Source organism: Pteronotus mesoamericanus, unplaced genomic scaffold (genome assembly GCF_021234165.1).
Source record: "Pteronotus mesoamericanus isolate MK-2021 breed Mesoamerican mustached bat unplaced genomic scaffold, CSHL_Meso_final contig_1018, whole genome shotgun sequence".
Classification (NCBI taxonomy): Eukaryota; Metazoa; Chordata; class Mammalia; order Chiroptera; family Mormoopidae; genus Pteronotus; species Pteronotus mesoamericanus.
Window position 1 is genome coordinate 1,227,975 of NW_026555002.1, and position 69,433 is coordinate 1,297,407.

A 69,433-nucleotide genomic window follows, 5' to 3' on the forward strand; every position below is an offset into this window, starting at 1 on the left:
AACAGGGGGAAACGGGACGGGAAGTGGGGACAGCTTGGGGAAGTCCTTCTGTGAAGGGGGCAGAGAGACAAGGCAGCAGTTGCGGGGGAGGGGTGAGGCTCGTGTGGCGATGGGTAACTCTCTGTGTCCGTTCGGCTGAGCCGCAGTGTTACTGGACTAAAGGGGCCCGTGGGGCTGCACGCACCAAAGCCTGCTCTAACGGGAACTGGGGTGTGCAGCCCAGAAAGTACGGACCTCTTCGTTGAGGAAGTGGCGCCACGCCCGGGGTCACCGGCGAGCTCGGGCTGTGCTCTAAGGCCTGACCGCCCGAGGGCTCCCCGCAGACAGGTTGGTGGGCGGAGTCATTCGCCGGGTCGCTACAGGAGCTGGGCTGTGGGCTCCACAGAGGGGCTGCGGCCAGGCCAGGGGCAGCGGGTCCCCGTGTCGTGGCGCTGCGGCGCCCGGCGCCCCCAGGCTGCGGTCGGCGGGGTTCTGCAGCGCTCGTGGGCCTGGGGCTGAAACGCAGCCGAGGTCAAGGCTTTGTCTGTAGCGCGACTCAAACCCTGCGTCTGCGGCCCGCACACCCGGGCCTTTGTTCTTAAGGCAGTGTGACACTGACCAGGCTCTGGTGTCCTATGGGCTGAATGACAAGGAGGGAGGGGACGGGCAGAGAGGAGGAAGGGCCACGGTAAGGACCTGGAGGTCCTGCGAGTAGCAGTGGGCGCCAGGTGCCCGGTGAGATGCGATTCCCGGCGGGTGCGTCCGCGAGGCGTCTGTGGACCAGATCCGTGCTGAGCCCGGGCTGCGTGGAGCCGACGGGCCTCCTCAGTGTGGACGGGCCTCGGCCAACCCGCCGAAGGGCCGAACAGGAGAGAACTCGCTCAGCTCTGCACGACCGTCCCCAGGCTGTGAGGCAGGTGGTCGCCCACCTCGGGCCTTGGCCTTGGGCGGGAGCTCCCGCCGCCGGCCCTCCTGGGTCCCCAGCTCGCCAGCTGCGGGGTCAGGGACCTCTCAGCCTCCATGAACCAACCATGTGGGCCTGCTCCTCGTTGCGTGTGGGGATACAGGCAGGCCAATGTGCAGGGACGCGGATCCCCACCGAATGCCGCTGGTTCTGTTTCTGGGAGAACCCGGGCTGGCGCAAGCGCGTGCACAGGGCTGCTTGTGCTGGTGGCGGTTCTGATGGGCAGTGCTGATGGCGGCTTTGCGCCTGCTTTTAGAGATGAGCAGCGCGCAAAGCGCTGCAGAGGAGAGAATAAAAGCAGCCTGTCAGATGCAGGCGGCAGCGAACGTCCACGCGTGAATGGCCCTTCGAATGGGCAGGCTGCGGAGAGGCTGGCCGGCTCGGGCGGGGCCCGGAGGGGCGCGGACGCCGCCAGGGCCGGACTCGGTGGGGGGGTCAGAGGCCCCCCCGGTGGGTGCTGCGCCTCCAGGGAAGAAGGCAGCGAGGCGTGGGCTGGGAGCTGGCGGTGGAATGGGGTCGGGGGTCTGGGAAGGAAGGCCGTCGATCTCAGTGGGGAGGCCTCGCGCCACACAGTCCCAGAGCCTGTCCTCCCCGCCCCCCGCAAAGCCATCCGTCACGGACGATGATGTCATTGACTCCCACAGCCAGGATTTTTCGATGTGCCAGAAATTATGCAATATGATATAAATTTGACGAACTCTTGAGTTGTTCTGTGGTGCTCTGTTTTTTGTTCTACCTCACCAACCCAGCCAGTTTTTCCGTTTTTATAAATATTTCCAGACAGCCTTGATCCAACTTGGAGTTTGACAAGAAGGGTCCGTTCTGCCCACAAATGGGACAGACAGAACCAGGCTGGGACTGCCAGTGACTTTTTGACAAAAGGTGGGTGTAGAGCTGCTCCCTCCATTTCTAGGAAGAGCGATAACATGTCAGCCTCTAGGTTCCGAAGACAAACGGTTATAGTCACGTATATTTAATCCAGTCCCCGTAGTCTTCCACAGTGCCGTCGGGACCCCTGCCACCGAGAGGCGGGGCCTAGCGTCCCCCGCGCCGATCCGGCCGAGACGCGTGATGTCTGGGCCGGCGGAGCGTGGCAGAGGGCAGGCGGCCCCGGATCGCTGGTGCCGAGTCGTACAGAAGGTGCCGCCTCCTCCTGGCACTCTCTCCCTCATTCTCTGTCTCTGTTAGGTGGTCCATCTTGAGAATGCAGACGCTCCCGTGTGAGGAGGCCCAGGCTGCACAGAGGGGCCCTGGGGAGAAGGGCGGGGTCCTGGAAGGCACCGTGCCGCTGACCACGTGAAGGGGCCGGCGTGGAAGCGGACCCCGCCCCGATGCAGCCTCAGGACGGAGCCCCCTGCCGGCGCTGCCCGTGCAGCCTCGTGGGGAGCGCGGCCGGAGCCCCTCGGCCAGGCTGCGGCCGGGCTCCTGACCCGCAGGAACCATGTGAGACCATAAGTGACACATTGTCCTTGTAAGACACTGAGTTCGGGGCGTTTCGTTTGTAGCATCAGGAAAGCACATAGCAGCAGCAAAGTCAGCTGGTGCTGCCGCAACATCTGCCTCCTCGGGAGTCCTCGGTGCCCGGCCTTGAGCCTGGGGAGCGTTCAGAGGGGCCGTCCTGAAGCTGCCAGTCTGCGGACTCACCATGCGGTGCCCTCACAAAACCATGTCCCAGATGACGGAGCCGGGGCCGAGGTCACAGAGCGGGAGGCCTGGGCCAGCACCTGCGTGCCTCGTCTCAGGCCGCCTTCGGGGCCTCCAGGCATGTGCTCCCCTCTTGTTTCCCCTTCGTAGGCCCAGGCTGGCCCACCTCAGGTCACGGGTGAGGGACAGCCCTGTCCCCATCAGGGAGAGGGCAGCCTGGCGTTGCAGGCCAAGGGCCCCCTGCCAGCAACCTGGCTGCCCTGCCTGCTGCCCGCCCATGGCTATCCCCTCCGGGGGCCGCCGCCGCATGGCGGGGTGTCTGCGCCCCGGGTCCCGCGCGCACGAGGCCGGCCTCTGCCAGGGGCTGTCGTGGGTCACTCACAAGACGCTTCTCTGGCTGTCTGCTCTGGGCGGTGTCTGTTGTAGCCGGTGCGCGCAGGGCTGCCAGGGCGCCCCACGGCCCCTGCCCGCTTGCCTGGGCTGTGCCACGGCCTCGCGCGCTCCAGGCTCCACACGTGAGTTGGAGGCTCGTCGGGCCTCCGCAAAGATTCATCCCAGGAGAGGCTTCCCCGCACCTGTGTGACTAAGCCCGTGAGCCCTGCCATCCTTCAGCCCTGTCACCTCTGCCTGTTGGAGACGTTTCCAGAAGCTTCCTGCCTGCGCCTCTCCGCCTTCCCTGTTTCCGGCGTTGAGTCACTTCTTGGCACGGCCCTGGTGTGTGCCTGCCCGTTTTCCGTGGGCACCTCGGAGAGATAAGGATGACGGGGGTGGGGGGGTTTCCGCCTGGGGACCACACATGGGGAGGTTTCCCACAGGGAAAGCGACTCCGCAGGCTGAGTGAGGTCACGGCGGGAGCAGGACTCGGGGCAGCCTGGCGCAGAGGCGGCGGGGGGCTGGCCGGGCCCTTCCGACCCCACGCCTACCTGTCCCTTGAGTGCGGTCCCCCCAGGAGAACTCGGGGCTGGTGGCCACGGCTCGGCCTGTGTCCCTGGCTGGAAACCCTGGACCTCAGCGGGAGCTCTGCCTGTTCGTCGTGGTCGGGAAGGACGAAGGACTCCCTGTCCTGAAGGGCAGCTGTCCTATGCCTCGCTGAGGGCTGCTGGCCAGCCGTTCCCTCCGGCCAAGGAGACGGTGCACGTGGACTGAGTCAGTGGCCTTGGCCTCGGGCGGCCCTGGCCCCGAGGTTCCCGTCCGGATTGCTCGGCTCACCTTCCCGTCTCCTGAATGTTTGGGGGCCGACACGCCAGGAGCCCCACACATGACACGGCATTTGAGGAACAGCGAGTTGGTCCCCGGGAAGCGAGAACGGCGCTGCGGGAGCCCGGTCTGCCAGGCGAGGCCCTGGCGCCAAGGGGGCCTCAGGCCAGAGTCTCAGGCTCAGTCCCTGTGCCCGCCGACCCGCCGAGCTTGATCCCTGACCTGGGGCTACGTCCCGGCCCGATCGTCACGCTCTGCTGCTCCAAATGTCTGCAGTGCCTTGCGCCCCTGGACCCCTCAGCCACCCAGGGTCCCGGGCCCCAGGACCAGCCTGCAGGGGCCAGGCGGGTCTGGCCACCGCAGCTCTCTGGCCCAGCCACAGACCCGCCGCAGGCTTCGCTGTGGCCACTTCGGGTAGAAGGCTGGTTCGCAGGCCTCAAGGTGGGTCCCTCCCCGGGCTCTGCTCTCAGAACCTGGAATCCAGGCCTGAGCGAGGGTCCCTGGAGGCCGGGACCCCCAGCGGTGCCCATGGGAGCTGCCGCCCGCGGCGTGCCGGGCTTCGCCCAAGTCCACGGGGTCGGCGTGCCAGACCTCAGGCCACCCTGCTCACGGCCTGTGGCACTTGCCCACCCTGTTCCCTGCCCTCAGCACCCATTTGACATCGATCGGGACAGGGCCGATGGGCGAGTTTGCGGATGAGAGGTCAGGAGCCCCACCGCCGTCCACAGGGCGAGGGGGCTGGGCTCTGGCGGGGGGCTCTGAGGGGGTGGCCACCCAGCTGCTGCCGGTTGCTGCGCAGGGGTGCGGGCCCAGGTCAGCAGCCGCTGAGCGTCTCTCAAGAGACATGAGAAATCTGTATTCTCATATGGAATCTCTCACTTTTCAGACATTAATTTATTAGTATTTTTAAAACCCTGAGAGATCCAACCAGACCATGTCTGCAGACCAGACACAGCTGTGGACCGCCAACCATGACCTTGGCTATGGATAGAGCCATTTTTAAAATAATAAATAATAAAGGTACTGAATGCTCACCCTGGACCACGTGTTACTGTAAGTGCCTTACACAGACAGCTGCACCCTCAGCGCAATATTAGGAGGTAGGGACTGTCACCAACGTCCAATGTTACTCATGAAAACAGACACAGCCCCAAAAGGCTAGGAGCCCCCCAAGGTCACACTCCAGAGAGTGCCAGCCCCCGCGCCCCCACCCAGACCCCCAAACTGCCCGACCTCCCCACGGATAGGCCTAGGCCTAGGGAGGGGTGTCTCTTTAAGGCCGGTGTAATGGTTTTCGAAAACACTGACATGAAATACATTAAGGTGCAAACTGGCCCTCAGGGCAATCAATGTAGGATGATAAGTAACTTCTTTCTTTTCTTTAGATGCTCTTCTTTGAAACGGCGCGTTGAGCCGGGTTGGCCCGCGCGCCGCGGTTTAGGAGGGTTGGGTGGCGCGGGCCTGCGCAAGCGCCCTCTGCCTCGGCTTCCCCCAGGGAGGCGCCCCCTCCTCAGCGCCGTGCCCCCACCCGGGGCGGCGCCTCCTCGTGGCGGATGAGAACGCCGTGGCTCGCAGCCCCGGCAACCGTGACGTGGGCGTGCGCACGAGCACGGGGTTGTGCGTGGAAGTGCGTGCAGGCCTGTGTGCGCACGCGTGGTAGGAGGGGCAAGAAGAGCAGGGCATGTGGGTGTGTTTTGGACAGCATTCCAGATGGTTCTGCAGGCACGTCCTGTTCTGAGTGAGGAGGATTATTTAAAAATATTTAACATTACAGCTAAGCTTCAATACCACTGTAACCGAACCTACTAGCGGACCCATCCACTTATTTCTGCTACAAATGAGAAACCTCTTTTCTCCACCCTGTTAGCCAAGTAGTCTGTGCTCATGCAGGGAGATATACAAGATGCAGAAAAGCAGCAGCAGAAAGTGCGCTGTGTGCATGCAGGTACCTCTCCTCTTGGTCTTTCAAACGTACAGAAATAACGTGTGCGAGCATGTGTGCCTGCGTGTGTGCATGTGTGTGTGTTGTCCAAATGTCCAACTAACCAGTGTCCTTTCAAAACGGAACATTTGGCCACAAATCCCTCCTTTGTTACTAATATAACTTATTGGGAAAGCTGTGTTATAAGGCTCTGTGATATTCTATCAAGTGCATTTGTAATAATTTTTCGCCTCTCTTGTGATTAAATATTTTGGGGCTCTGCCTCTCAAGCTCATTGTTGTAAATGGGCCGATGTGGCCCTCTGCCTCCCTTAGATCTGGTCCTGGTTTAGTTCCCAGGCCGATCCCAGGGAGGAAATGGGTGACTCAGCGGATGGGAACGTTCCTCAAGCTCATAAAATGTGGCACAAAGTTTATTTCAAAAAAATTTGAAAAGATTTTTTTCCCCTTAGTGGTGAGTAAAGTGACCATTTCCCCATACCGTCTCTGGCTTTGCAAGATCTCAAGAGCAGGGGGAGGAAAAAAACCCCAAAACTTGGGCTATTTTAAAACCAGGTCCCCGCCGAGCGAGATGTGAATGGCGGGGAGAAAGGTCATCCGCTCGTTTCAGCAGGGGACCTCCTTCCCGAGCCAGGGGGTCACAGCAGTTCAGTCGGTGAACAGAAGCAAAGAGGACAAAAACAAAACACGAAATTGGAAGATTGGGCTGGTTATTGACGAAGCGCTTCCCCTCCGTGTGACCAGCCGCGTCCCTCCCTCAGAGACGGAGCTGAGCGGCAAGCACACGGTCCAGTGGGCCGTTGGCGGCTCTCGGGCCCTGAACCTGAGGTCAGCTGGGAATGCGGCTCCAGGCCCGCGGGCCCCACCCGCTCCCCCGGGAATGCGTCTGCCTGTCAAGCCCTCCAGGCTCTGGGTGGGCAACGCGGAAAACAGAAAAGAGAGCCAGGAGGTCACCAGAGGCGTTGAACTCCGCCCGTGAGCACAGGCAGGGGAGACAGAGCTTCAGCACAGGAGGCGTAGGCTGCTGTCCTCTGTCCACATGCAGAATGTGGGGCCAACGGGCCACATGACAGAGGAGCGGGAGGGGCGGCGCCGCCCCCGCGGCCGGGCACGCGCCCGGCCCCCAGACCTCGGCGCCTAAGCCGCGCTCTCCCGGGAAGGGAGCAGGGGCCCTGGGAGAGGCGCAAGGCCCGGCTGGCCCAGGAGCGTCCCGGCTGTGGCCAGGAGTGCTCCGCGGTGCCCCCAGTGACCCCGGCGGGGCGGGGAGTGGTCAGAGCAGGAGCCAGTTGAAGGGCCTCCCGATGACTCAATCTGGGACAAGCGGGACAACAAAGCGTATGATGACAGTCATGGGTTACAGCTCCTAGAGCAGACTAAGTACCCATGAGTCCCTATTAATGCCAATAAATAACTGAATTAATAAATAGAAGTGAAAGAACGGCTTGCATTCCCAGTAGAGTTCCGGGTACTACCTGCAGAAGGGATGATGGGAATAGACAATCATTCTTTGGCTGACACATACTAAGAATTGTTGTAGGCAAACACCATTCGATGGACGGTCCAATGAGTGAGGCAAATAGTGTGTCTGAGAACGGGATGTTCGCATGTTCTCCAAGTTCTCCCCACTCTCTGCTTACAGAGCGGGGTGCCCTAACTTGCCAGCGGAGGAATCTGGCGGGTGCCCCTTTAACCGAATCATCGGAGGGACCATCCCTAGCAACAGGCCAACAGGCCGTGGGGGCCTCTGCCCTTTGCTCCAGGGCCCCGGGAAGGGCACAGAGCTGCTTCTGGGGCCCCCTCGGCAAACACATGTGACCTCAGTCTCAGCGTGGGGAAGCATCAAACAGAAACTGAGAGACGGTCGGCACAGGAGCCGCTGGAACGCGCCACCCGTGTCAGGGTTGCGGAAGACAGAGCGCGGCCAAGGAGCCGTCCCAGACCAGGAACCCCCCAGGTGGGGTGGGGGTGGCAGCTGACCACGACATGGGCTTCCAGGTCGATCCTTGGCCGCAAAGGGCCGTGGGGTGGGGGGGTGCAGCTGGAGGAGCGGGGAGGGGGTGTGGGGGACTCCCGACCGTCACAGGGCGCCTTGGGCCTCCTGGCGCCGCCAACGGTCCGGCGGTTATGTCAGGCACTCACACCCGTGGGCGCGGGAGGACGGGTCGCGCAGCTTTCTGTGCTGTTTTTGCAAGTGTACTGCAAGGCTGAAATTGTTCTGAAATAAGAAGCCAAACCCCCCCCCCCGCCCCCCGCCCCCAAAAAGTGTTCTGGACAGTGCGGCTCAGTGCAGCATTGTCCCGCAAAGCCTTTAAGGAGTCACAGGGTAGGTTCCTGGTCAGGGCACATGCTTGGGTTGCAGATCCGGTCCCCAGTGGGGGGTGCCCACCGAAGGCAACGGATCGATGTTTCTCTCTCACACTGATGTTTCTCTCCCTCTCTCCCCCCGCTTACCTTCTCTCTCTCTAAAACAAACAAACAAAAAACCCAAAAAGTGATAGCGTGATTTTATAGGACTTCAAAATTTTTTATTGGGAATTTCACATATGAATCACATTTGGAAAAACTGCTCCCTTAGCAACATGGAGCCTCTCATGGCTTGGGCTCTTCCTTAAAAACGAACAAACTACCACCATAGAGTTTATTTAAAAGTCCTGGGAGTGAAGTCAGCCAGGGAGAGAGTCTTCTGGGGATGAGCCATAGAGATAACGGTCATCCAAAGTCCGCAGCGCTGACGGGAGAGAGGTCGCGCTGGGCCCGTCGCACAAGTCCTTGACGTGTTCTCCTGGTTGCAAAAGAGCCCAGACTGGCATTTACAGAAATGCCTGACAAAGACTGAGCACCCTGCCAAAGCGCCTCTGTGACCGGGCGCGTCCGGAGCTGTGCCGTGGGCGTCCTCCCGCCGAACGGAGGGCAGGTCAGCCTGCCCTTCGAGTTCCAGGCCGGCGCCGCGGTGCTTGAGCGAGAGGTAACGGACTGACGACGTCACAATGAGCTCATGGGGGAGCCGCCCCCACCCCCCGACGGGCTATGGGTTTTACCGTAAAAGGAAGCAACAAAGGTCTGGACGGGAAGTTGGATTTTGGTCGCATGTCGCCCCTCATCCCGAGTCCACCGTTTGGCACGTGCTCCCAGCGGCAGACGGCTTCGCTCACAGTGCTGCCGCCGCCGCAGCCCCTCCTTCGGGGTGACATCCTAACCTTTTGTAGTTTTTACATCTGTTACGCAACCACGTCCCCAAAAGGATCTGACAGAATCATGGGAAAGTCTTCCCGATCCCTGGGAACGCGGGAAATCTGCTGGCCGAGCTCCTCGGTTCCTGATGATTTAAAATAAGAAATGGCACCAGAACAAAAGGGGATACGGGAGGCGCGGCCCACCTTGCCACCAAACCCCCCGGAGGGGCTGCGGCCTGGCGGTCCTGCGAAGAGGGAATGAAGGTCCGTCCTGTGGCCGCCGCACTGGGGTCGGCCTCTCCCCACCCACCGCCCACCGAGGGAGCTTGCGGGGGGCGGGGCTCGGGGAGTAGAGCAGGAACTGTCAAGCCCCCTGGTGTGCGCCAGCTCGTCCTGGGCGTGGCGGCTCTGTGCCCCCAGCCGACCGTCGATGGCCACAGGAGTCGGTCCACGGAGGCAGCACGAAACCTTCCCCCACAAGGTTTGCTCCGCCGTCCACTAACTGCGGTCCTACCCACACGCCAGACAGCGGAAAACCCACTGTAAGGCGCTGTCATCAGATTGCAGGGAGCTGACCTGTCAGAACGCTAACGCGCCCGCTTCTCTGAAACCTGGGTGCGCTGCCCCCTGCAGGCCGGGAAGGCGCTGGCGGCTCCCCGGGGTCTGCGGGCGAGACCACGCAGAGCAGCCGGCCCTTCGGGGAAATCCGGCCTCTACAAAACAGGTGTTTCAAGGAGCAGAAGGACACATAAAACACGAAAAGAACCCGAGTTAAGGAATTTGAAATATAAATTCCAAGTGAGGTTTGAGGAGACATTTTCCTCATGAGGGATGGACTTTGAGAGAGAGAATTCATACCCAGCTAAAGTACCAATAAAGGCTGAAGGCCACATAAAGACCTGTTAACTTTCAAGCAACTAGAACGTTGGCTTCTACCGGTCCTTCTGGGCCCAGAAAATGTGTGCTAGGACTAAAATTCAGCAAAGTGGAAGAGAAATCTAAGGAAAGGCACACATTAGTTTCGAGAACCCATGGAAATTCACCAGAAGAGCAATGAACTGGAACCTCAGGATACGCGCACTGAGGCCAAGGGTCCGGGGAATGAACGGCAGCCCCCCAGGGTGGGGACAGGCACCCGCATTTTGTGTGCTGGGCAAAGGCTCGTCTCTAGAAGGTAAGCAGAGCTCCTAAAAATCAACAATAGTAAAACAGCAACACCCATCCGACAGTCAAATGGGCAAAAGACTGTAAAAAAAAAAAAGAGAGATACCCAATGACCGACGGGCCTATGAGAAGATGCTCACCTTCGCTGGTCATTCAGGTGGCGAAAATGTGATCTTTTGCACACGGCTTAAGGGCGTGTAAGTGGTACAACCAGTTCAGAAAACATGTTTTGGATCAGGGGTTTGGACCCCCAGCCTGCGCTCTCCCTGCTGGTGATAGAAACGTGTCGGGTTCTGCGCTCTGGGAACCGCTGCGTAAGAAGGGTGGTTCAGGGTCCCAGCAGGGAACAGGCGCCGCTGCCCAGCAGGGTGGCAGGGGAGTTTAGGAGAGGGCCGTGTCTCCCAGGCTGCACGCAGGGGCTGGGCGGGCCGCTGAAGTCGGCGCCGTGGCCGGCAGGACGTCTCAGCGTCACTCCCAGGGGACCTGCAGCTGGCGAGGCTCCCCTGGGTTACGGGGGCTCCCACTAGGGGGCGCGGTGAGAGGGCCCCTGCAGCTGGGCCCACCGCCATGTTGGGTCCTTCATGCCAGGGGACCAGCAGGCAGACAGGAATTGCTCTATTGACATTTTGGGCCAGGCCATTCTTTGTGGCGGGGACTGTCCCGTGCACTGCGCCAGGGTGGCTGCCCCCCGGCCTCTGCCCCCCCATCACCAACTGTGGCAGCCAGAGGTACCTTCAGACGTTGCCAAATGAACCTCAGGGGACGAAATTGCTCCTGGGCGAGAACCGCCGACTTAGGGTGTCATCCTTAACACTGGGGACAAAATCCCAGCTTTGGACAGACAAACCTGAGCTGTAGCAGGGGCCATGCTCCTGCCGGGCAGCGGGTGCACGCGACCCTGGGAGCCCGGGGCGGGCCTCAGGCGGCTGCTTCCGTTGTCCGCGGTGACTTCGCCAGGCACCCTCAGCGAGGGGGCGGGGGCGGTGGGGGCGGGGTGGGGCGGGGCGGCGACTGCTTCGTAGGGCTGTCCCGGGGCAGGGGCAGGGGCCAGCGAGAAGAGCCTTGTTTAGGGACGCACCCATGAGAGCGCAGCTTTGGGGAAGGTAGGGCAGGGAGGGACGTGGGGGGAAGCCCGCGTGCGTGCACACAGCGCTCACACTCACAGAAGCTCCCACATACATAGGTTCCCACATACAATGGCTCACATACACATAGATGCTCACACCCACCCACAGGGTCTCATACCCACCGGCCCAGACACACACAGGCTCAGACACACACTGGTTCTCTCTCTCTCTCTCTCTCTCTCACACACACACACACACACACACAGAGGCTCACACTCCGCAGTCCCAGCCCTGAACAGCGCCTCCCGCTCCCTGCCACCCTGTGACCCGGTTCCTGAGGAGGAAGGCACACCGGGCCTTTGGCACTTGGCCTGCCCCCTCCTCCAGCCCCTGGCCCCCGATGAGTCACAGCGTCCTGTTCATTCAACCACTTTGAGAAGCTGGGTCCCTCCCAGGCCATCCCTGGGCAGCGGGGCGTGGAGCGGGGGCGGCCCGGGAGAGAAGCACGGGGCCCTGACGACCGCGCCGCACGGGATGGAGGGGGGAGGGCAAGGCCCGCAAACCACGCGTCTCGGTCCCTGCGGGGCCGCCAGCAGTCCGCGCCGGCAGGCACTGGCCCTTCCTTGTGTTGGGTGGTACCCCCACCTCAGGGCCCCAGCTGCCCGGACGCCGATCTGCCTGGGCGCCCGCACCCCGCAGAGCGGGGCCCCAGCACGCCTCCCACGGGCGCCGCCGCAGGAGCTCAGGATGGAGCCGGAGCGAAGTCGTCCCCCGAAATCCCGGGACGGGGCCTTGCCCTGAGGGCTCCGTGAGGCCCGAGGAGAGGCAGAGCGAGAGCCGGGCCCTCCGTGCTGGCTTCGTGGGGTGGCTGCGCATGTTTTTAAGGCAAAGGGGAAAGTAGAACGTTTAAGCGGTCAGAAACGTTCAAAACTCGGTGAGCTTTCACCGCTTCCCGAAGCAGCTTGGACCCGGTGACTTACAGAGGCCTGGACGCAACCCCGTCCACAGTGTCCCCTCGCCAGGCCAGCTGCCCGCCACCTCGGGGCCTCTGCAGTGGGCCTGGCCTCCCACCTGCTTGGACACAGGCCCCGGGGCGGCCGCCCACCTGCGCCCGGCCCTGAGCCCAGGGAGGCGGCCGTGGGGGCCGTGTGTGGGGGCCGCGGGGCTGCAGGGGCGGGAGGGCCCGTGGGTGGGGAGGACGAGAGAGGCGAGGGCATCTGGGTCGGCCCCTCCTGCCGAGCTGTCGCTGGCAGCGGGCCGTCGGCGCCCCGGGCGCGGGTGCCCCTATCCGTGCGGTCATTCCACATGCGAGCCCGCCTAGAATTTGGGCGATGGCGGAGTGGCTCTAGGGTTGCCCTGCCAACTTGGAAGAAACAAAGCCCTATTCATGGCAGACCAATTCTGACAACCGAACAAAAAGGCCAGTCTCGTCTTTTCCCTGGGCTGCCGAGGAAAGGCATTTGCAGACTCGGGCGTTTTTTGTTTTCAGCGTCTGAAGCACTGCCGGGCTCCCTCCGGCCCGGCATCACGGTGGGCCAGAGCGGACTCCCGCGGCGCCGGGGCGTGGGAGAGCAGGTCCGCGCGCAGTGCTCCCCACGCTACCTCCCGACCGCAGGAGACGCAGGCCCAGTGGACGGCAGGGCCGTTCAGTCCAAACCACGCTGCCCAGCAGTGGGACAGCTGCGGCTGCTTTCTTCATTACAGGCTGTATTTGAAACCGCCAAAGGTTAACCCTTTGGTCACCTTCGAAAGTTTTCCAAGCGTGTCCAAGCCCAGCGTCGGCCCTGTGCGGGCCGTGCCCATCGGGGCCCTGTGACCGTGAGGAAGGGGCAGCAGGCGTGGTGCCCCGCGCCCCGGGGCAGAACAGCGGCTCCGGGCTCAAGGAAGGCGGGCTCAGCACAGAGCGCGTACTGGAGGCGGCGATCGCGCAGGGCGCTGTGGGAAGCCGCGGCCCACTGCTCATCTTTAGAAACCAATCCCCCGTTGCTGCCTCAGGCACACACCGCATTTCCGCCCACGCTCCGTGTGACCGGAAACGGCTGGAGGCCCGCATGGCGTCTGCTAGAAATCAGGATTTTACGGCAAGGCGTCCAGCAGGTTTATGGCTGCCAGATGGAGCTGGGATTTCTGGGCCATTCCCCTTTTACGTACTCCCTGCCAGCCTCGCCGTTTTCCAATCGTGTTGTTCAAGGGCCAGGGGGTCCCTGCGGAGGGGCGTGGGTCCCCGTATGGATTGCCATGCGCAGGGCGCAGGCCGGCTGTCCCGAGAAGCCCTCCGCAGAGGCGGGGAGCCGGCCGTGGATCACGAGAACATGACTAACTCCATCCTGGCTCCTGCCCACTGGCTGTCAGGTGACTCATCGCTGGAAAGGGGCCTGGTTCCTTTCATCCAGAATGAAACCCTTCCTTCCAGCCCCTCCCAGGAGGAAAGCGTGGGGCCTGTGGGGAAACACGCGCCCTGCCCAGGCCGCACACATGATACGCGCGCCCAGGGTCCTTCGTCCCTCCACAGGACTTCTGAAGTAGTCCTGGCTCCCCACCATGTCAACTGGCCCAGGGGAGTGTCGTCAAACATTTAGAGCAAGAAAATTTCCACCCTGGTTTTAGCTTCTCTTTAGGAGTTTAGATAAAGTTACACTCTTTTCCACTACATTCTGAAAGCTTCCTTCTCTTACAGAAGCAACATCGGAGGAAGGACATTACTTTGCTTAACCATAAAAAGGTTAACCCATCAAAAAGGCAAACCTCCGGCTCCCGCAGACTGTGGCACTGTCTGCGGCTCCTGGGGAGGCACCAGCCCAGAGCTCGCTGACGAGGGTGTGTCTACTCCCACTGTGCGCGGCTCCGACTCCGGCTCCTCCGCAGGGAGCTGCCAGGCCCTGGACTTCCCTGCCTTGCAGTGCGCTTTCAGTGCAGCTTGTTTCGCTCCACCGCTGAGCCACCCTGGCCAGGGGTACCGGCAGCTTGTTTGCTTGTTTTCAACACTCGCCACGCAACAAACGCCGCAGACTCCTGGGCAGCCGCTTGCCTCTCGTCAGGCACCTGCCCCTCCTGCCGGGGCTGCTGTGGGTGGGGGGAGGCAGAGGGCAGGCTGCTGCGGGCTGGAGTTTTGTTCTTCCTACTTTTGCTACAGAGGACGGAGACGAGGTGGGCGGGCGGGGGTGGGGGGGCAGGAAATGGGCCCTAGGGCGGCCAGCACCCGAGCACCTTCAGCACGTGGTCACGTAACGTGGCTGTGCCAAGTCCTCTCGCTGTCTGAGCCCGCCCAGACCCCCGCTGCCAGACACACCTGTCACGTGTGGTCATGCGCGGCTAGTCCACACTCCACTGTGCTCAAGTCAGATACACGTGGGATTTGAGTCAGCATGAAAAATGCAAAATTCTTCATATTCTAGTGTTAGTGACATACTGAACTGAAAATATTTTGGACTGGGTTGAGTAAAACGTTAAAATTAATTTCATGTTTTCCTTTTTCACTTTATTGTGGCTACTACATCTAGAATTCCGTACGTGACGCCTCCTCCTGCTGCTGGATAGCGTTGGTCTATCCAGTTGCAAAGCTCCTCTTTGCTTTGAGTCAAAACTGGCCTTCGCCCCCCTGCCCCCGCTTCTGCCCATGGAAGCAGCGCACAAGCCCGCCGCGGCCCGCCTTCCCTTCCCACGCCCACCAGTGTCCCCCCACCTGCCGGCAGACACTGCTTCTGTGGCGTTAAAGGTTACTTATCAGAACTTAGGAACGACACAATGATGGCTGGACACTTTAATAGCCTGTGGACCTCGGACGCCCCGGGACGCGGCCTTGACGCTATGGGGCTGGGGCGCCTGGCCCCCCACTGTCGTGGCCGAACCAGAAGAAACGCCAGTCCCAGGCCCGTCCTTGGAACCTTTGGTGAAAAGCAAAAATTCCTCGAACAGACCTCTTCGCGCAAGTGAAAACATGAATCACATAACACACAGGTTGCTTCTCTTCGGTTAGGAAACTTACTTTGAGAGACAACAACTAGAATGTCAACAGAAAAAACAGGAGAGTGAAAATTCTAGGAACTGCCTTAGATGAAACAGTTGAAGAATTCAATTAAATATTTATTGAACAAATGCAAAATAAATGAACTCAGCGGTGTTTTAACCGGCAGGCACACCCACCAACTCCAGACGCTCAGAGGGCCACCACACAGAAACACACGGCTCGCTCAGCCTTTTCCCGCAGGGCAGAACCGGAGCCGAGGGGGAAGCACAGGCCGCCGACAGGCCGCGGGACGGCGGGAGAGCGTGTCTCGTGCACGCCCCACGGACGCTCCCGCCCCGGAAAGGAAGCGTCGCAACGCAACTCTTCTCTGGAGCACCCGGCACCGCCCCGCGCCCGCGGCGGACCCCGCAGGCCGGCGGTGGGGGTGCCGCTCGCTCTCCGCGAGGGGCCTACGCTAGCAGCGCGGCTCGCTGGGGGACAGCTCCTGTCCTCGCCTGCGTCTCGGCATCCCGGGCCAGTAACCTGCAGGAGGTAAGGAGAGAAGAGGGCATATTCTCCAAAGAGGGTACAGCAGGGTCACCCCCAGCTCAGACAGTCTGCAGGGACGGTCCTCCTCGAACCCCAGGCGGGTCCCTGAGGCTGTGCACCTGTGGTGGGGGTGGCCGCGAGGTGGGCGCAGGCGGGACAGACAGCGCCCAGCTCTGTGCACGTGAGCAGGGAGCTGCATGTTTGAGTCCCCAGGAAACAAACTGACCGTATCGTCCTGAGGGCTCCACCAAACTGTCACGTGTCCCCAAAGGAGAACTGCTTCAGCAACTATCCAGCATGATGTTTAAGGACAAAATATGTATAGTGTGCTTTATATTACATATGTATTTTATCACATGCTCAGTACAGAATGCTGAGGTGCTTAATCCATCCGATAAATTCAAAGTACAAAGTCTACATCATCTCCACGTTCGTCGGGACACAGGGCGCTGCAGGCGACCTTGAGCCGGACTGGAGGTCAGTTCTCGAGGAAAGCCACGTAGTCGGTGAGCCGGGCCAGCTGCTGCTCGTTGGGGATCGGTGGGACCGGGGCCGGCTCTGTGCACAGAGAGTCGCAGTGTCAGTGGCCAGGGGCACGCGGCGCCGGCTCCCCCACCGGGCCCCCAGCTTTTGGGTTAATAACAAGAAACTTTCCCAGGTTTGCCCTGATTTCGGGCGATTTTGAAAAACAAGACAAGAAGCCTTTATCGCTCCTGAGCAGTTTTCCCAAACTGGGAGTGAAGCCACGCCCTGTTTGTTGCTGCTGCTGTGCCTTCCCTGTGAAGAGAACTGGCTCCTCCTGGGGACAGCCCCACCCACGGGCCTCCAAGTGCTCACCAGGCGGCGGGCACTGCTCTGCGCTCTAGGGCAGCGCCACACCGCGACGGACGAGCGCACCGAGAGCCCCTCGGCCGAGGAGCGACATCCTCGTGCTTCCGCCAGCACCTGGCCGCCTGGGTGCCGCCCCCGCTGGCCACGGCGCCCCCTGGACAGGTGTGCAGGGGACCCGGGGGGTGGCCCCCAGGGCTGGGGCTCGGGGGCTACATGGGGAGCCCGCACAGGCCGTGTAGCCGGGGCGGGGGGGGGGGGGTCACCGTAAATACCAAGAATGGAATTTAACCTCTGCACAAGGTTAGAACTAAGAAAAACAGACACAAACTGCAAAACAGCTGAGACCAGCGAAGCCCATTTGAAATGAACACATGAAAACAACGTACCTGACAGAGGGATAAACCTGTTAAAGGAGGCGTCCAGCGTCCCTGCAACTGAACCAGCAAAGGGGAAAGTCCGGTTTACAGCCGTCGTCACAAAGGACTTCCCTGGCAGCGCGCACTGCCGGTGCCCCACGGGGCGACCGCGTGCCCTACCCTCCCAGGCTCCCCTGCGACCCGGCCTGGCGGCGCCAGGTCCCCCCGCCCCCCGGGGCCGAGCCCTGAGATCGTGCAGAAGCTCGCGGTGGGGCCCCAGGGTGTCAGCGCAGGGCCGCGGGGCAGGGGGAGGGCGTCCGCAGCCTCTGGGCAGGGCTGGGCCGCCCGACTCGGAGGGTGCAGGCCGCCGGGTGCCTTGTTTGGAGGCGTCTGCGTGCTGTGCGTGCAGGGGGACAAGGGCGCCATCGGAGCTTAAAAACAGGCACGAAGGACGAGCACAGTTAGAAATGGCCCCGAGTAAAGGGCTGGCAGGTGAGTATTTCGTAAAAATTGAGTTGTGACAAGAGTTACAAAACACCCACATAAAAATCTTTTTAATATAAAAGGTAAATTTTTAATGACTAAGGGAAAACTAGGTTACCTCTCAGAGCTCCGCACACCCCCCACCCCCCGCCCCCGAGTGTCTACCCGTCTGCGTCTCCCAGAGCGGCCACCTCCACTGCGTGAGGAGAGCAAGACTTTGCACGCGTCCCTCCCGCCCACGTCTGCATCTGCGATGCTGTCAGGCTCTCGCAGGCGGGGGAAGAGCGCCACCTACCTGGCTTCTTGGGCATCACCATCCTCGTGGCCGAGTCGGCCTGCCACCCTTGCTCCAATACACCTAGGGCGGGCGTGGGACACAGAGGTGAGGGCAGGAGTAGGGTGGCCGCGCTGGCGCGGGAGGCCTTCCCAGGGACGCACGCTACAGACCGCGTTCGCACGGGGACTTGGCTCCGGAATGCGCCTGCGGCGTACTGAGGCTTCACGTCCCTCCCCACGGCCGGCGGAGCCCTCGCGAGTGACAGGGAAGCGATGGTGCTAGGGCAGCAGCTCGCTGCCCTGCTGGCAGCCGGGGGCCACTGCCAGGTGTTCCAGGGACGGCCGCCGCAGCCTGACGGCTCTCTCGAGTGGGACGCACAGCCGCGACTTGACAGGCGTGGGAGGGGACGCGGGGGGCCCGGTGACTGCCGCAGGCCACACGGCCAGCACGGGTGGCACCACAGCTCTACCCAGCATGGACTCTGGGCACAACATTTGTTAGACAGCGAGCTATGACCCCTTTCCAGAAAGAGGCCAACTGATACGCGTCCGTACGAGGACGTTTCAGTCCGAGTTACTCTGTGCTACGCCCTGGACATTTCAGGGCAGGGCGTGGTGCCCTCCACTTGGTTGGAGAATAAAAACGCCAACCGCTGTAAAGTGGTGCCCGCCCGCTGTCCCGGACACAGGCAGAGGTGCGGAAGCACATCTGGGGACCGGCGGGCAGCTGCAGGGTGAGCGCCAGGGCCCAGGGACCGGGAGGGAAGGGGCCCTGGGCTGAGCGTGCCTGCTCCACGCGGGGGACAGTGGGGTTTCTCAGCGAGGGGGGGGCCGCTGTCCCCCTCCACTAGCTGGGTGGTGCTGGCCGCGGGGGGGGGGCACATGCTGTCCCGCCTTCCTGCCGCCGGGCGCCCCTTTTCAACGGACATGCACAGCAGAACCCCTCCACCTCCCCCGTCCTTGGAAACAAGAAGCAGGCCAACGGCACCTTTCACAGCCTCCTCCACGGGGAGCCCCACGAAAGCGGCGAAGTCGTCGGCGACGATGGAGGTGTAGGCCTGCGAGACCAGGGCGAAGGCGCGCCGCCTCGTCGCCTCTGCGGTGGGGGCAGAGGGGTGGCAGTGACCAGGGGGCCGGCGTTTTCAGAACGCGCCATTAAACGACACAGCTGTCCTTGTCTGAAACCTATACACAAGCCCAGGACAGCCCAAGGACTTCTGTTCTAGCCGGCAGAAGGCGCTCAAATATTGCAGAAGGCACAAACCTATGTCTTACATTTCCTCTGAGACAAAAAGTCCTTCTCAGACGACAGTGAGAATTAGAGATAGAAAAAGGTTAATACACATGAGACTGAAAGCCTTAGAATGTTTCATTTAAACAGATTTATGTATTTGTAAGGCAGGTTTTTAAACGGCTCATGGATTCCAGTGACAAACGTCGAGCGGACGGAGCGGAAAACACCGACTGTGCCACTCGAGGTCCCCCAGGAGGGCCCCACCCAGGTTCCAGGGCCCCACGGCAGACCCGCGGCCGGAGCGCGGCCCCGCATTCCCGCCCACTGTGCTCCCGCCTCGCTCAGCGTCAAACCCTAAGGTCGAGGCCTCAGAGTCGGGCCGAACAGGAGGGGCTGCCAGCCGACCCGGCAATAACTTAGTCCTCGACTGAACAAACCCTCCTCCCGACACAGGGCGCGTGGGTGGCGTCTCCCTGGGCTCACGCTCCTGCTCGGAAGGGAGGACCGAGGCAGGCGGTGCGAAGAGGAGCCCCGAGAGGAGCCGGCTGGCCCGCCTCCCTGCCTGGGGAACACCCTGGATTTTACCTCCCAGCTAAAGGGCAGGTGGGTACGAATGGAAGAGCCCATGACACACCGAGGGTCCTCCCCATTCCCAGGACGTTGCCAAACAATGACACTGGCCCCTCTGGCACCTTTTGCTCCAAATGAGCCCCTGGCTTTCAGGTGAGCCCCCCCGGCCCCCCCAGCTGTGGCTCACGTTGCCGTGTCCCCCAACACGCCCTCCATCGCTGCGGAAGGAGCCAGCAGACCCGAGCCCGCGTCCCACCGCGACCCCGCTGTCCGACGCCGGGCAAAGGCGCCAGACCGGTGTACACAGGCTGTCGCCACGGGACCGAACCAGGTCCGCGAGAGCCCATGACCGCGGACGGAGGGCGAGGCTATTTCCTGTCCAAATGCCCCAGCATCCCACACTGCCGCCTGCCCGCCCGCCACCGCTCGTGCCTGCTGTTCGGAGACTCACACTGTTCCAGGATCCCGAGAACCAGCAGGCCGCGGGAGCGGCCCCCGGGGCGCAGGCCCCTCCCGCAGGACCGAGGCACCAGGGGAAAAGGGGCGAAGGCTCGAAAGGAGGCGCTGTCTGGAGTTATGAAAGAGCGGTGCTGGGAGACGGGAAGCGAGCGCTGGGGGGCGGGGGCGGGGGCGGGGCGGGCCTCCTCGCGCCGCAGCAGCCGGCTTGCAGTCTCCGGGCATCTAGGCACCTGACTGATTTGTTATGAAGTCCGGCAGGGGGAAACGCCTATCAAAGGCTGAGGTTGGCCAAGCTCAAAGCACAGTCTCTACCTTCAAAATCGGGTTTAAAAAAATTCGGACCCCTCCCTTGACCTTAAGTGTCACAAGATTTCACTTTAGCAGCAAAAGACCCTGGCAAGAGCCGTTCCAGCCCAGCATTAAATGAGAGGATGGTGAGGCCCAAGCCATCGACGCCATCGCCGCGGCAGGACGTGAAGCGGCAGGACGTGAAGCGGCGGGGCTTGGAGAGCCGCCGGCCCCGCCCCGTTCGCCTGGCACCGAACACCGGCTGCCTCGGCCCCTCGCCGCAGGCGACACTACCTCTGAGCGCCTCCATGACCGGCTGCACCGCCTCGGACCACTGGTGAGCGCTGATGGCCGCGTAGGTGCCAGGGAAGTCTCGCTGCCAGATCCTCTGTCCCACTGACCAAATGGCCCCAAGTTCAGAATTTGCCTGCAAGCGATACCGTTATTGCCTTGGAGGACGTTCACTGTGCAGATTCACCAACAACCGTATCGGAAAACATGATGCGGCATTTCTTTTCAGAGATGTAATTACTTTTCAGCTCAGTACCATCCAAAAGGTTTTTAAATGCTGTGAACAGCACAGTCTATTCATGTTTGACATAAATATTTATTGTAACAGCAAATTAAGACGTGAGAATGCAGTCCCAAAATAGTACAGAACGAAGCCTGTGAATTATCATAAACATTGTTTTTAAAAGATACGCTCACATCTTGTTAATATATATGTAATATGGAGATCGCATACCACGTTTTGCCACGTGTATGTGTTCCTGTGTACACTGCCCACCCATGTTTTTGGCCCAGACTTTCAGGGAAAAAATCTTTTGTTTTAATTTTTTAACGTAATTTTTAAATTTATATTTAGAAACAAAACCAATTATCATATTCCAGGGTATTATTTTGCATGCTGATATCGTTACTGCTTTCTAGAATTACACTTTCAAAGTGTAAGCATAAATAAAAACATTAAAAACATTCACAGAGATACCAAATTAGGAATACCCACATATAATGCACATCCTTATTTTTTCCTCAGAAATTTGGTCAAAAAGGTACGTACTATCCACGGCCAAATATGGTATCACTGATATACAATATAAATGCATTTCTTCAGGGCAAAAATAATAGCAGAACGGTTCCCGACACAGAGTGTGGGTCTCGGCCGCCGCCCGAGGACGAGGCCGCGCCCGCACAGGAGGGGCCGCGCTTCATCCAGGCCTCTGAGCCGCAGGGGCGCTACCGGAATGAGGGGGACGGAGGGAGCGTAAAAATGCTGCCAACCTGACCTGCCGCCGAATGTCGACACTGAGCAAGAGTGTCGGTGGATTCTTGGTAGTCTCCGTAAATGTTTACAAAATTCACTTCGCATTTATGCTCGACACAGTGAACCACTGAAGTAAAAATTCACTTCATTCCGCTTCGGAAAAAACTTGTGAGAGGTAATTCCATCTAATCTCCCACCCAAAACAGGACACTTAAAATCTTATTTAGCAAAAGAGAATCTTAACGCTGTGGGCAGCCCTCAGTTTTAGGGCGTTCCTATAAATATAAACATCACTGGGTTCAAGATAAATACGTAACAGCAAACTGTGAAAATCAGTTAAAAAACAACAGAGAACTTTTCTTGGAACTGGCTCAGTTGTTTAGCTTGTTATGTGAAACTTCCATGAAATGTCTCGAGAAATCTGATCAGTAAAAGCTGGGCATGGATTTCTATACCATCCAAGGGAAATTAAAATTTCTGCTTAGAGGAACATGCAGATCTACTTTTAAACTTTACTACCAGTTTAATAACAATTTCTGTGAACCACATGACAAAGAAAACAAACTTATGGGGTGGCCGTTGCCATGGCTGTCACCCTTGTACTAAAGCAGCAAACAGAAAGGGTACTCACGGATTTCAGAGCGGGCGGTATTCTTTTCCAGAGATATCGTGCATTGTTCCTGATTTGCATCCCCCAAGAAAAAGCAAGCAATAAAAAAAAAACAAAAAACCCTCAGTAAATGTTTGAAATTCTAGATCCCAATACATACATATAGAAACATACTTTAAAATACTATAGATAAATAGGGAATTTTAGTTTCATATGAATTTGTCCAGGGAAAGTAATAGTAGCTTTCCAGATTAACAGACAGAAAATAGTTTGGTTTAACCAAAGTAACATTTTGGCATTATAATCATCTTTTCATTGATGATCCAGATCTTAAGGCAATAAATAGTACATTAAAAACACAAAGCTTTACACAGAACTGCGCAAGCAGTTTGCCTGTCTATGGAAACAGGCCGCCGTCTGCACTGCCAAGGCTCGGGCGGCCCGGGGCGGTGCACACAGTCCTCCACGCTCTTCCCGGAACCGCGACCCCTCCTCCCACGACTGGGCCTGAACTACGACACACACAGGACAGCGAGATTATAACAAATAAAACAGGTAATTCATATGATGTGTGTGTAATGAAAATCTTGGTTAGGTTTTCTAAAGATATGAAAAAAGTTCAGAAGAATTTAAAGAAACATATAACAGTAACCATCGATGGGTTGTAGAACTATGAGACCCTCTTGTTCCTTTGCACAGTTATGCTTTCTGACATTTGAACATGAATTAGGAATAATTGACAAAAAAACTTTAAAAAAATTTCATACATGCTGGTAATAAATTCCTCTTAGCTTTCTCAATCTTCCCTTTCGATTTCTCTTGGTCTACTGATTACACATAAGGTTAAGTAAATGAAGGTCACAGAAAAGTTTTATAGAAAGCCAAAAGGTCAACAGAATTAAAGGAATTTCAAAGTAACATTGCAGTTTCTCACGACAAACTGGAGTGTTTTTTAGAAAGTATATGTAAAACGAGTGTATTTTAAAATACCTCAGCGTAACTGTAATTTACGATTCATTGTTTGAGATGAATGTATTAAGTATTATAATAAAAGAGGCAGCTCCTTGTGCCTGTGTTGCAGGGGTGATACTTCGGCGCAGACCCATGTTGGCATAACCTTGAAGCTGCCGCTTTCAGCAGCAGGTAAAAGGTACTTACATGTCATTATGGAGCAGATACAGAGCCAGGAGCTGCCCATACACTGGGGGCGTGGCGATTCCCCCAGGAGCCTGCAAGGCCAAGATGAAAGAGAAAAACCTCATTTACACTTCTATTAAAACCCAGAACATCAAGTTTAGATCTGTCAGTGGCTTATCATCCTCTGGGCCTCATGTCTCTATAAAATCAGGACTATTTACACGCGATCCTCTTCCCAATTCTTAAATTCTTATACAAGCGATCTATGGTAAGAAACAAATACTTCCAATAGATTCCCAAACCATTATGATTCTGCTCAGTATATAAAACATGTTAAGTATCTAAGTAAATGAATATTAAACAGAAAAAAACATCATAGTTGAGTTACAGGCACCTATAACCTCATTCAACTGCAATTCATTCAAAAAGCATCTATCAAGTGCCTATTAATAAGATGCTGTTTTTGGCTGTTTTCTCCTTTGGCTAACTCACTTTTTTATACATGCTTGTTAAATGCCTTTCTAAGGAAAAACCTCAACTTTAATAGCCACATGACGTAACTTTCACTCCTCATTGAAGACAAATGGTTAAGCTCCCCTGCTAACATTATGTTCTTATGCGCTAATAAAAGGTTCCAATGGCTACATCTTCGGTCTGTGCCCGTGCGCACGCGCGCCTTGAACAAAATCCACAAGCCCCCGCCACCCCCACAACCGGGGGAAAGGTGTTCAGTTTAATGCGGGCAGCAAAGGGCGGGTAAGGAGCAAGTTGCACAGAGCTCTCAGGGTCACTCACTTAGGACAAACAACAAGCTCCCGGCGAGTCGGGACGATCGGGCCGGGTCCTTAACCTCCAGAGCAGGCCGCGGCGCCCGACTCCCGGCGCCCAGCTCCCGGCGCCCCGCCGGCGCCCGCCCCCAGCCCCGCCCCGAGGCCCCAGGCCCCGTTACCCTGGAGACCGGCGCCGCGGGGCTTACGGAGACCCCGCGGTTTCTCCCGCGCTATGCGAACGGTTACCTCGAGCTCCTGGTTCTCGCACTGATCCAGCAATTTTTTGAAGCTAAAGGCACTTTCTGCCATCACGGCGACGGGCATCTTCCCAGCTGGTCCCGCCGCCGCACCTTCCCGGTAGTCAGACCCCAGACTGTCCCCCGGGGCGTCGCGCCCGTGATGACGTAGCCGCCGCCGCGTGTGCCCCCTGCGCGGGCGCAAAGTCGGTTCCGGCGCGCCGTAGGACGTCGCCGAGGCCGGCAAGGGGGACTCTGCCGCTCTGGCCGGCGCTCTCGATGCTCTGGAGGACTGGCCGGGCCAAGGGGGAGTTCCTGCGCCGAGTGCGCGCGTCCGAACCGTGGGAGAAAGGGCTTTAGGGCATGTTTGAGGGCTCTTCGATGTCTCTCCTCTTTGGGGCAAAATTTAAGGGTTCAAAACGGGGCTTTCGTTCTGACCCCAAACGTGCTCCTTCAGTCCCGCCCGTCTCTGGAAAGGGCACGCCGTCCTTCCACGTGGGGGACCCCACCCGAGAGGAGCCGCCCGCGCCCCCGACCCTGCCTCAGAGCTCGCCAGACCTGCGCGCCTGCCCCCCGCAGGCAGCTCCACGCAGAGCCACTGCGGCCACAGCCATCAGGTCGCGTTACCCTCCTGCTCAAAGCACTAAAATCCAACGTCCTTGCCTTCGCTTACGAGGCTTCGAGGTCTAATTCCCACGCCCTCCGCCTCGCTCCGGGCCCCCGGAGTTTTACGCGCAGTCATCGCTGGCCGGCATCGCGCTGGGTGTTTACCTGTTGACACACCGGCTTTGCCGCTCTCGCCCGACCGCCAGGAAGGAGGCTTGGACTTGTGCTCTGCTGCAGTTCCTTACCTCCTTGGTGGGCGCAGAGCCAGTTGAAAAATGCGAGACCCCTGGTTCGAAAAGCGGGCGGTGCTATTAAACACAACAGATTTTCCTTTTATTTGCAGTGTATCTCAACTTTTCATAGCGTTTTGTAGGTGCTATTTACAATACTCTAAAGAAAGGAAAATTAAAAATTTCAATTATTATCCTGAATCTTACCATCCCTTTTCACATTGCGCAATGCCGCTTTTAAACACGGATATAGGCGCATTGAACTCACATGTGCAATCACACAAATCACACCCTTTGTATTCAAGACCTAATACATGCCTGTGCGTTTAGTTCTTATCAGAACCATGACAAATGCTACACAAAAGTAACAACTGTTTTCAATGCACTTCCTTTCCTGCACCTGCCGCCCCAGTGCCTTCCACCCGAGGCTTCCAGATGAGCAAGGAAGGATGGAAAGGAAGGAACCGTCCCCTTCCCTGCTGTATCACCACGGCCAGTTCAGCCCGAGGGCTGTTTCAGCCCGCTACACGGGAGGAGCAGGAAGCAGTGCGAGACAGAATACGGCAGGGCCCCTTGCTTGGTAGCGATTTTAGGGCCCCATTGTCTTCATCACGTGCTTGAAGCAAGTTCAGGCTCCAGGGGAAGAGGAGGCCTCCCAGGGCTGTCTCTCGGCTGTAGAAGCAGCAGGGTACCCTGTGCCCACGTTCTGTTCTGATATGAACAGGACACACAGGCACGTAGTAGGTATTTAATACAAATGGTGTGATTTCTCTGATTTGGCCTGTGAAGGAAAGGCGTTTATATTTGTGTTTAAAACTGGCTTTGCACAGCATAGAAATGGATGGTAACACTCAGGCTAATAATTTAAATTTTTTGCTTAATGAACAGTTTCCATGTGGAAATCATCGTAGTTAGCCATTCTTGGGATGGAACATAAAAATTTAAAAAATCACTACAACAGTCCCTCAGAGCGTTGACAATATTACACAGGCAGGTGCCCAAAGAGCTAGAATAACTCGAGAATAAAGCGACGCAGTGTCGTCGATCATACAAAGACTGAAGACGAAGTGAATCTGAGATCACCTGGCATCGCTCTGAGGGGCAGGAGTGGGAATGCCCGTCTCCTAATGCCGGCTCCCAGCCCACGTTGGGTAAAGAAAGATCAAGTGGGCTCCATCGCCCAGAAATGGGATCCTCTAAAGAGAAAAATGATCCTTGTTAAGCTTTGGCAGGTACGTGGGCTGCTGAAAGCTGAGGCCTGCAGTTAGACCGTCCGTGGCCCAGTGGGGCTTCGGAAAGAGGAGCCCACCTTAGAGGTGGGGTCTGGGGATGTGAGAGGACCTAACTGTTCTCTCACAGATGCCAGGACTCGGGGATTGGAGGCTGGAGCTAACAAGGGGGAGAAGGCAGCCTTGGGGGAGAAGGGAAGCGATTTGCGGGGGGGGGGGGGGGGGGGGGACGAGGAGAGTGGCCAGCAGCCGCCAGGCCTCAGACGCGACCCTGGCCTGGGTTCAGAGACCCCGCGCGGCAGTCGGGGGCTGTGGGGTCCCAGGGCTGTGCGGGCTGGCGGTCCGTGTTGGGCTGCTGCCTTGCGGCGCTGCCTGCGTCTTCACCCCCCCGCGCCCCCCCCCACCCCCGCCAACAGTAGCCCGGCGAAGGGAGGGGGCGCGACCAGGGCAGAGCCGTGGCAGGGCGGGCATTTCAGGAGGTGGGTTCGGAAGGGGAGGCCTTTCCAGAAGCAGGGCGCCGCCAGGGGAGGCTCAGCGCCGGGGAAGCTGGGTTTTGGGGGCGGGGCGGAGGGGAGGTGCGGGCGCCTGCGGCCTCAGGAGGCGGGCCGCACGTGCGCCTCCAGCCTCGCTGCCAGTGCCGCTGCAGCTCCTCTCTGAGCTCTTGATAGAGACGAACCGACGAACCGACCTACGGGAGGCTGGGAATCGGAGCGCGGGGGATTCGGAGCCCTGGAATTTCACCTGGTTTCTAAGAATCCCACTAAAAAACTGTTAGAACTAACGGACAGGTTAAGCAAGGTTGCAGGATAGATCAACAGACACAATCGTTTCCATTCGTATACAGTAACAATGAATAAACTGAAATTAAGAAAACAGCTTTATTTACAATAGCATCAAAAGAATAAAATACGAATAAATTTAACAAAAGACGGGCACACTGTGTACTCTGAAAAACTATAAAACAATTGTTCAAAGAAATTCAAGACCTACAGACATGGAAATACATTCCTTGTTCGTGAATTGGAAGATTTTTCTATTACGACGGCAATATTACATTCCGATTTAGTGCAATTCCTATCAAAAGCACAGCTGGCTTCTTTGCAGTTATTGACAAATCATAAAATTCCTATGAAAATTCAGAGGCACAGAACAGGCAACACCATCCTGAAAACAGTGAAACTCACACTTTCCATCTCAGTCCAAACTGAACTACATAGTACAGGGTAGATATGTAGCCCAAGAGTAGACATATAGAGCGATGGAATGTATTGAGAGTCCAGAGAAAACCTTGCATTTACAGTCAAAGGATTTTCAACTAAAATGCCAACTCCATTCCAGGGGGAAAGAATAGTCTTTTTAACAGAAGGTACCAGAATGACTAAGCTATTGATATGCAAAAGAAGGAAGTTGGACCCCTCTCTTCGGCCACAGAGCATAATGAACTCAAGTCGCATCGTCCCTTTCAGGTAGGAGCTAAAACTATAAAACCATGGGAAGAAAGCGTAGGCTACATCTTCACGACCTGCAATTAGGCGCTGGTTTCCTAAATATGACCCCAAAGGCACAGCAACAAAAGAAAAAGAGTCAAGAAATTGGGACGTGTGTAAAATAAAAAAAAACTTCTGTGCTTCAAAGGATGCCAGCGAGAAAGCAAGAAGACCACCCCAGAAAGGGAGAAAAGCTTGCAAATCACGTCTTGGACAAGGGACTTGGATTTAGAATAAATAAATGATGCTTACAACACTAAAACAGAGAGACAAGTCATCCAATTTAAAAATGGGCAAAGGACTTCATTATTTCCCCAAAGAAGAAGTGCACGTGGCCGAGGAGCGCGTGGAGTGACTCGGAGCAACGGTGGGTGCCCAGGGGGATGTGCGGGGTTGGAGGCCTCACGCCCTGGGGGTGGGGCGGGGGGCGGGGCGGGCACGTGGGGTGCAGCTCCGGTGTGGTGCTGAACAGCCGGGAGGCTCTTCCAAGTTGAAACAGAAAGGTGTCACGTCACCCAGAAATTGTACCCTTAGGAGTGTAGCCAAGAGAAACGAAAGTATGCCAAAATAAAATCTTGTACACAGATGTTCATAGCAGCATTATTTATCACAGCCCCGAAGTGAAAATGACCCCAATGTCTGTCCATTGACAGAGATGATAAACTGCTCTGTCCGTGCCGTGGAGTATGACTTGGCAATGAAAACATGAAATACTGACACACGCTACATCGATGGATCCCCAAGTCCTTGCTGAGTGAAATAAGCCAGTTGCAAATCATGAAATAGTGTAGGATTCCACTGATAAGTAGTATCCGGAATAGGCAACTCCATGGAGACAGAAAGTGGTTGGCAGGAGGCAGCGGAACGTGGGGCGACAGGTGGGCCCCGAGAAGCCGGGCCTGGGTGGGGTCGAGGGCCAAGCTGGGTCCAGCCGGCACGGGCCAGCCCTCCTCAGTGGCGAGGACCCAGGCGTCTGGCTTGGGGCGCAGAGTAACCGTTGGGCAGGGGAGCGGCCTCTGTTGCAGGTGGGAAGGCCAGGCGGGGGGAGGGGGAACCCGTTGTTCATGTCCCAGCATCACACTCTCGGCAGGTGGAGGAGCCGGCAGAACCGCAGAGGAGCCGGGATTCTGGGGGTGCTGCCCGGACGGGGGCCGGGGCCAGGGAGGCAGGTCTCAGGGGCCGTGTACCACTGGGCCGGTGATTGGAAGGACATTTGTGTCTCTGACTGGCAACTCTCCAATGAAGCTCCTGGCAAAGCTACCCTGTGGGTGGCAGGGCAGGTGAGGGGCCACGTTGGAAAGCCCACGGGAGCCGCGCCGCAGCCTGGGCCGCTGCGTGGAGGCCAACCCCAGAAGTCGTCCTGGGAGAGCCGTTACACGAGGGGAAATAAACCAGAGCGTAGCAGGGCGCAGCGCCGGGAAGGCAGCGGCAGACACGCTGACACCGGCCTGAACGTGCAAGTGGGGAGAGATGCCCCGTGTCGTTGCCGGGCACAGGGGTGTTTTGAAGCCATTAAATCCATTAAATCCATAAACATAAAGTGTGTGAGAAGTGGTCTTCCTGAAATAACGTTAAGAAAAAACATGGACAATAATATTGCGCATGTTTTTTCTTATATTGCTTAGCTATGACTGTGCCTGCCCACGACTGGACTTACGGATCAACGTCAGAAGGGACACAGAACTGATAGCTCTCGCACAGTAAAGGGGGTTAGATTACAGGTGAACCAAATACTTTCTTTAAAAATTTTTGAAATGTAGTATTGGAAAGTTATTTTAATGATGATTTCTTTGCCCCAAATCTTAACTTCAATGATCCAAACTGAAAAAAATAGGACATGTCTCTTTCTTTCCCCCTTTTGATTCTGCTGGTGTTCCCAGGTGAATAATAAAAGGCCATTTTTGCAAAAGTTCTGAAAGGGCCTGGAGCTAAGGGCAGACACACGTCCTTGGACGTTCGGAGGCAGGAAGGAAGCGGCCGAAAGTGCTGGCGTGGAAGGGGCCAGGGGTTAGAAAGGAACAGAGCAGGGAGGCCGGCAGCGGCGTGGTCTCCCGCAGAAATGGCATCCTACGAAGCCCGTGGTCCCAGTCCGTTACGTCCTCAGTAAGGATGTATCCCCTGGCTGACAACCTGAGAGGGATGCAGAGCGGCTCCTCCTGCGTCTCAGGTCTGGTGTCACGTGAGTTCTGGAAGTGCCACAGGGCAGCCGCGCACTCTCGCTGCACCGGGAGCGGCACCCTGGCTGGTGCGCGGTGGAGGTTTGTTTGCTGAGGGAGCGCTGACGAAAGCTCCTCCGCACCCGCAGGACCCTGCCCGGCTTCTTTCCCTTGTCCACCGGTCCTTGCTTCTTTCCTTCGGCTTCTGCACCTCCTGGCAGCAGGGGGTCCCGGCGCCTTCAGCTCCAGCGGCGATTTGGTGAAGAAGGCCCTTCTCAAAACAAAGGGGCTCCTGGACGCTGCTGCCCTGTCCCCTCCGGGGGACGTGGCTCGCTGCACACTCCCCGCCCTCGTCCAGGGGCGCGGCCATGACCTGTCTTCAGAGAGCCACACACAGGACAGCCCTTTGGCTGCCACCCAGAGGTCCCCTCTCCTCTTCCTGGTGTGAGGCTGAGTGGCAGCCAGTGCCAGGCTGTGACATCTGACTTCAGTCCTGCAACACGTCCTCGCATTTGTGCCGGTTACTTCCGCTCCCCGCTCTTGCAGGCCTGAGGGACACCTGGAACCCAGCCACCCGTGCTGGGTTGGGGCTCCACACTCCGTCCGGTCCCCCTGCCTGAGGCGGTCTCCTCCATATCGGTCCTGTGTCCGGACAGCTCTCTTGGAACCAGAAAGAGCAGGTTCAAGACAGGGCCCCTCACCCTGTCCCAGCCACTGACCAGGGCAGACATGGCCAAGCGATCACAGACTCCTTCCCCCACGGAGCCAACCCGGTCACAGACGTAGGCAATGAAGACCTGCAGCCAGCCCTCGGGGGGCGGCAGCCGGCCTGTCAGGCGGACCCCGCGGGCACCTCTGCGTTGGAACCAAGGCTGCCACCCAGCGCCCCCCTCCGGTTTCTCGCAGCCGCTGCGTTCGGGGTCCCTGCCCCACGCACCTCCGGAGGCCGGATCCAGATCGCTCTCCCTCGCCCCGCGGTTCTCCCGCTCGGGCCTCCTCTCCCACTTTCTGCCTGCTCAGGGCTCCCCAGCCCCCGGATTTTGTGCCAGAGCCCATCCCAGTGCCCCCCGGCCTGACCGGGGGTTACCGCAGCAGCGAATACGCGGCAGTGAGCCGTGGGTTCTGACCTCTCAGCCCAGGTGTCTGGCCATAGCCTGCCACGCGGGTCCTCAGAGCGGCCTTGGGTGGCCCTGTGCCTCCGGACCCAGAGAACCACGGCCTGGGGGTGGCCCCCTGCCCGCTGGCTCCCCCACAGCCCTTCTCCCCGCTCTCCCGCAAGTAGCCCTGGGAGCGTAACTTCTCCCAAGGGGGTGGGTTATACTTTCCTAGAAAGAGGCTGGGCGTTGGAGTGGCTGAACTGGAAAACGACCTTCAGGGCGGAAGGAAACGTAGAGATTTTGGAAACCAAATCAGAATTCACCGTCCATTTTGGAGGAAGCAAAGCTGAAACCACCTCGTGTTCTTACGCCATGAACGTCTGGAAGGTTAGAGCCTGGCCCTGGGGGTCCTAGCCCTGACCTCGCAACCTCGGGACCTCGGGCGAGCCCCTCACCGCCTCTCCCAGTCCCCGCTGCACCTGGAAAACCAGGGCGCCATGCAGGCTGCCCCCGAGGCCGTTCTGGGGATTGAAGGCCGCGAGTCGGTCCAGGGCCTGGGCGAACACAGGCCGATTTCAGCTCCTGGTATGAGCAGCCAGGTGGGTGGCAGGATGGGACGCCCCTTATTCACACAGGGTTTTCAGACACATATTTTAAAACCTTTGATAAAGCAAACATTATGCTTACGTTTTCTGGAGGAAACATAGTCGTGAGGAAGGACTTTCCAGTTTCCTCCTCTCCCAAGTCGAGCGCAGGTGAAGCACCGGAGCGTGGAGCCTTCCCGGGTGCGATCTCAGGCCTTCCCACCAGGTGGCGCTGCCGCACCGTGCAGAACTTTGCCCTTCCTTTCCGCGAAGGAGCCGGCTCGGGCCGTGGGGCGAGCGGCTGGATCCTGGCTTATTCCATCCTGGAGTTTTCCAGCTCGGGGCCCTTAATTCCTCCTCCTCAAAATTGCTTTTTCAAATGGAAACCCGGGGCACTGCCCTTTCTTTTCTTCTTAAAAACAAATCATCAGCAAATGTATGGCTGCCAGGGAAATACACTCAGGATGCAAGACAAATATTGTAGGCAGCGGGAGAGTTTTGATAGCGTCTGCTTCAGTCTGAGTGGAAGATGCGGTGGAATCGGTTTCAGGATGTCGCTGAATGTGGCTGCTTAATAGGGCCACGTCCCCTGGAAACGTGAGTCTGCCGTTAGACAAATAATTCTCATACTCCATAATGTGTTTGATATGGGAGCCATTTTATGATTTTTAATATTTTACATTTTTGTAAAACACAAAGGGTAACACATCAATGAGGAAGAATAAGACTGTATAGGGAATGGGAAACACGTCCAGAACTCCGTACCGATGAGCTTTCTTGTTAGTATCGTCCGCATCTATTGCATAGAATCTACCTTCACTGGGTGTGGCAGGAATTCTTTTGGGAAACAAGCTTGTATAAAAAAGCCAAACGTTGTTTAAATAGCCACTTTTTTTTTTTTTCGGTTATTCATCCAACAACAGGTACTGTGTATGGGAAGTACTGTCTGATATAGATGCCATTTCCAACGCAGGAACGCGATCAGCTTTTTAATAAGTGATGTGGACACAAATAAATGGCCCTGCTCCAGCAGTAGCTCCACGTGAGTGAGAAATGTAAGTGTAAACGCGAGTCAGGCGGGTTCTGGATGGCGGCATCAGTGGACACCCCGTGGGGGAGGTTTTCCTCATGACTCATGATCCACGTGCTGTAAAAGAAAAGAGGGGTAAAACACATAAAATGAGTGAACACGTAAATACCGAAAAGATTCCTACGCACACCTCAAATGCCGTATGCAACGTTGAAAAGCACAGTTTGGAGGGTAGTATTTTAACACAGACCAGGATCATGGGGCTGCTTTGAGTCTCGTACCGGAAGTCCTCAGAGACCGCGGGGAGCCTGGCGAAGACGACCATGTCGGCGGCACTCGCGTTGTTCGGGGTCCCTGAGCTCCCCTTGGAAGAGTGGCCAAAGCGGCAGGACAGGGACACGGAAAGCCACAGGCACCGTTTACAATAACGCTGGGCCCCACGGTATTTGTAAGGACCTCAAAACAAGCGCAGATGGAACAAACCAGGAGCAGCAGAAAGACTTGTGTGGTTTTGTGTTTGTGCAAGAGAAAGCAGAGGCAGCAAGGGCATCCGACTGACCCGAGAAGAGGAATGGCCCCGGGGAGCCCCGGTTCTCACGCTCAGCACAGAAGCGGGGTTTGGGCTGTGCGGCCGGCGGCGGGGGGAACACTGCTGGCCGCAGCTGTGGCGTGGCTGGTGTCCCCGGGGCAGCGGGGAGGGGCTGGGGCTGCTTAGGCCTCGCTGGCTCTCACAATGGACATACCGGGCTTTCTTCCAGGGCGGGACCCCGCGCCAGGAGAAACTGCCGGAGTGCGGTGACGATTTTTCAGAAAGGAGGCAATTGAGGAAGAGGAAAGAGCGGGTCTGGATGCAACCGGAGAAGGAAGCAGAGCCAGGGAATCTCGGACGCCAAGCTGCCAAATGTTTCAAACACTCCACAGGCAGAGTGGCCGGGGGGCCTCTGAGGACTGGAAGAGGGCGAGAGCCGCGAGTCCTCCTCGACGCTCGGGAGACCGGCGTCACATAGAAGTGAGCGCCGGGCAGGGGTGGCGGGGGCATCCTGGATGAGTTCCATCGAAAAAATGGAGGGGGAAACCACCCCATCCCTTTAGAAAAATGGGGAAAGATATGAACAGACCCCCTACAAAATGCACGAACCAACACGTAAGAAAAAATGCTCGGCTTTATCTGCAAGGGAAAACAGAGCAGTGAGATATCATAGCCACATATCAGGCTGGCAAAGAGCCCAAAGCCCGACAACACACCGTGTTGCTGGGATGGAGAACAGGTGCTCCCAGGTACTGCTGGGGGGAGGGGAGCCACCGGGTGCCGCCCCACGGACAGGAACGCAGTGCAGTCCAACCCAACTACGGATACACTCTCCGTACTGGGCTGAAGAGCGTCCCCCCAAATGCACGTCCGCTCGGAGCCGGGACCGTGACCTCCTGTGGGAAGTGGGGTCTTTGCGGATGTAATTAAGTTACGATGAGGTCAGACAGGATTGGAGTGGGCTCTAACTCCAAAGACCGGTGTCCCAGACGCACAGGGAGAAGGTCCCAGGACTGCAGAGGCAGAGACCTGGGTGACGCGCCTGCCAGCCGAGGGTCGCCGGCGCCGCCCGCGCGTGGAAGAGGCGAGGAAGGGCGCCCCGCCAGCACCGCCCCGGAGAGCGTGGTCCCGCCGGCCCCTCGACTCCCGCGTCCCGGCCTCCAGCACTGTGAGAGAATCCGTTTCTGCGGCTGCCACTGCAGCGTTTGTAGCGCTTTGTTAGGCTGGTCCTGGGCCCTGAGCCCAGGCTGCAGTGCCTCCGGTGGGGATGCCCCCTGGAGACGCACCTCAGAGGGTCCGGAAAATAACGCGCACAGCCTTGCTCATTCGGGCACCGGGGGAGGCGGGCTGGCTCAGCCAGGGCTCGGGTCGCTTTGCAGAGCTATTGGGCTCCGTGAGCCGACAGCACAGAGGGCGCCGTCCGCCGCTCGCGCCCCCTGCGCGTGCACAGCCGACCGCGGGTCTTGCGTCGCCCGTAGAACGCGGACGCGAATGGTGCCGACTCTTTAGAGGCCCCCACCCTCTGTCTCCCCTGTTTCGGAGATGGCACAGAAGGTTGGGAGGGGACAGGCGCACCCCGCGATGCCTGAGGGGCGGTGTGGCCATCCATGGCACCGCAATCACAGCCCCTTTGGCGGGTCGGACGCCGAGGGAAGGCAAGAGGGCCCCGGCTCTCCCGGCCAGGAGTGGGGGTCGGCAAGGGGCGTCCAAAGTCACCACGTCCTTCCCTCCCATTCCCGCCCACCCAGGGGCCTTCTGATTGAAGTGGCTTCCCAGGAAGCCACCTGCCGCAGCGGAGGGCCGGCCGGGGGCGGGGGGGCGGGGCCTGGCCCCTGTGAGGACTAGTGTTCCCTCTGGGGCTCTAGCGATGGAATTCAAGGCGGCCCCAGCCTTCCAGGGACTTTTGGGTGCGCGTGCATTCCGCTTCTAGCCTCGTTGTTTCTGGGTTGACAGATGGTGCCTCTGACTTGCTCCGCTGGGCCCTGGGTCTCCTGCCGCCCCCTCAGCCGAGGCCCTGCCCCCCACGTTCACATCCCCCACCTGCAAATGACAGGGGGCGTTTCCAGAGGGCTCTGCAGACTGTCCGCTTGATTTGAATTCTCCGCAGCGTTTAAGCGTGGGTGACCCGACTCCAGACACGCAGCAAGCTGTTGCCTCACTTCCCCAAAGTCGGGGGGAAGGGTTGATGTTTTCACAAACGTCGTAACTTCCTCTGAAGCTGCGCGCTCTGCCGTGGTGGGCCGTGCGGGGGTCCCCACTGAGCTCTGTGCCGGTGACTTCTCACCAGTGAATCCCGCGGCCACCCAGGCACGTGCCCGCGCCCGTGAGCTGTGAATGGACAGAGTCTCCGCCTCCCTGGTCGAGGGGACAGGCCGGGAGAAGCGGCTGAATTGCAGGGTGCCCGACGACCTCGCTCTGGCCAAAAAAATGGTCTTCAATAGCGTTCGATACAGATATTAATAAGGACATTGGAAGGAGAGATGAAGTCACTCACATGAAGCGGGGAGGCCAAAGTGGCCTTCCGCCTGCAACGGTGGGGGGATCTTCATTTCGCTCTTTGGTTCCACACCGCTCGGGTTCCGGAACTTAAATGGGAGCGCCTGCCCCAGCGGCGGGTCAGGAGCTGGTCGCGGAAGGAATCTGTCGGCCTGCACCCCGGCTCCTGGGAGGCCACGCCAGACCCCTGGAATTCCCCCGGGAAGGGAGCGTCCTGGCTTTCCTGGCGGGCCCCCTGGACCACACCTGGGAGTCTGTGCCGGCGAGGTGACTCACGAGGCCCAAGACATTTTGTGGTGATGAGGTGGCTCGGGACGCAGGCCGCCCGGCCAGAAAGACCGGCGACGTGATCAGCGCGTCGGGCTCCGAGCCACACGCTCTCAGCCGCACGTCTGGGGGCCGGGCGGGCGGGGGACGGTGCGCTGGAGGTGGAATTCAGTCACGCAGGTGGTGAGTCAATGACTCTGCCTTTGTAATAAAACCCCAATAATCTCGACATCCTGGAGCTCCGGGGACCTTCCTGCCTCGGCATGCTCTGTGGATGCCGCTGTAAATCAGCGGCGGGGGGGCACGGTGTCCCCGGGGACCTGGAAGCTTCCTGTCTGGAGCTCTCCCAAGCCCGGGTCTGCCCCATGAGGCTCTTTCCTGGTGGGCTCTGACGTACCTCCTTTTGCTACAAGAAAACTATCATTGCACGTCGGGGCCCCTCTGAGTTCCGTGCGTCGTCCTGGTGAGTTATGGAGCATTCGGGGGTCCATGGGGACCCTGGATTTGCAGAGAGCCGGTCAGAGTGAGGGGGCCCCGGGGGCCCCCGGCTTGCAGCTGGTGCCGGAGTCTCAGCTGCCGTGCTTCACCTCGTGTCTGGCAAAGCCCGCGTGGCAGTGATGGAGGACGCGAGGTGAGCAGAGGCAGGATACGGAAGTGGGGTGCCTGTGCCGACGGTGGGCGGGCGGTGGCCTCGGGCAGGCATGGGGGGCGTGGGCAGGGAGAGGCCTGTGCTCCGGCAGTGGCTGGTGCGGCGGCTTGGGGAGCCGGGCTCCTGCCTCCGCTATTGCCCCAGGCGACCTCACGAGTCTGAGCGGGTGGGGAAGGCCCACCGGACAGCCCAGGCCCCGCAGCCCCACCGGGCAGGGATGGAGTCTGCCGGGGCTGCAGCCCCCGACCCAGCGCACAGACCAGAGTCAACCACGGAAGCACGTGAGAGCTCTGCGTCCAGCCAGAGAGAGGCCCCTGTCCCCTCCAGGGGCCTGCCCGCGCTGGGCGGCCTGGTCACTGGATTTTCAAGTCAGGTCAGCAAGTATCCATAAACAGCCCCCCCGGAGCTGAGAGGATACTAAAGGGCTCAGGGGTCACTTCCTGCCTCCGTGGGCTCTCACCGCGCAGGCGGCGCGGGTCCCCGTGCTGGAAGCCCAGGGGCAGAAGAAAATACGGAGTGTGGCACAGACGGTGGAGACGCTCCGTCCACGGGGGGCTTGACCGGATGTGTGGGGGCTACCGAAGACCTCGAAGGAGCCTGAGCGGCGGGCTCATCTGAAAGCTGGGGGACACTGAGCCAGAACCGGTGGGGCGTCTGCACCGGAGCCAGGCCCCCAGACGGGAGGTCTCGGGTCCAAGAGGCAATGGGGCGGGCGTGAGCCCGCGACGAGGCCGTGGCTTCGGGCTGCTTCAGGGCCGCCCTGCGGGTTCCTGTTGGTGAGGTCACTCCTGCCGGGTCCCCTGGGGGTCGTGGGTCACAAAGCCCCTCGTGCTGGGCTCTGGTGCCTCCGTTGGAGGGCGAGCAGGTGGGGGTCCGGACGCGCTGAGGGGCTCGCGTTGCTTGCCCGTCGCAGGTCAGCTGGGGCTTTTGTTCTGTTTACTTTATCATTCATTTACTTGTGGTTTATTTTTATTTAACTTATTGGGGTGACACCGGTTCATACAATTATATCGGTTTCAGGGGTACAGGTCGACCATTCACCGTCTGTGTACTGCATTGTGTCGCTGTTACATTCGTTTATCACAGTAACGTGCAGAGAGTGAGGTGCCACGTCACAGCGCGGGCCGGCGGCGTTCAGTGCCGTGGCCGCGCTGTGCATTGCCACCTGCACCGGTTCCACAAGTGTCCCCACACCCCAGCAGGCCGGGGGCTGTGCAGCAAAGGTCCTCGGTCCCCTGGGCCCAGCCCCGGGCGCCTGTGTCTACGTCCTGAGGGGGAGCTGGCTGGCGCCCTGGTGTGGCTTCGGGAGGGACATCTGTCCCTTAGACAGAGGCGGGGGGCACAGACGAGATGGTATTGTATTTGCGACACCCTGTAACGGTGTAAATCGGATTTTCTCGAGACAATTTCACCCTGGTTTTAATTTGGAGATCCTTTTAAAGGACGTTAGCGCCTTTAAGGTGCGATTTCTGAAGTGCCCGAGGGCTGGCGGTGCCGCCCGATGGGCTCCCGGGCTGCCAGCGCCTCGTGACCAGGGGAGACGCCCACATCCAGGGCGTGTGACTCGGTGAACGATGGGAATCTGGTTCAAGTCCCAAATAAAGCTGTTACCGTAAGAATTTATGAACGGAGGAATAGAAGACATTTAGCAGAATCTCCAGAGGCAGATATTAGGCATGAAAACCGAACCCTGCGCCGCTCTGGTATTTATCACGTCCCCCTCCCTTCCGCGGCGCAGCGCCAGAGGCCGGGCCCGGGGTGGCGGGGATTTACGCAGACGGGGGCACGGGCCGCCCGCCCGTGGGGGCCAGAGGGCCGGGGCGGGACGGATGGGGCGTAGGCGGATGCACACGTGCTCCCCGTCTGGGAGCTCGGAGCCGCAGGGGCAGGGGGGACATCCAGCTCGGGCTCGGTGCTTAAAACCTCCTCTGAAGGCTTGACCCCAGGCTCCTCCTTTCGATCAATCCAAAGAACGGCGGGCAGTCAAATGAAGCGCCCCTCTCCGCCCTCCTCCCCGCGTGCAGCCCTGGACCAGCAGGCTTCCCGCTCCCGTGTGTGTGTGTGTGTGTGTGTGTGTGTGTGTGTGAGAGAGAGAGAGAGAGAGAGAGAGAGAGAGAGAGAGAATCAGTCGAGCTCGGCCCCGCCTCCCCAGTGGTCCTTTACAAAAAAGGTGGCAATTAGGGCCCCCCAACCCCGCTGAGTTGCCCAGTCCTCACCCAAGCGCCGGTCCCACTACCATCCTGCCTTCGGGCTGCGGCGCCGTTTCGAGGACGCTGTGCGGCGGAGCCCGGGCCCCGCTGCTGTCTCCCCAGCCATTCCTGGAGGCCGCCTTCCCCCGCCCGCGTGTGCTCATCTGCTTTTGCCTGTCTGCCAGTGGCCTCGGGCCTCATGGCCAAAGCTCGCCCAGGAGCGCGGGTCTCCAGCGTGAGAGCAGAGTCCCCTGCGAGTCTGAGAGGGGGGCAGGCCCGGTGACAGAGGCTGCGGAGGAACCCTGGGCAGCCACACGTCTCAGCCCTGCGGGGCGCGTCCAAAGGGCTGCTGGCCTTCCCCTGACTCCAAAGTGCTGATGACGGCGGCAGACAACAGCTCTGGGGCCCGAGAGCCACCGGGAGCCCCTGGCCCCTCTCCCTCCTTGCTTCCTGCCTTGGTCTCCCCGGCCGACAGGCCTCCCAGCTGCCCCCACCTCTGTCTGCCTGACACAGGTGTCTCCCCTTCGTCAGCTGTCCTGCCCTCCTCCTGCGCATGTCTTCTGTTCCTGCCCTCCTGTCCGCGGACTCTGACGTGGACCATCCCTGGCTCCCAGGGGAACTGGCCACGCTGGGGGACGGGTCCTCCTCCACCAGCCTCCACCCCCCCATCACTGTCCCCGTGATGGGTGGGCAGCTGCCTGGGGCGCAAGTCTCACAGCGGGAAAGGACCGTCGGGAGGTGAACAGAGGCATGGCAGGGCATCGGGACAAGGCGGGGCGCACAGAGCGACAGAGGGGAAAAGAGAGCATGTCCACTTCCCATAAACGAGTGACCAGCGGGACAGGCTGTGCGTCACCCGAGCGAGCTGGATCTGAGCGACAATTCTGAGGACGGAGAGACAGACGTCTCCCCGGGCCGACGTCAGGGTCCACGGCCCTTCACGTGCGCATCTTGTTAACCCCGCCTTTCTCTAGGGAACAGGAACAGCCCCCAGGAGAAAGGGGGTGTGGGTCCCGGCCCCACACCGCAAGGCGCGGAGCTCAGCCAGCGACCTGAGCGAGCAGGAGATGCGTTCCCTCCGAGACCCTCCAGGAAGCAGTGCAGACAGCTGACGGCGCGGGTCCGGTGAGACCGGCCCCGGACTTCTGACCTACGGAGCGCCAGGCCGTGAGCCTGCGCTGAGTCCCCCTCCACCGCCCCGGGGGCCCCCGGCTGCAGCACCGTGACACGCTGACACGGGGGGAGAGGAAGGTCGTGTCTGCACTCCAGAGCGCGCCCGAGCAGTGGGACCCCGTCACCTGGCATGATGTCCCGCGGAGGACAGGACACGTGGTCCAGTTCGAGAGGAGCCCGGCCTGGCGGCAGCATGGCGTGGGCTCAGGTGTTGCCGTGGGTAGGAAGCTAATCATGAATAAGAAGGAGAGCAGGGGGAGTCAGGCGTTGAGGGGACGCTGGGTGCTGCTTTCATTCGAGAGGGGTTATAAGTTGGTGGAATCTGAGCCTCTAGGACAAGGCTGACCGTGTCTCGGGACATTCAAGATAAGCAAAACTTTAACCTCCCGAGCCTCAGTTTCCTCATCTGTAAAATGGGGAAAATAATCGCTGCCCCACAGGGTGGTTGTGGGGGTGAGTCAGCTAAGAGGAGCCTCGTGTCGTCTGCGCCCAGGTAAGGGTGGCTCCTCGTCGCTCCCGCCACCTCCTCTGACCTCCCCCTCCCCCTTCACCTCCTCAGGCCCCGCTTTACCCTGCGGCGCTGCCTGCCTGCTTCAGGTCTCCTCCCAGAGGGTCGCGACGGACCGTCGGCATCTGACACGCAGCCATGCCAGCCTCCTGGATCTGTACCTGGAAGCCACCTCTGCTGAGTCACCGTGGCCACCGCAGCCCGCAGGATGGGCCTGAGAGCCCAGGGTGGGCTGGTAGCCTATAGGGACAGGGGGTTGCTTGGTTGGGGGGAGTTTTGAGTCAACGTGGGCATGTGGTGGGGAAGGGGGCCAGGTGCTGCGTGAGGTGTCTCGGCTGTGGTGTCACCCTGAGAAAGCGGAGTGACCTGGGGTGCAGCAGGGACCCGAGCCCAGGGTTGCAGCCAGCAAAGCGACGTTCAGTCTTAATTCGATAAAGGGGAGAAGCCTGCAGGGGCAGGTCTGAGGTGCGTCCGAGCCCTCAGGCGAGAAGGCAGGCACCTGTCCAGGTGTGGGGGGGGGGGAGGCAGGTCTCCGTACCTGCAGCCTGGGCACCTGTACTTTGTGTTCTTGGGAAAATGCGGAAGATGAACCGCAAGGGGGCGCTCTCTGCAAAAGGATGCTAGGCCAACGAGGCTTTCCCGGAATTTAATCTTCTTAACTGGCAATTTACAAAAATAACAATACGAACAAAGGAAATTTGAGACTTTCCTGGGCATTCCTTTCTTTTCCCCTTTTCCAGTACTTCCCGCTTGACCCGGACAACCCAACCCTGCGTGGGCCCCGAGGTCTATCCCAGAACAGGGGCACGTGCCCCTGGGCAAATCAAGCTCCTTCTTCACAGTGAGTTCCCCACGCAACGGCGCGCGGGACACAAGCGCTGCCCTGGCGGAGGTGGCGGCGGCGGCGGCGGTTTCCCGGGGGCCAGAAGCTCGCCCACCCACTTCTGGGCAGGGGCAAAGCCAGAAGGTCCGGCAGGGCAGCCTTCGGGCCGGGGTCTTGTGATGTTGTCCCAACCTGGAAATTCTAGAGGCAGGGAGGAGTGGGCTGCTATGCAGAAATTATTCTCTTTCTACACACTTGTATATTTTGCTTGTTCTGCGTACCACCCTCCGTTTCCTTCACGGTCCCCAGGCACCCCAGCCACCAGAGAGTGGTGGCCTTGGGGCACAGCGCAGGCCCGAGGGCCTGCGGAGGGGCCAGGCACAGCCGCTCTTCAGCAGGGAGGACCCAGGCCTGTGGCAGGTAGGAAGCAAGTGTGTTTTGTGTCCTTGTGGAAAGTCACACGAACAGCAAATTGTCACAGAATTTTTCCTGTTAGCCTTTGGTGCCGCGCGCGCGTGTCTGTGTAGAAGGAAGATATTAATTTCAAGTGCTGTCTGAAATGTCCTCACTGAATTCAGCCCGCCTTTCACGGCCTAGGGGCCCGCCGGCCTGTTCCGACCAGCCCTGTGGGGCCACTGTCTGTGCAGTTTGTCCCCAGGACTGTCCACGTGGGCCACACGATCGCCAGACAGCGGGGCTGGTCAAAGGGCTCAGCCCCCCCCCGTCTCCCAGGACAGGCCGGCCCCGCTCGGTCATTGTGGGAGTCACCTGCGGGACGTGTGGCCTCCCCGACAATGTTTAGTGGACAGTCCGGCCGAGCCAGGGAAGTGCACGGCTACACAGCCGTCCGGGGGCGGGGGCAGAGGCCGGAGTGCGGACACTGGCAGGAAGGGAGCTCTTCCAGCAGCGGCGCCTGCTGGAATCAAGACGTTGCATCTCGGTGTGAACGCGCACCAAGCTAATATGCAGGCAGCTTCAAGGCCAGACAGCGGAGAGGTGGATTTGAACGTGAGCCGCACGCATCTGTTAAATAGACGATGTTGAAAAACACCCACGGGCATAAAATAAAGTCCTGGAATGGAAAGAGCAGGCTAAAAACAATGAATTTAAACGATACTGTGTTTATAAAACTTTAACCCATGGTTATCTCTGCATGCTGGGTTATAGATGATTTTTTTTTTTTTTAATGAATATACTGTAGTAGGTGCTTTTAAAGCGGGAGTGGCCGACCTCCAGCCTGCGGGCCACGCACGGCCCAAGGTGCTTGTGAGTGCGGCCCAACACAAAACTCGTACATTTATGTAAAACATCATGAGATCTTTTTGTGGTTGCGTGTCGCAATGTATTTAATGTGTGGCCCAAGGCAACTCTTCTTCCAGCGTGGCCCAGGGACACCAAACGTTTGGACACGCCCATTGCCGTGTTTTTGAGAACACCAGCGAAGGGGCCGGGCCCCCATCCCCGTCCCGACACCTGCTTGTCCTCCACGGAGCTGCAGAGTCAGCGCCACTGGAAGGGGCTTGTGCCCTCAGTCACGTTGACAAGAGAACCCCATTCCCATCACCCCGACTGGGGACTGGCCGGAGTCTGCTGGCCTAGGCCACGGACGTGGGCAGGCTGTGAGCATCCACAGGCTTGAAGTGGCCCCAACTGGACCGACAGCCCTGCCAGGCCCTCAGGCCGGGTCTGGGACTGGTTCCAGCCAGGGCTCCTGGTCAGGCTGTTCTGCTCACCAACCCCCCAACATGCCCTCCTCGCGGGCTGCGGTGGGGAGTGTGCGCGGGCCCCCCCCACCACTGCCTTCCAGGGCGCAGCACAGATGCATTCGGCTTCCCCGGGCGTGCCAGTCAAGCGGGGTGTCCGCGGACCCCCGGCGCCTGGACATCAAGCAGACCTCTGGGAACACACCTCCAAAGTCCTCTCCCGTCTGGTGACACCTGAGCGTCTGTAGAGAAAGATCCTGACCCTAATCCGTTAACGTCTCTTTGGGTTATAAAATGATCTCCTTGCCAGCTGTCTGGAATTTTAGAAAACAAATGATTTCTTCCCCCAGGTTTCGAGCCCCTTTCTCTCCTGACCATGGGTGGGGGGTGGGGGCTGGGCCTGAAGCAAGTGTCTGTTCTCGCGCCCCACGCCGTTCCAGGCGGCGGCTGCGCCCAGGCTCACACGGTCAGGATCGCTGTCTCCCTCCCGGTCTTGCCGCCGAATGAGCTGGACCCTGTGGAGCTTAATCAGAGGGCTGGCCTCCTCGGGACAGTATGTCGCGTGCTACACGGTCCCCGAGTTCCCGATTTTAGGCACCCTCCTTATTTCTGGAAAAGAGAAAGTGATGGCTGGTGAAAAGGTCGCCTCCGCCAGCAGCCGTGAGGACCGAGCCGCACGAACCCGGCGAGGAGAAGGCCTGCCGTGTCTGTTCTCCGACATCCCCGGGCAGCCGAGTGCTGGCCACGCCTGGGGGCGCGTCGGCTGCATTCCCGCGCCGGGGGCCGGCGTTCTAGATGCCTAAGGGACTCTCTGGGCGACGGTGGCAGCATCCGTCCCGGAGAGAAAGCACCGCCCCAGGCTGCCCCGCTCTGGAGGGTGGCGCCCAACGTGAGGTGTGTTGCCCACGGGGCCCAGCGCTGCAGCCCGGGCCAGACCGTCACCTGGGTGTCCCCTCTGTCCCGTTCTCCTCTCTCCTTTCTCTTGTCCCCGCATTCCCTTCAGTTGTCCGGATGCGCTGGTCCCCGAGTTCTGCCCTCGGGAGCCACAGGCCCTTACAAGGCAGAAGTCAAACGGGGCTCTGGCCCTTCAAAGCTGCTCAGGGTGAGCTCTCTAGGGGTCGATCAAATGTTTCTCACGGCGACAGCGGCCGTCTCGTGGAATCACCATGCTTCACGATGCCCGAAACGCCTCCACGCCTCACTCCGTGGTTCTCAAGGCCCTGAGAGCGAAGGACACGGGAGGGCTGGGGAGGAGACTCGGTTCCCCTGCTTCATCTCTGCCCTGGGATCATGTGTGTCCCCCGGAGCCCCGGCTCAGCCGTCCCTCCTGACCACACGGGGCTGCTCTGGCTCACAGATGGGGTGGGGGCGGTGGAGGGGGAGAGCGGACCCCTGGGCGGCTGAACGTGGGGGGACACGGAGCACGTGGAGCTGCCGACTCAGGGCGGAGCTGGCCAGCAGACGCGCCGTGAGCCGCCTGCAGGTGTGAAATTTTCCAGCAGCTGTGTGAAAAAAGACAACACAGAACGAGTGAAAATAATGGAAAAACGATCTTATTTAACGCACTATATCCAATGTACGATCATGTGTTCACGTGATCCACATAAATGTATTAAGGAGGTATGTTCCCTGCTTTATACCAAGTCTGAAACCTCACGCGCATTTCACACCCACGCTGCATCTCAAGGCCGATGCTAAATTACCGTGACCAACACACGGTCTGTAATTACACTGCGTAAAATTGACAGCTGAGGGAGATTCACAAACCCATGGGTTCCAAAATGCTTCAAAGCTTTCTAAGAAGGGAATGGACTATCAGTTTTAGTTTAAAATTAAAGTAAAATAAAATTGAAAAATTCCGTGCCTCCGTCGCACGCACTGGCCACACTCCGAGCACTCAGCGGCCACCCGTGGCGCGGGGGCGCCACGCCGGACGTGTGGGCTCAGAATACGCACGCACTGCGTCTCCGGGGACCGAGGGGCAGGGCAGGGCTTGTGCCGGTACCTCCAGGACGGAGCCTCGGGAGGGAGCTGGGCGGACACGCTGGCCCGTGGGGTCATTTTGTCAGCAGAGGCCGGAGTCAGAGAAAAGTACCAGGAACTGCAGGTTGCAAATCCTTAAGCTCCTTGTCCCAGACCTGCTACCGCGTGGACCGCCCGCCCCCTCAGCGCGCGCCTCCTCTCCTTCTAAGCCCAGCTACCCCGCCGCTCGCTTCGTTGAAGACCTACCTACTCACACCTCTTCTTTAGTAAGAGCAACCCCTCGGCCCGCAGCAGCCCTGTTCCGCCTTTGATTCCGAGGCCGGGATTCCACGGTGGGCAAGTTCGAATAAACGTGACGTGGCTTCCTGGCCGTTCACGTTTCTGTAAAGTCTTAACCTCCTACAGCGACTGCGGCGGGGACAGAGCTCCCCGCCATACCCGGGAGCCTCCGCATCCGCGAGCCGTGCCTGAGCCTTGGGCCCTGCTCTTTCTCGCCGGTGTGCGCTTGTGAGCGAAATCCCTCGGATGGACCGTGTAGAAGCACCGCTTCCACGAGGAAGCAGCGCACGTCGGAACACTCGCGCCGCCCTTGTCACAGTCCAGCCTGGTGGCGTCCGACAAGAAGCAATCCCCCTGCGCGGCTGTGCGTTCGGGGCCCTCTTGGGTGGGAACTGGGGTCCTCCCGCCGCAGGACGGGGGCGGGGCGCCAGGTGATCAGGCCGGGCGGGCCGCGTGAACCCCCTCCAGGCCCCCTCCCCAGTGCGCGACGTGGCGTGAGTGCGCGCATGCGCACACTGGCAGGCCCGAGGGCGAGCCGCGCCCAAGGCGGGCGCCCGTCCCCGCGGAACTCCCTCCTTGAGAGCAGAGGGCAGCGCTGGCCCCGCTTCAGGCTCGCAGACTCTCCTGGGCCCAGGGAAGGAGGCGTTTTCTCCGCCGGCTTCCCCTCCGGGGACCTTCCCTGGGCAGGGAGGCGGCGAGGGGCCCCAGCCACAGGGTGCTCCCCCTCGCCCCGCAGAGCAGCGCCTCACGCCACTTAGCCCTGGTTCCGTTTCGAGGCCGAGCACATTTCAACCTCTAATTGGTTTCGGACTTCAATCGGGGACGCGACTCATCATCGGGAATTCTTGCGCGGGAGCCCCCAGCCCCAGCCCGCAGGCTGGGGCTCCTTCCCTGTCGGAGGGGACGCGTTTCCCTTGGCCCGCCCGCCCGGTGAAGTGTTCCGCAGGTTCTGCTGCTCTAACGCCTTAGCTCCCTCCCTCCTTCATGCCCGCTTTTCTCGCAAGGAGGCCTTTGGTCTTCTGCACGGGCCCTCTGCTTCGTGGGCGGCCCTGCCACCAGGGGGCGCGCTGGAGCCCGCGGTGGCCTTCCTCCTGCCTACTTCCCCGCTGCTCTCCCTGGGGGCTGCCAGGGTTACAGAGGCGCACCCAGGGCGCCCCCGTTACACCGGGATTTCAGAGAAGCGACGGATAAGCTTCTGCATAACCATGTACCAAATGCTGCACGAGCCGTTGTTATCCTAGAACATGATTCTTTGTTTATGTGAAGTGCAAATGTAACTGGGCATCTAGAGGAACTGCACTTCCAGAACCGATCCCTGCCCTTGGGCAGCTCCGCCCCACCCCTCAGGGGCCACTGCCCCTCCCAGCCCCCGCCCCTCCTGATCCCATGCCGGCTTGGGGGCAGGAGGACAGGGAGTGCGGGGCACCTGCCCCTTCTCACAGCCCCAGCCCCAGCTGGATGTCCGCCCGGCTACAGCTGCGGTTCCCAGCCGAGGCGGATCCAGGGCTGCTTGAGGCTGCTCCTCCCGGGACCCCCGTCTCTGGGGCGGCCGCGGGCCTCCGTGGCTGATCTCCCTCCATGATGCCCAAGGGAGCTGCCTCGTGGGCTCAGGAATGCAGCCCCCCCACCATGTACCTGCTCTGCTGGCCCTGTCCCTGCTTGAGGGGTAGCCCGTGTTCCGCACCCTCAGTTCGAAACGTCTAAGGAGGGTTCTGTTTTCCGGACGAGACCTTGGCTGGAAAGCAAATTCGCCGTTTGCTCCCTGGCCCCTCTGGGCCCCCTTCTTCGCGCCCCCCCCCCCCCCCCCGTCTTCACTCATTTCCCCTCCCCTACTTCTTCCTTGATTCCCTTTGCCTGTCAACACGGAGCAGCTGTGAGCCACGGCCCAGGTCATGTGCCACTAACATGAAAGCACCCACGTTACCTGGCCGTCACACTTGAAGTGGATCCGGGGCAGCCTGGAGGATCACATCGCTGTCCGTGACTGGCACTCGGACACTGGGACCAGAGAGCGTCCTCACAGGTCTTGGAGAAAAGGCCCTGGTGTGAGAGCTGAGTCCCCAGCCCTGCTCACACCAGGGGGTGGGCCTCTGCTGAGTTCGTCAAGAAAGAGGCTGGGACTTGCCGTTGCGGGCGATCAAAGAGAACGCCGGAACTTCCGAGCCTAGGCTGATGCTGCCGTCTCACCGCGGTGCCCCGGTATCTGGCCCTCTGCGCTGCGTGGCCACAAGCTAAAATCCCATTTTACATTTTCAACCAGCCACAACGTGCACACGTCACGCGAAATCCCTAACAGTGTAACTCCTGGGAAGGGGTTTCCTCCAGTGATTTCCACGTGGCGCGGACAGGTGTCCGCGGGAGCTGCCTCTGGGGCTCCGGAATGGTCCCGCCGCCTTCCACATGGTCTCCTTGTCATGTGCTGGGCCACCTCTGCTCCCGTGCCTCCTGACGCTGAGGCCATCGCCCCGTGGCCCTGGCTGAGCCTCTTCCAGGGTCCCTTCCCCTGTGCGGTGCCCTTGTCCTTAATTCCCCGAGTGTAGCAGAGACCCCGCGGCAACTTCCCATAAGAATTTACCGGAATCTGGGGAAAACGGAAGGGAAAACCTTGTTACAAGTCAAGCATAGAGGTGCCGCCAGTATCGCTACATTCCGAGCCCTTCAGCGGGGCTCTCTGTGGGCCCTGTTCAGGCCCGACTGGCAGGAGCCCCCTCAAAGGCATGAGGCCCGCCTCGCCGCTGGGCCCGGACCCGCCTCTCCCGCCCTGCGGAGGGAAGCCTCGCGCTTCCCCTCAGGGCCGGGGTCCAGCCCCGCCCCGAGCCTCCGGGATATTCATGCAATTGTCCTAACGTCAGTACCTGTTTCAGGGTGTTAATTAATATCAAGTAATTGCATAACAGGCATCAAACCAATTCTATTCCTTTTCCCAGTCCTTGATGACGAGCCTACAAGTCTTCCCAAGTCTCCGAGATTCTCTCTTCCTGTTCTCCCTGAACCAGAAAAATGTGGAATCCTCACAAACACGTCATACACATGCTCTCACCCACGCTCACACACATTCACTCCCATTCCACACCCTTATGCACACATACATACAGGTTATGCACATATGGGTAGGACACATGGGGCACATGCATGCTCAGATGCCATAGCACATGTCTTCACACATACACACATGTGCACATGTAGCAGGACACATGCCCACACTTCCGCATGGACAGGACACACACTGGGTGCACACCCACATATGCCTGACACATGTGCATACGGTCATCTCCTGAAAGCAAAAGAATGAATAATAATCTAGGCGCATGGTTTAGTCTAAATGAATATGTACAAAAGCCAATTTTCATAAAAAAGCACTTTGCAGAGACGCACGTCCGGAAGTCTGCTCACACTTGGGCGAGTGTCTCGAACAACCCCCAGAACCACTCAGGCCTTTGGAGCGGGTACGGTGGCCGCTTCCTTCTTGCAGGAGAGGCCTCCTCCCCCAGGGGGCGTCCTCTGGGGACCTTTAGTTACGCAGATGTGAGCAAAGAACCGTGAGCCACGAAGGCAGATCAAATGTCTATTCCTGACAGTGGAAGTTTCTAGTGACCTAAATAAGAGGAATTTTCAGTGATGAAGTAATTTGAAGACACAAAAAATACACCTAATTTACACATATCTTTCCAGCTAACCATCCGCTTTAAGTGATGCTAATATGCTAATGTGTTTGCATGTTTGTTTTATGTTTCTTATGTTTCAAAACAAGACCTCACAGGTAAAGTCGGAGCCCTCGTTCCCACCCTGGTCCCGCCCTCCACCCTCTCCCCGCCGGGCGCTCAGGTCTCTGCATTGGTTTCGGCGTTTCCTGCCCGCACCCTTCTGCTTTCTGTACCCAAAACCAAGACACGGTCGACTTGGTCTATTTTCAAACTATGGGTAGGATTTCAGACAGGATACAATTCTTCCAATTTGACTTTGTTTCCTGGATATTGTTTCAGGACGATGTTCACGTGTATAAATCTAACCGTGACTGTAGTCCATTTCTTAAAATGGCAGGATTCCTTTCTGGCGGGTGAGCTCGCTCTAACTGCCCCAATGGCAAAATAGACAGCCCCTCCTGCCTGACGCACCCAGAAGGCCGACAGAACCCAGGAAGTGGGGATTTTCAAGGCAGCGGGCCCCAGGCGGGGGATGGCAGAGGTCCCCGGAGCTAGTCAGTCGGTCAGCACCCAACCCTCCCGCCTGAGAGCCGCCAGGCTGCGGTCACAGGGCAGGGCCCTCCCAGGTGAGAAGACAGAGCAGGGAGCTCCCGGGACAGGAAAGCAGGGAGGAGGGGGCTGCGCAGTGAGAATACCCGGGGGCCCAGAGCGCCAGCCTCAACGACTCAGCTGGGTCCTGACTGGCAGGTGCTTTTACGGACCACGGCTGCCCCCGCTCCCCCACCCCCGCCCCGGCTGCTGAAAGAATGAAAGGTACCGATGCCTTTTGTGCGCCTGAGCAGTTTTCTCGGCTTTGCGCCCCACAGGGAATGGGCCCCCGTAGGGAAGTGCGTCCTCGGCCTTACCTGCATTGCCCACCCCGGTGCCCCCTGCAGCACCTGCCGAGCCACCTATCCTCCGCCGGGTGATTTAAACTTTTGTTTTTTTAATGAGTCTGGATGTTCTATGCTGTTGCGTTGGCCGGTTTGCCTTGGTCCTGACATAATGCCGTTTAAATCAATAGCTTTATAATGCCCTTTACTGCCTGTTGGGCAACATCCCCCGTATTAGCTTTTCTCGTGCTTCTGTAACAATGCGCCGCAGCGTGGGCGCTCACGCGCAGAGGTGTACTTCCTCACGGTCCGGAGGCCGGACTCCCAAATCGGGGTGCGGCCGGGGCGGGGGGTTTGCTCTGGGGCCCATCGGGAAGGTTCCAGATCGCTCTCCTCGGTTTGTAGACGGCCGCCTCCTGCCTGTGTCTTCCCATCGTCTCCCCTCACGTGCCAGTGTTAAAGCCTCCTCTTCTTCCAAGGACGCCGGTCACACTGGATTGACACCCGCTCCCGTGACCTCATTTTAGCCTGATTTCCTTAGTAAAGAGCCTGTTTTAAAACCGGGTTGCATGCTGCGGCACTGCAGGCTAGGACTCCGGCATACGAACTTTTGGGGGGATACAGTTCTTAAACTACCCCTCTTAGTTCTTCATCAAAACAGATGTCTCGAGTAAGTTGCTAGCGCCCCACCAAGAAGGAGAGCCCACGGGACTTGGATTAGAATTAGGTTGGCCCGACTTCGGGAGCAATCAGCTGTTTGTGATACTGAGTCTGCCCTTCCATGAAGACGTGGATCTCGCCTTTATGTCTCCCCGCGGCCGTGCGTCGGTCTCCAGGCCCTGGCGAGCGGCCCCCCTCCCCACCGCGGAGTCCATGCACGCAAACTCCTGGCTCCTGTGTAACTTTCTACACACACTTCTCACCATTCGTGACTTCAGATCCCACACCAACATTCTTGAGGTTTGTCCAATGCTCCGCGCTCTGTAACACACCGCCTCGCTGCTTCTGCTGGAGACTCAGCAAGTCGCCTCCCTTCCCAAGCCCTCGGGTGAGGCCGCGTGCTCTCCGCCCCCGGGCGCCGCTTGCAGCGAACCCAGAGGGCTCAGCGCCGGCGCCCAGCCTTCCCTCTGAAGCTAGTGAGTGACAGAGGATTTCAAAACACCCCCAAGGCCATGTGGGAAAGGTGACTCTTCAAATGTGCTCTCAGTCCCTGGCTTTGGATGGCTTTTATCTTCTCAAAAGTGAAGTCTGAGCTTCAGACAGAGCTGCGAGGACAACTCAGGACGTGAGAGGACGTGAGGGGCTGGGGACGGGCTGGAGATGACTTTCTAAGCACTGTCCCCTCTTCTGCCACCGCGCGGGCCCTTTCTTCCGTCTGCAAGTGGTGAGTCCAACTGCCGAAGAACTGTCACGTCCACCGGGCGATCCTGTCAACCGCGCGTCTGGCGCCTCCCCGGCACTCAGGCTGGTAGGCACTGACCCGCGGCGCCGCCGCCCTCATTTTTGGGAAAAGCGTGAGAGGGGTCCACCCTCTCCTTTTCCCTGCTCTTTACACAACAGAGGTGCCCCCTCTGTCTTTGCTTAGAAGACCATTGGGCTCAAGAGTGTCCCTCCAGGGAGACCCTTCTCGGAGGGTGCAGAATATTCTGGAAAGTCAGACCCTATCATCTTTGTGGTGGGTTTCTGCTCTTGGTTTGCCCCCCCCTTCCTGTGGTGAGAGTCTCCCTGTTTTCCCTCAGGGAACGGCCTCTGGCTCCTTCCCTGGGGCTTCGGTGGGATTTCTAACCAAGCCCTCTCTCCAAAGAGGTCTGCCAAGGTCATGGAGGAAGCGCACCCCTCGGAGCTCCTTCTGGGGACTCGGAGAGGCCGCTCCCCTTGTTGCAGGAACTCCTCATCGCCCTCCACGTGGCGGGCGCTCGGCCAGCCTTTGTGATTTCACTCAGCCCACGCCAACGCTTCAGGGACGGCAGCGCCCGCCGCCGACCTCCTGGGGCAGACGCCGGCGGCACCTCGGCTCTCCCACATCCCTGAGAATGTATGACTTCACTCATGCAAGATCGCCCGCATAATTGGACCCAATTGTCAGGAACAAAACTTTAAACATTGCAATCTTCCAAGAGGCTTTGAAAAAGAACAGATTAAACAGAACATAGTGTAATTTGACCTGGTTTTCGTAAGTCAGAGGAGTTCCGCCGATCAGTCACTCACTGCTCCGTGTTGCGATGTTGTGCACCAAAGTGTGTTGACCCAGCGGGCTTTGGTTTCCAAGCTTTGGGACGCTTTTCTTTATGCTTCCAGAACGCCCCCCTCTTCCTGGCCGCCGTCGACCTTTCTCGCTACGGAGGACACCACCGTGGAGGACACTCCCTTCTCGCGGGCTCCTGCGTTCTGCCGGGTCGCCGGCGTGTCTGCATCAGCCCGAAGCCACGGGCCCTGAAGGGGATGTGGGGCTGGTGGAGCGCAGCGGCCCCCAAACCTCTGAGGCCGGCCCGTTCTCTCGAACACCGGTTCACTGGCTGACAAAGTGGCCGAAGGGGAACATGGCAAAGGCAGGGTGGGGCTTCCTGGGGCTCTCGGGCTTCCTTCTACACGTTTCCTTCCCACCCGTTACCCAAAGGAGACGTGTTTTCATCGGTCGGCTTCTTAACGTCGGTCAAATGGCCAACCTCTAAAAAACGCTAGGAAACTGAGTGTCACAGTGTCAAATTTCTTTGGGACAATGTATTGCACCAAAGTTCTTACTTGGAGTATTTCTTTGATAAAAACAGGTTGCAGCTGTTGGGGCTTTAGATTTTTCCTGGAAGAGTTTGTTCGCTCGCATCTCCTTGTAAAATAACTCGGTTGGGCCGTGGGCGGCCGGCTGCCTGGGGAGGTTTGCTGAGCGAGCAGCCTAGAGCTGAGTGCTGCGCATGTGTGCTGGCTGCTCGGCCGGCGTTCTCGCTCGGAGCCTGGAGCCAGGCACAGGGCCCGGGACCCCATCCGAGGGCTCCTCCGAAGTCTGTGAACGGATGGCCGTCGGCACTCGCAGCGGTACAGGGATGCTACCCCACTGTGCGCACAAGAGAACACAGGTCCAAGCGAGGGAGGTTTGGCGCCGGGCCGTGCGGGTGGCTCCAGAGCCAGGTGTGCAGCTTCTACGGGCTTGGCTGCCGCCTCCCCCGCTCCCCTGTCCCCTGTCACTGCCTGCGTCACCTTCTTGTTGCGTCCAAGCCGCCACCGCTGGCTGCAGGAACGCGACGCCATCGGGCCTGACAAGTGCGCCTCTCCGGTGTGGCAGCGGCTGGCGTGTGACATGCAAGAGGATTTTACGCGGCAGAGAGACGAATGTGTTTTCATCCATTATTTTAATGAGAGTTAGGGAAAATCTAACTGGAAAATATAACTAAACCGTAGAACGGGAGCACGAAACCAGGTTTTTGTTCTCAGGCGCATTATTGCCGAGGATGGGAATAAATTACTTAAATTTTACATAATGAAAAACATTATGTAATAAGTAACTGATGTTTGCAGGACAAGGCAAACATCATAAAAGTCTTGGAAACACTGCCTGATGTAACCCAGGTTCACCCGATGGAAAACGTTCCCTTTGATCTGTCCCTCCCTCTTCTCAAAATGTCATCTCGCCTACTTCCGGCCGTGCTGAAAGTCCCCTCATGGCAAAGGGGACCCCCCGTCCCGAGCGGGAGAAACCAGGACCTTGTCAGTCTGGCATGAGGCAGGCTTATTTTTCGGTCCCACGAGGAAACCCTAGACGTTCCAGGGCAAGAGTTTGCTGGGAGAGGTTCCACTCACCCAACAGTCCCTCAGACACAGCGACTCCCCGCCGCTGTTCCTGCTTTCTTTGCCAAAGCTCCTGAAGCGGGGCGGGGGTCGAAGGGGACCCCTTCCCTGCAGTGAGGAGGGGCGGCCCTGCCTGCAGCTGGGTCGGGGGCCAGGCCTGGGGCGGGGCGCTCCGCATGACTGTTAGACACTCACAGCATTGAAGAGCAGGGATCCTGTGTTGTGAACATTGCAACCCTTTATATGCAAATCACAGATCTCAGTGCCCGGCAAATGCCAACTGAATGAGGAGTGAGTGAATGTGCCGTCTACTGTTCCGCCCCACGGTGGCAGCCCACCAGGAAGACCGCAGCTTTCACGAGGTTAGTGGATTCTGCAATGGCTCGGGACAGAGCCGGCCTGCTTGCTAAGGCAGTATGAGTGCACCGCTTTGAACTTTCATGTTGGAATGTGACATTTGGGACATCGAGAGATACAAAATTATTTCTTATGTGTTAAGCAGGTGCTCAGGAAATAGTTATTGATATCTTTCCTGGGTGGAGGAGGGTCGCGTCAACATTCCCGTCTAGAAAGAGTGTGCGGGTGCGAGCCACTTGGAAAGCCCCCACGGTGACAGAGCCGGCGCTGGAGCCGCGCCTCTGGAGGCGGGGAACACCGAGGACAGCGGTTGCTGGCTCCGGGGGCTCAGAACGTGACTGCTGCGGAAACGGCCCCTCAGGCTGCAGGCTCTGCAGGAGGGTTGTACACTGTTACTTCCATTTTAATAGCACTTTTGAACAAGCAGCCGGGGCCTATGTGGGGGCGTCCGGAACGCCATGTTTCCATGTTACCTCCAGGTCCACGATTCCGCCTGGCACCACCTCAGCGGCCTGGGGTCTCGGAAAATAGGCCCAGTGTCACCCGGCAGCTCCTTCTCTGCCCCCTCTGGCCTGTACGGGACACTGCTAGCCAGCGCCTCGGCCGAACCTCTCCTTCGTCTGGACCATTGTCTCGGAAAAAGATGTCCCGTTCCTAAGTTGTTCCACAAGCAAAGACTTAGATTTGACACAACCTAGAAGACCTAGGCTTGCAAAGGGGGACTCCTTTGAATTGCCCTGGACAAGTGAGAGCAGAGGCATCCTCAACACTGAAGTCCCACGGCGGCACCCACCAAATCTGGGGTCGTGTTTGACGTCAGCAAGAAAGGTGTGCGGGGGGCAGACCGCAGGGCGGGGTGGGGGAACCGAGACCGGCTGCCGCGCGGTGGTGGGGGCTGGGGGCCTGAGCCGCGGCTGCTCCTCCGCGCCCCTTCACGGGGGAGTGGCGCCAGGCCCTGGCCCCTCACACCCCGCGTGGGACCAGCCGCCGCCGCCAGGGAAGCAGGAGCCGCGCCATGGGTAAGTTCCATGAGGTGGTACATTCTGAGTTCTCATGATTGCGTTTTGGAACACACTTTAAAATGGCTGGGCCTTCAGCACAATGGATCGGCTGTTAAAAATAACGAGGCAAATACATAAAAATTAATCAGGGTAAATGATGATGGTGGTAACAGCGGTGGTTCAAGTAGGGGTCTGTCCACGTAAACAGCAACACAGATTCCAGGCAGTGACGGTGAACACGAAGCCGCCGACGCGTTTTTCTACCATTAAACCCACAACGAGTGATTTCCTTTTAGCAGAACAAGGCAGTCATAACTAATGGGTATCATTGATTTGGACATTGTTTGTTTTGAGGCCTTCTTTGCATATCCTCCGTGAATGCCGGTGGCTAGTGAAGAAGGGTTATAACTGGCTCAATGTGTGTACGTATTTAAGAAAGATCATAATGAAAGAATTCGTGAACCGTAGGAACCCGAGCCCCTGAGAATAATTTTCCTTCTAAAGGAAATTACTCCACTTTGACTAATATAACCCTAATGGCATTGCAGTCTTCTCTGCATTTTATTTTCAAATTTTGAAAAATAACCTCTTCAGTGTTTTCCTGTGGTTATAAAGGAAACATATGTCCATTGCAAAAACCAGTTGTTACATCCAAAGCAGCAAACAGAAAATGAATCACTTACAACTCCGCTTCCCACACGATTTTAATGCCTTTTAGAGGTTTCCTATAAATATTTACTTTAATAAAGCAAAAATGATATGAAACCATAAATTCGCTTTTATAATCTGCTTTTCCCACTCAGCAGATATCCCTGACCGTAGCAGCATAGTGACAGGAGACCCCCTGCGTCAGGGTCTTAGCAGGGAGCAGCACGGCTGTCGCGGGGTCCCCGGGGACCGGCAGCGGCGGCGGCGGAGCAGCCCCGCCCTGCACACTGCCCGCCCCAGTCCGGGGCAGCTGAGTCAGGCAGGGGTGCGGGCGGCTGACTGCGGTTCCTTCAGGGAGCGTTGTCGCGGTGCCCACGCCTGTCGGCAGGGGAGGGGATGCTCCCTCCCACAGTGCACACCTGGGGCCAAACGAGGGTCTTCAGGGGGACCCGTCGGGAAGCTTGACCCCGTCTTCTGGAATTTGGGGAACATGAAGAGGTCTCAAGGCCCGAGGCTGTTTTAGGAGGGTGCTGTGGGTTGAATTGCATGCTCCCCAAATTCCTGCATTGAGGCCCTAACCCCGTGTGACTGTCCTGGAGACGGGGTGGTTAAGGTTAAATGAGGTCCTCGGGGTGCAGCCCTGACCCGATAGGGCTGGTGCCCTTAGAAGGAGAGGGGGAGACGCAGGAGCACTCTCGGCAGCGCGCGGCCCCCTGCGGAGGCGGCCGCCTGCCGGTCGGGGAGAGAGCGCCCCCTGGAGCCCCACCCCGCGGGCCCCTGGTGTCGGACTTGCAGCTTCCAGAAATGTCTCTTTCTCATGGCCGCCTGAGTCGACTAAGGCGGGGGAGGGAGGGGCGGGCAGAGGAGAGCGTGCCCGAGGCCTCGCCTGCCCCAAGGGGCTTTAGCCGGTCTCAAAAAGTTCACTCTTTCTCCCTGGGTGGGGACGGATTAGACACACTCGCGCTCCAGGAGATGGAGAGGGAGGGGAGAAGGCAGGAGAACCAGGGAGCGAGGGGAGGCTGGGGGAGGTTTCCCTCTCATCTTTGGTGTCAAGAAGTTTTCTTGGTCTCTGGTCTAATGATGGTTTCCTGCCAACCAACACAAGAGCCTAAACGTCTTTTATTTACATTTCAAATGTCTAACCTTACTGTTATCAGAGGCATGTAAACAGCACATCAACTTGTCAAAGCTTCTAAATGACCTTTGTCCTCTCACGGTTTTCTAAGAACACCTGTATATTCCAAGAACTGATCCCCCGCCCCCCAAAATAGAAGCATATAACCACAAACGCACAGAAACACAGGTCACTGTTTTCTGGATGATACGTGTTCTTTGGATGGACTGAGCGGCTTTGGACACGGGCCTGAATGGTAACTTTTCACCTGCTCAGACACCGTGGTTTGGGGAGCTTGGCGCTGTGGTCAGTCAGGGACCGCGAAGCCTCGGCCGCTGGCGGGAGCTCTGCAAAGTGAGTTCTAAAGTTGGGATTCAACAGGGGGTAGTAGAGAGCGTCCCGGCCACAAAGCATCCCGGGCGGAGGAGTCTAACTTTCCACAGGTCTGCCTTTTGCTTTGTCTTTCCAGTGAATGGAGAATCCAGGGAGTTGCTAGAAGCTGGACACAGTCAAAAGGTAGAAGCCAGAGATTCTGGAGGCCCTCAGGGGGACAGGCTGTCCTTGCCGGGTCTGGGGGCTCTGCTCTCGGATTTCTGAAGAGCCCGCGGAGGAGGAGGAGGGGGCGCCGGCACCAGGGCAGGGAGCTCTGTGCCTCAGGCGGCCCCCTCGGGTCAGTGCGCGTGGAGGCCGCACCAGCCAGGTCTGCAACCCCCAGGAAGCCCCGACGCACTACCGGAAGCTGAGGGGGTCCGGGCGGGTGTCCTGTTTGCCACCTGCGAGGCTGGGAGCCAGCTCTGTGTGGCTGCAGGGAGAGCCAGATACACACCTGGTGCCGCGCTTGTCGGGGGTGCGAAGCGCACAGCAGGGGTCCGAGTCCCATCTGTGCCGCGGTGGCCCTGGGTGAGCGATGGGCTCCGAGCTTCAGTGCCCTTGTCTGCGGAAGGCGCACGGCCACGCCGGCCTCGCGGGGTCATCGTGCGTGGGGGCACCCCGTCCGTGGCTCAGGGCGAGCACGCTGCCAGGACAGGCTGCTGCTGAGCCTCATTGCCATGGTCACTGCCTGAATAAATGGCAAGAAACCGCAGAAGCGAGGAGGGCGGCGCAGGTCATTCCCTCCTTCCTGGTCGAGGGGCGGGGCGCGGCGCTGGGTAGGGGCTGTGCCGGCAGAGCGTCGGGCGTGCTCGCTTCGAAGGCAGGTGGTACGTGCAGTGAAATGGATCCCGAGCATCTTTTATGGAAAAACATAAAGCCTAAAGGATAGACTGCGCCTCACTTTTCTCTGGACTGGACGGATGCTTAGAATTTTACTGTGAATGACGGATTCTGTTACCATGGATGTTGTCACCAGCCACCGCGTTCCCTCCTGTATCAATAGCCAGTGGCCGGGGAGGCCAGTCCTTAGTGTGAAAAGGACCTTCGTCTTGTGGGGAAACAGAGAGACCCACTGATGACGAATAAAACCGAAGGAAGGATAAGGGAGGAATTCGAAGGAAGCCACAGGAAAGGTAACCCCCCGGGGCGGAAAAGCCGCTACGGAGGATGAGGCACGGCGGCAGGGCTGTTCGCGCATCTAAAGGCCGGATTCTCAGAATCTCCGTACTCAGGAGATTGCTAGAAAGTTATTAACAGAAATATTTTAGCAAACCACCACAGCAAGAGGAAAAACACATTTCCCACATACTGAACGCATCAAAACTGAACGCGAGCACTTGCTGAGGCTTGAGATTGAACCCAAGTTCATGAGACTTCCAGGACCGTGGCAAACGAACCTGTATAAATCACCGTCAACTTTGAATATTTATTAAATACCCAAATGCACAAGGTTCCTGATTTTGAAAGGTCTAATTAGCAGAGGAAGAGGAGCTGCTCACGTGGAAGGTTCTGGGTCTCCAGAAGGCGAGCCCGGGTGGCGGAGCAGAGCCAGGCCGGGTCCCTGGCAGTGGAGCGGGGCGGGACCTGGGACAGCCGCCGGGCGAGCCAGCTGGGGAGCCGGCTCTGCGTCTCTGTGGAGTCTATCTCCACTTAAGCAAAATTACTTTGTGATTCCAGACTCTTCTCTCTGTATTCGTTCTTTGTAATGAAAGGGAACCCGGGGGGTCAGGGCCACAGGCTGTCCGCAGGAGCCGCTCTCTGCCTGGGTGGCGAGCGGCCTTCATGCTCCTCCTTCCCCGGAGATGCAACCACACGACCGTTGCGTTCTGACCGGCTTAGGGAATAAGCTTCAGCCAGTACGACGTAGTTCTGCTGTAGACCCAGTGCTAAGTTCCCCTCGGGGTGACCAGAACGTCACCGTCCTTTGCTTCTCATTGAACAGGGATGTCCTGCAAAATGGAGTGAGTCTGCGATATTGAAACCTTTTCTTCAACGGATGTTCATCTGTGAACAGTCTTCCCAAAAGCGGGTCTGAGGACGGTGGAAGGCGGCCGGCGCTGTTTCACCGAGGGCTGTCTCCCCTGGACGGCCGGCCGGCAGCTGTTTCCACACGCCCTTGGTGCAATCCCGCCCCCCCCGCTCCGCCGCATCCCCTGCCCGCCGCACGCCCCCCCCCCCGGACTTTCTCAGCTTGCGCTGGGTAGCGGGGAGAGCGGCAGTGTGGAGAGCGCTGCCGGCCCTGCCTCTGCGGCACGCCCGGAAGGCTTCCGTAAGGACCTGACCGCTGGGCTGGGCTTGGGAAAGCCAACCAGGTCCCTTTCTAGAGGCCCCCGGGGGAATGGACGGCGTTTTGCGTAGAGGGAACAGAGACGCCCTATAGGCACAACAGCCTGGCCTGAGCCGGGGGCGCCCCGTGGCGGAGTGTCAGGGGAAAGGACGGGACATTGGGATGGACCTGGAGGGGGGCTCAAGGGCCAGGGCACCCCATTCCCCAAGGGGCTGGGCCTGGGATCCGCCTGCACTGGGGGCCAGGGCGGTGTCTGGGCAGAAGGGAGGCCTCGCAGTTGCTGGGAGAGGAGTGTTTGGGGGATTCGAGCTCAGATCTATGAAGACCAGTCGGGCAGCTACTGCAGCCGTCAGGCCGGAGGGTGGGGACACTGAGTTAGGGCTGTCATGGCGGGGGGGGGGGCGGGGGGTTGTGGCCGGGAGGGTTCAGGCCTGAAAGAGTGTCAGGAGGGCCCGTTCCCAGGTGTGGCTCTGCGGTGAGCCGCCGGTTGGGGAGGCAGAGCTCGGAGGTGTTGTCACCGCCCATGAGGACAGGGCGCGGCCGGGGCGGGGCCCGCGGAGGGGGTGACTCCGCCCGCCTGGTGTGAGGCAGGGAAGCCTGCGGGACCAGGTGCAGGCAGGGTTCGGGGACAGAGGAAGAGTTTGAGTTGGGGCTGGGAAGAGAGAATATTCGCAGGCCAGCGTGGTCGCCCCCAAGTCCCCTGCTCCCGGCCCGGGCTGTGGAGCCGAATCCAGGCCCAGCACCCCAATCCGCTCCCCGAGCGAGCCCCCGTTTTCCTCAGGGCTGGCGGTCATTCCTCTCCACAGCTGGGGTCGTCCCCCCACTTTCTGGGGCGTTTTCAGGTCTCTGATGACGCTCGCAGAGAAATTGGTTATGGACTGTCCCCATCTACTTCCGGAATTGCCATTACATGTGACACCAGTGAGGCAGAGTTTTCCCGGATAGAGACGGGTTTAAATTCTGCGGGTTAAACAGCTCTGGGGAGGCCGCCCCCGACCCGGGCAGGTCCAGGGCCTTTCGGGGCCTCCCGTTCCCCCAGCCCCTCCCGCTCCCTGTTGTTGGTTTCACCCCAGGCCGGCGCAGGATTTACTGCCTCAGCCGGCCTATACGCCTTGGCTTGGGGTCGGCAGACTTGGATTGCTGTACGTCAAAGGCACTGTGAAATTTGTACCGTGAGGAGCAAATGCAGCTGCTTTTCGGAGTAAGGGTTTTAGACAGTGTTCGGAGCTTTGGGGCCCGCGCATTCCAGGCGTCATTTCATAAAAGGACTCATCAGGCCATGCTCTGCGGTGGTGTCATCTTAGCAGGTCTTTGCAAACTCACCTGAGCGCTGAGTTTTGAAGCGGCAGATGCCCCTTGTCACACTGGAGGATTACGCAGCAACCGAAGCCGGGGCCCGCGCCATCTCTGCGGCCGTGCGTGCCAGCCGTGTGCACAGCGTGCCTCTCGCTGTCTGACCTTGGCCATGACGGCGCAAGTCCCTGCCCTGGGACTTCCAGGGCTTGGGGGAGGGGTCCGGGGAAGTGGGGTCAGGTCTCTAACCAGAGAGTCCACCCAGTGCCAAGATGGCGCAGGGGAGGGTGACTTGTCCTTGAAGGGAGGGAGGGCTGTCAGGCAGGGGCCTGAACGCGGGCGTCAGGAGGGGAAGAGGAAGAGGAGGAGGAAGGAGAAAACTTCCTCCAGGGAAAAGGAGAAATGGGGGTGCGAAAGGAGGGGGAGACCCAGGTTCTAAGCTCTGTGAGGGCCGGTCTTCCTTAAAAGGGGGCGCGCGCAGGCACGGATGGCGGCCGCAGCAAGGGCGCGACTTGCCCAGCCTGCCCTTGAGTGTGTCCAAAGGGCCAGGTCTCCGGGCTGCGTTCGATTCAGGTCCAGGGGCACTTCAGAGCATCAGGAAAGTCCCAGCTTCTCCCGCCCTCGAGTAGCAGCTCTCCCGTCCGCAGGCCACCTCAGGGGACCCATGGTCCGGCAGACTCAGCGGTGGGTAGTCGCCATGACCGCTCCTTGCAGACAACGCAGATAGGCCCCCCCACCAAATCATACTCAAGATACTGTTGTCCGAAATGAATCTTTTCCATTTAAAATTGAGATTATTTTTCCGTCGACGAGCAAACATACCCTTTCACGTGATGCACAGAGGAATGGCCACGCGTGGTCCGTGTGATTTTGCGCGGTGCGGGTCCCTTCCTGCTCCAGGTTCCACCGCACGCCAGCAACGGGAAGTGCCTGCCCCACGGAGCTGCCCAGCCCGTCGGAGGGGATTTAGGACGAGAGGCCAGAGACTCTTATGGGGACATGACATTATTTCCCAAGGAAGCTGTTGACAATTCATTATGTGAGCCATCTCTAAATGTGTTTTTTATCAACATCTTACAACAAAATGTTAGACAGCAGATCATCATCAACCAAGCGCCTGCGTCGGCACCGCGGGCAGGTGCGTCAGGGATTTCTGCATGCCCCCCCGATGTAAATGAGAGCACTCTGGTTCTCTCGCCGGGTGGAGGATGGCGCCTTCCTCCCGTAGGGGGTGCGACCCCGAAAGGAAGGAATCGCTTATAGGAATAGACGTGGAAGGATATTTTTAGTTGTCTTATAATTTTCAATCGGTAAAGTGGCGCAAAATAAAAAATCTGCATAACTTCAAATGAATGTAATTTTTTACAAGTCCGATTAGTTATGTGGATATGTCCTTAGAAGACACAAAATTGATTTATTCCTGATTAACATGATGTATTAATATTAACATGGTTATTAGGACGTATTAATTAAAATGACCCAAGGGCAGGTGGGCTCGGGGAGGGAAGGCCTTGGTGGGGGGGGGGGGAACGCTGGCCGGGGAGGGCAGTGGGACAGGGCGGAGCAGAAGGGATGATGACCCAGAAGACATCTGGCACAGATGTGCTTAACATTAAACATGAGGGTCCCAAGGTGGAAGAGAAATTAGCTGTAAAAATATTCATGCATAAGAGCTATGCTCATATGTGCTTAAGAGGTACCCCCGAACGTGCCGTAGGCCTCAGCAGCACCGAGCACTTCTAGACATCAAAGCCCAGGAACGAGTGGTGCCTGGGGCCAGCGAGATGCCGACTCCCAAGCCCCTAATTCATAAAACAGCCTTCAAGGAGCAGAGAAACCCTGCAGCCGTGTGTGAAGTGACCGCCGTGAAGTTCTCCGAGCTGTGGAAACGCTGAAGCCAGGAATTTACGGTCCCACCGGCTGGGCTCACATGAGGCGGAAAACAACTTCCAAAAGCAGAACACCTGGGACAGACCCTCGCGCGGAGCCCGGTGCCGGGAGCAGCGTGAGCGGCCACGCTGCGTGTGCAGCCGGTGCCCGCAGGAGGGCGGCCTCCCGCTTCCGGTGACCAGGCCGCCTTCCTGCCTGGAGCCTAAGGGACACGGCTGGACCCCGTCGGACAGTTTACGACCCGCGACTGAAAATGTTGCTACCTCCCATTTCAGGAAGCGAACTAATTGCTGAGAGATAGGACTGTAGACGGCCTTAGATTTTAAAACGCTAGAGAAGACAGACATATACATATACATACACATATACATACATATATTGGGGGAGTGGGGGGGTCAATCACTGAGGAATGCTCTTCTGGATTACGGGAAAACCAAAAGGGAGACTGAACTTGAAGAGAAGGCAGAAACCACTCTGGCCCTGGCCGTTTTCCCGTGGCTCCGCGTGTCCCCAGGGGCTGACCTCAGGCTCGCCGCCTCCCTCCCTGGCCGCCTCCGCGAGCACGTCGGTGGGCAGGGCCCTGACGGAGGGGAACTGAAGAAGCGCAGGCAAAGCTCGGGCATGATGTCCACACACAGAGCGCAATACCCGGTTCGCCGTCCTTGTTGTCACCCCTTCCCTTAGAGAGGCAAGGTGACAAATGTGGTAAAGTTTCCGTCAGACGACAGTGCCCCAAAGAACAGTACGTCTACGTTCCCGGGAGTGTTTGGGGTGACAAGCCCCATAAAACAGTGGGGTCAGGTATTGGCTCCCTTGGACGACAGCAGGTGCGTGACTGCGCGGGAGGGTCACGGGGCACAGTTGACGTCACCTGTTGAATGTCCTGTGGAGGGGAAATGGGTAAAATCCAGCATGAATCAACAAGTCGCCCCGCACCAAGCTCTGCCCTTGATGTCTCTCACAGGACGTCACACGGGGTCGCATCTCACGGCCACTGCCGACGTGAAGGCGGATGGTTTGGAAGGCGTGGGCGTCCTCGGAAGCCTGCTCTCTGTACTGTGCATGGTGCACTCTAGCAGCCCGGCCTCAAGGCCTCCCGTTACTTCCGCGCCGAGAAGTTTGAAAGCGGACGGAGGGTCAAGAACACAAAAGTACAGTCGGGTCCACCCCCCACTCTCCTCCTCTCCCTGACGTGGGGCCCCAATGCTGGCGTTCAGGCTGTCAGTTGGGGCCTCAATGTTGGTGAGCACGCGGCCTGCACAGGCCTGGGCCACAGCCTGAAAGCAGTGACAAGTCACAGCGGGGGACGGGGCCGGCTCCTGCAGCATGTGGCTCCGCGTGGGTGGGTTGGGCGGGGGCTCGGAAGCGCTGCTGCCGCTGCAGAACCTGCCGCCTGCTGGGCTCCGTGCACCCCCTTCCCACGGCTTGGCAGGTGGTGAAGGGGGACAGGCCTCAGCCGAGGCCGAGGCGGCGTGAGGGACCAGTGCGAGGGGCCGGCGCTGGGCGGCACCCGGGGCTCCGTGGCAGCCTCATCGGCGAGGGGCCGCCTGGCGCTGTGTTCCGAGCTCGAGGTCCGCAGGAGGCAGAGGGCCGAGCCGGCAGGGACGCCAGAAGCCCGGGGCACCGGCGGCCAGCCTGGGGGCAGACACAGCCGTCAGTGCTGCAAGAAGAGCCGTGGGGCTCACCGGGGAGCAGCCGCGGCCGCAGTGACGGGAGCCGGCTGCCGGCCTCACGCCCTTCCCCCGCAGCACCTGCGCCCGCGGGAGAGTTCATTAGAAATCGCACCTGAACGTCCTCTCTGAGAAAAACGGAAGGACGAAACCAGGTGGCTCTGTACCGACTGAGGGCACGTTTGCGTCTCCGGCTTCCCAAGTGACTTCAGCCGGACCAGGTGACGACAGCGCACGTCACGGGCTCGGAACAAGGTCCCATTCTCTCCCCGTGGAAGACGAGCAATTTCGAAGAGGCAACGCGATGCGAGCAGGCCCCTCTGCCAAGATTCAGAGCACTTGCTTGTGACATTGTCACCCAGTCATCATGTCTTAGTGCTGACATGTGCTAAAGCTTCAACAGCTGTGGGAGAGACGTTCATCGCCCCGGCTCGGCAGAGCCCGCCCCCGCCGCCGCGGCGGCTCAGGGTCCGGCTGCCCCTCCCATCGGCACCAGCGCCTTCCAATCTGCTGGCTCCTTCAGTGTGGGGTCACCGAGTGTCCACAGTCCGACGGCAGGAAGCCCCCTTTCCTTGCCGCTGGTGTCGGCTAAACACGAGATGCTCTGCCCCGGGGGCTGGCGGTTTCTGCCTGTGCCGGGTGATTGTTCGGCGGGCGCTTCTCAAGGAAGCTGACTGTTTTCCTGGGGTCCTGGCCTGTCACATCGTTTTGACACCTGACCGGCTCTAACGCCCACGCCCCCGAGGGTGGCAAGCGAGGGCCGAAATCCTCATTGGCAGGCGCCCCCCTGCCAGGAGGTAGGTTCCCCGGGGGGCCCCCCGTGGCCTCGGTCCCCTCCACCTGCTGGGTCCTCTGCATACAGGACCCTGGGAGGAGGTGGCACCGGGGGCTCCTCAGGCAAGGCAGGCAGGGGCTGGAGGCCACCGTCAGTCATGGGACGGAGGGCCTGGCGGCCCCGCGTCCTGTATCTCAACCCCTCCGCGCCCCTTCCCCGGTCCTCACGGGCCCGCGTGTCAGCGGGACAAGCGGAGCGGCGGCTGCCCGCACGGGGAAGGTCCACACGCCACCTCTCCAGCACCTCTCCCTCCCTGTGCCCCTGCAGTGGGCACACCGTGCCCCCCGGGTCCTCCGCCTCCGACGGCCTTTAGGGGCCTCGGGGCCCTGCCCTGTGACCGTTTTCAACTCCGAGCTCGCTGTACGTCCCGGCCGCTGTCGCTCCTGCGCAGCCCAAGCCGCACTGCACACACCTCCTTTCTGGGTCCCCAGGGGACTCGCGCGTGAGGCTTGGGTCAGCCAGTGGCGTCCCAGAAAGGACCTTGGGGCTCTGTGGTCCAGCCCCCCCCCCCCCCCCCCGCTGGGCAGGAAGAGGTGGGGCCAGAGACAAAAGGAGACCCTCCATTCACAGACCCCACGGGTCCTGGCGGGGCCACCTCCCCTGCCCAGCCTGGCTTTCATTTCGTTCTGCTTCCGTTCCTGATTCTGCCTGGCTCCCGCACCCGGGCCGGAGCCCCTCGGGAACGCCGGCCTGGCGATGTCCGCTGCAGCGCAGTCTGCAAGGCGAGATCCCCACCAGCGCGGGCTGAGCGGCACCGTGAAAGCTCACTGCCCGCCTTCAGAACGTAGGAGGTGGCCTTGACCTCAGGCCACCCACCCCGGGGGCTCTTTGGTATCACCCGGAAGGGTGGCTGCTGAGCCAGTGGCACCAGACAGTAACTCGCGGCGTGTCCCGAGCAGGGAAACGGGCGCAGGGGGTGTGCCGACCCCCGCTGCTGCGCGGTTGGTCCCCTGGCAGCCAGGCGGGGGCCAGAGCAGAGCGCCGCGCCGTGCCCCGTCCTGTCCCCGTCCTGGCTGTCCCCGACGGGGCGGGAGGCACAGGCCCTGCGGATGTCAGCGGCGTGGTGGCTGCGTGCAGTTCCCCCCAGCAGGGCGACAGCCCCCCGGAGACAGGGCCCAGGAGACGCTGACGCGTGTCTGCCCCATGCCACTCCTCCCTCCTGTCCGCAGAGACCTTCCTCGCCATCTATTTTCCTACATTCTCTGAGGAAGGCGTAGTGTTTCCCCTCTGGATTCCCATCATCCCTTGAGAGCCGCCTGTCCCCAGAAGTCCCTTTCCAGGGACGGAAAGTGCCTGGCTGACCCTGGGAAGGGCTGCGGGCAGCCCCTGGTTGTCAGAGGACCCCCCTCCCCCCTCCTCTGCCCCAGCACCGCGTCCCGTTCTTCAAACCAAGCGCAGCTCCTCCGCAGTCAGGCTTGGGGGCGGGGACAGCACCAGCCTACGGGCAAGGGCACAGTGACCAGCGTGGCGCTGACGGGGCTGCAGGACGGAGCGGACACATGAGCCTCAAGCACTGAGTCAGGTAACTCGGGGGGGACAGTTGTTCTTCCGGCTGGTTTCACCTCACGTCAGTGAAACTGGTCGTTTTTTTTAGAAACATCATCAGAAGAGGTCTCTGCATCGGAGCAGCAGTTCACCCTGAGGGAGTAGAGCTGATCTTTGGGAAGTTCGGGGTCTGGGGACTCTGTTAAGGCCCGGGCTGTCATCACGGAAAATCACTCCCAGCTCCCCGAGAGGTAAACTAAACACAGACGAGGCATCGTTAGCACACTCAGATAATTGCATCATTATCAAGCAATGCGGTGACGAGGTCGCAAACTTGGGCAGGCAAGCTCCTTTCTTAGACGGGATTCTGAGATGGCCAGGCTCCCCCGCCCCCTGCCAGGGCACCTCTGCATGGGCACGCGGGTCGGCGTCGGAGCCCCGGGGCCTCACTCGGTGGCTGCGGCCGGGGGCAGGCTCCCCCGCACGGATCAGCGGCGTCGTCCACTGCGGCTGACGCCCCGGGCTGGCTCAGCTCACAGGCTTTTTATTTATGATCTTAACTAATATTCCTGTTCAATTAGTGGCGAGACAAACCAGGGTGTGCAGGAGTGGGGATTTAATTACAGGTTGCTGTGTGCCAGATGGATCTTCCAGACCATGAGTCCCGCTCCATCCGGAGGCTCCGGAGTCGCTCCAAACAGCCCCAGGCCCTGGAGGCGGCCCCGCCTCTCCAGCAGTTCTGCCTGGCGTTCCCCCGAAGATGCAGACGATCAATCCGGGCTCCGGCGTCACCGCCACCCCTTGTCCCCCAGACATTCTTTCTGCTGACACCCGACCTTTTCCTCTTGGGCGGGGAGCGTGTATTTTCCTGAGCCCTTCGAGGAGAAGCCTCAAGGACAATGCCGCGCAGGCAGCACTTTTTACGAGTTTACGAGAGGGAGCAGAGAGGGGTCTTGTTGGAGGTGGAGGGAAGGGCCTAAATTCCCTTTATCTTTACATTCTCCTGGAACACATACATATATTCTGAAGAAGACAGCGTTCCACTGGGCGTTTTATTTTTAAGACTCCACTGCCCCAAGCCCCAGCATGATAATATTAAAGGAAATTAAAATAACAGACTCCAGCCCTGTCCTGCCACCCTGACAAATTTAATTATTCTCACTTTCTGTGTCTCCCGGTCCCCTGTCCGTAGACGTACAAAGTTTTTACTCCGTCGTTGCCGAAGCTCCCTTTGCTTTTCAAAGTGTTACCTTGTGATGGAGGCATCTCTTCTAGACGTTCTGTGCCGTTATTAAAGATTCACAATGCCGTTAATTTCCTTCCAGGTCTATGAAGTTTGTCATCTATCACCACGTCAGGACATTCGTCCCTTTCTCGGCTGCCCCAGGACGGTGGCCTAACCATCCGCTTTTAATAGAAATCGAACCATGGTGCCCTTTCTCTGCACCAGCAAAGACAAAGCCGCTTCAAGAGCTGGGGTTCCTTGAGGCAAGTGCATCCTTCTGAGGTCCCTACACGGTCCAGACTTTTTTAGATCATGAAAACAAAAGGTCGGTAACATTTGTGGAAACAAAGAGAAACGTCCTACTCCGTGGGAGCCTGGGGGATGCGGAGCAGCTGTGGACACATGGGACTCTGACCCGGGACGCTGCCCTGCAGCCCCGTCTCGGCACCTGGCCGGCCGCGGGCCTGGCAGCTGGACGCAGCGGAGCCGTCCGCTCAGGTTGCCGTGGGCTGGAGGGGGAGGCGCTGGCTGCTTCGAGGGCGTGGTCCTGGTGGGGCGAGGGAGCCTGGGAAAGGGGGCTTGGGCTCAGAGACCCTGGGTTCAGATTCAGATTAGCATGTGTACCCCATTTATCATGTTGGGTTAGTGATGTGACCTTCCAGGTTCTCGTTTCTTCTTATTTGAAACAGAAATTAGGTCGATTGTTCATTCAATACATGTTTATTGGGCATGGTACTAAACGCTGGGAATGCAATGCGGTTTAAGACCGGGGGCAGGGGACATGGACAGGGATCTAACTGTCCTTCTGTAAAAGTTCCGTGGGATGTAGAAGGAGAGCACCACACGGTGAGAGCTGTTAACAGCAAATTTGAACGCGTAAACCCTGTTAGAAGATGAGTTAACCATCGCGGGGATGGGAGGGGCCAGCATCCCCGAGGGAAGGAATAGAAAGCCCAGCGTCTCCTGCTCAGAGGAAGCACAGTGACCGGGAAGCGCCATGGTCAAAGGGGAGCGTGGTGGGCGGCGTGGCTGCGGGGAAGGCCCTCAACCTGTGTTGAGGATTTCTTCCCTCAGAGCTGGGGGGGCCACCGGGGGCTTAGCGGGGCCCGATGTAATGAGATAGGGACACTGAAGGCCCCTCTGATTGCAGCATGCAGGCGGTGCCCCCAGTGAGCTGGAGAAGACGCAGGGACGGAGGGGTCCCTGGGGAGCGTGGCTGTCACGCACCCCAGGAGGGCCTGGCAGCTGGCTCGGTGCCGCGAACAGAGTTCCTGCCGAGCTCACGGGTTGTTCAGTGAGTGAGTGACCCTGGGGGGCGATGGCAGGAGGAGGAGGGGCCCACGGAGTGTCGGAACGTTGAAGGGGACAACGATTCCTGTCCGGTGCGGGGAGGGCGTCACCCAGGCGGCCCTGCTGGCTGTGGCCGGGAGCCACGCCCTGGTTCCACGGCTGTTGGCTGATCTACAGTGACCTCCGCTGGGGCCACGGGACCCCGGTGGCTCTGGCCACGGCAACTCCGGCCTTGAAAGCCCAGCCGGCCCACCCTTACGCGGCCGCTGGGGGACGCGGTGAGGCTACGCGCGCAGGCGCATCGCGAGCGCCCGCCCGCCTCGTGGGCTCCTGGGCCCCATGAGGCTGAGTCCCAGGTCTCAGCGCGGAGGCCGCTCTGGAGCCACCTGTGGCTGCAGGAGGGAGCGGTGAGAACGGAGCCACCGCTCTGATCTGTCGAGCTACAAGCTACCCGGGCCCTTCATCGTTCTCAGCCTTTCCTAAAACACAGAAGTCAAACCGTTTATTTTCCTCT

General features: G+C 59.1%; 1 protein-coding gene across 2 annotated transcripts; it reads right to left on the reverse strand.

Annotated features, from left to right (window-relative positions):
* Positions 1-15,141: 15,141 nt before the first annotated feature.
* On the reverse strand, positions 15,142-24,297 carry COPS8 (COP9 signalosome subunit 8). Of its 2 annotated transcripts, XR_008528919.1 has the most exons (9): positions 24,149-24,297; positions 23,154-23,224; positions 22,017-22,065; positions 20,416-20,548; positions 18,559-18,666; positions 17,590-17,652; positions 16,842-16,889; positions 15,851-16,182; positions 15,145-15,618 (listed from the first exon to the last, which is right to left on the reverse strand). XR_008528919.1 is itself a non-coding variant. In XM_054570404.1 (8 exons), the coding sequence occupies exons 1-8, from the start codon at positions 24,224-24,226 to the stop codon at positions 16,103-16,105; spliced, it is 630 nt and encodes a 209-aa protein (XP_054426379.1). In that variant the 5' UTR covers positions 24,227-24,297; the 3' UTR covers positions 15,142-16,102. The 2 variants fall into 2 exon arrangements, 1 of the variants encoding a protein (XP_054426379.1); XM_054570404.1 differs by having other exon boundaries at positions 15,142-16,182.
* Between the last annotated feature and the right edge of the window lie 45,136 nt (positions 24,298-69,433).

What these genes read in the sequence shown, in the direction of transcription:
- COPS8 (XM_054570404.1), bottom strand. Translation starts at nt 24,226, where the DNA reads ATGCCCGTCGCCGTGATGGCAGAAAGTGCCTTTAGCTTCAAAAAATTG. An exon ending in TATCTGCTCCATAATGACAT is followed by an intron (nt 22,066 to 23,153) that starts GTAAGTACCTTT and finishes GATGCAAATCAG; the next exon opens with GAACAATGCACGATATCTCT. An exon ending in GGTGATGCCCAAGAAGCCAG is followed by an intron (nt 16,890 to 17,589) that starts GTAGGTGGCGCT and finishes TTGCTGGTTCAG; the next exon opens with TTGCAGGGACGCTGGACGCC.